This window comes from Achroia grisella, unplaced genomic scaffold, assembly GCF_030625045.1.
Source record: "Achroia grisella isolate CSIRO2021 unplaced genomic scaffold, CSIRO_AGI_Agris_v1 utg784, whole genome shotgun sequence".
NCBI lineage: Eukaryota > Metazoa > Arthropoda > Insecta > Lepidoptera > Pyralidae > Achroia > Achroia grisella.
Window position 1 is genome coordinate 227,695 of NW_026713024.1, and position 72,089 is coordinate 299,783.

Sequence of the window (72,089 nt, forward strand, 5' to 3'; positions counted from 1 at the left end):
CATGAGGTCAGGTCAGTTAGCCCATATTGACAAATTCACCAAGAATTTATCACGATGATTTCCAGGGGGAACCGCGTGGAGGTCGACCTAACATGGTACATTGCTAGCAATGGGAGTTCCTAGTTCCCAATACTAACAATGCCCTTACCCCCTAGTGCTTGGAGTATACAAGTCGATTCTTGATAGATCCAATTTAAAGTAAATTTTTGATAAAAAAAAAGATTTTGATAAATTCCACCCCTAAGGGGATAAATTAACGCGAGCGAAGCCGCGTGCAAATGCTAGTTCTACTCATATAACATTACGTTATTATGTAAAATAGTTTACAGTAATTTAACTCTCACACACACACGGTTGAGTATAAAGTTACTTTGTTTGATCGACGGATTATTAAGTAGAAAGCACTAAATATCAAATATTTACGTAGATTATAGTTAGTTAGATAGCCAATATAGTTATATATCTATAGTATGTATATATAGTATGTATATACATATAAATAAAATTGGAGTGTCTGTTTGTAATATTGAAATAACCGTTTTTTACTATATGCATATAAATATACATACGGTACAGACACCGAAATATATTTTTTTACAATTTGTCTGTCTGTTTGTTCCGGCTAATCTCTAAAATGGCTGGACCGATTTTGACGGGTCACATTTTGGCAGGTAGCTGATGTAATAAGGAATAACTTAGGCTACTTTTATTTTAGAGAAATAAAGTTAAATTCCACGCGGACGAAGTCGCGGTAACAGCTAGTTATGTCTTATATTTATACAATATAATATATCTTTTATTTAGAAATGTGAGTTCATATTGTTTGTGACAGAATTTTCGCTGTATTCAGAACGTAATGAATATCAACTAGCTGTGCCCGCGGTTTCATCCGCACAAAGGTAGTCTATATGCTTTTAGAAATTTATATTCTGATGTATGAGCTATATTACTGTAAAGTTTCATCAAAATCCCTTCAGTAATTTTTGCCCGAAAGATTAAAAAACATCCTTCCATAGCCACAAACACTTTCAAGTTTTAAATCTTAGTAAGATATCATATCATAACATAGTATAAAACAAAGTCGCTGTCGCTGTCTGTCCGTCCCTATGTATGCTTAAATCTTTAAAACTACGCAACGGATTTTGATGCGGTTTATTTAATAGATAGAGATTATATATATATATTATATTATGTATATTATGTATTATATATATACCTTCCTCGAATATGCGAAGCCGGGCGAGAAGCTAGTATATTTATATGTTTAGCTGGTTTAATAATTTTAGAAAACATATAATAAAACATCGATACAATGAATGATTTATTATTATTATACTTTTCTATACTTTTATTAGAATACAAATTACGAGATGCCTATATTGCCTATGTCCAGCAGTGGACGTCTTCCGGGCTGTGATGATGATGATGATGATGATGATGATGAAATTACGAGATATATTTTAATGTAAAAATTTGCTTTTCTCTGTAGCCAAGTAATGTTAGCATGGGACTAGATAGGACTGTATTAATAGTCCAGGGTTATATATATATATATATATATATATATATATTATCTTATATATAAAATTCTCGTGTTACAGTTTTCGTTCCCATACTCCTCGGAAACGGCTTGACCGATTCTCATGAAATTTGAGCGTATTGAGTAAGTCTGAGAATCGGCCAACATCTATCTTTCATCCCCCTAAATGTTAGGGTAGTCCACGCCTAATTTTTTTAAATTTTATTTTAAGGCAAAACAACGTTTGCTGGGACAGCTAGTATATATATATAATACATCGGGATTTTTATATATATATGTATAGCACATCAAGCGGCAAATGAAATCGGCGCCATTCTAAGAATTTCCCACGGGTGAAGTCAACACTGAGGAGCGTATTGATTCAGAGGCAGTTCGCTGGTCACTGGGTCACTGCTGCCAATTATACCAGCCACCAATGTGCTATTTGTAGTGAAATAGACGTTTAAAGAATACGAGTAAAATGGCCGATCCGCCCTTGCATTGATAGAAAATATGGTCGAGCGCAGTGATGGCTGGCTCATCCGTCATACTCGTGAACGAGTGCTACTTGTAGGGACTGGTCTGCTCTTATCACTACGACTGATTTAATCTTATTGTGTTTTTATATTTGAGCCTAAATAAATTAGTGCTGGTTGGTAGTTTGTATTCACACGTTTCGACTTGCAAATGTAAACTTATAAGGATTGTTTAAAAGAGCAACACACAAGTTTCTTGCTTATTCTTCTTGTGATGAGACAGCTTTCCGAATAAGCGGTAGATTTAAAAAAATGTTGACTATTCAAAAGTGCTTAAATTAAGATTATTTGAATAAATGATTTTGTATTCTATTCTATTCTATTTACCGGGTTTTGTATGTAGGGTTCCCAAGCCTCTCGGATTGCCCGGGAGACTTCTGTAATAATGGTTAACCTCTCGGAGAACAATAATTTCTCCGGTTTTTTTTCTAAATTAAATAGATCCGTCGATCAGTCGCTCTGCGGCCACAACACTGCGTGCCACTCCACTAGTGCATCATGGAAGCGCGTATTCAGCATGATGGAGCAAAGAAAGAAACACTGACTGACCCTGTACTTGTAACTTTATTTATTTATTTATTTGCTTTGAATAGGTTACATTGTTCTTACAAATGAATATACAGTTCCATATTTAGCTACATTTTGAGCATGCAAATTTAAATTCATGTTAATATAACTTGTTAAATGTTAACAACGAATGTCATAATTATTTATATTGTTAAATGTCCAAAATATAATTAAGTAATAATAAGTATGTCCAAAATTAAAATTAAATGTAATAATAACAATTTATATCATTTATAGGAAATAATCCATGTTTGAAGTTGAGCTTCATGTATTCAGCGCTGAGGATATGTTGTAGTAGTCGTTCATCGTTGAAAATACTCGTGCATATTGTAAAAGCATTTATCTATTAACCATTTCTTAAATGCTAACTTAAAGGGCTTCATAGGTAGTTCTTTAAATTTTGGTATATTATTGTATATTTTTGCCATCATTACGTAACAATTTTTTTCATATAGTGTACTTCTACATGCAACAATAATCGTGTTGGATTTCTAGGTTTATGCCTGTTATTGATATCCGCCGTAACATAGAATTCTTGATGACTCTATTTATTTTTAATAAAGATATACTTTATTAAAAGCAAAGTTACAAGTACTAAAAACGACTTTATCTTATACTATGTAATGATACACATACATACATAAATACCTACTAATAACAATTGTTAGATTAAAAAATGTTTTTGAACTCGTTTGTAAAAATTCATATCATATTTTTGATAAACAATTAAAAACCAATCTTTATAATCTATTTCCGAAATATTTAAATTCAGTCAGATAATCGTTGTTTTGCTATATGAATTAAAATCTATTTAAAAAAATGGGGGCTGATAGTAGAAGGACGATAATTTGGTGTTGTATTTCACTACAAACTAGTTTTGCCCGCGGCTTCGCTCGCGTTAATTTGTCCCCTCAGGGGTGGAATTTATCAAAATCCTTTATTAGGGGATGCCTACGTCATAGTAGCTTTATGCATGCAAAGTCTCAGCCCAATCGGTTTAAAATTGACAAAGTTTCATACAAATTTTCATCCCCTATTTTATCCCCTTGGCGGTAGAATTAATCAAAACCCTTTCTTAGCCTACGTCATAACATCTACCTGCATGCCAAATTTCCGCCCGATCCGTCCAGTGGTTTGGGCTGTGCGTTGATTGTGTCACTATGTCAGTCACCTTTGAGTTATATATATATTTAGACGTAAATTAAAATTTTGCCCAAAAAATAAAAAAAATTATGTTAGGGGTGGACAACCCTTATCACTTAGGGGTATGAAAAATAGATAGTAGCCGATTCTCAGACCTACTGAATATGGATATAAAATTTTAAAAAATCGATCAAGCCATTTCGGAGGAGTATGGTAAAGAACTAACTTTAACACGAGAATTTTATATATAAGATTATATTTGATCTACTTTAAAAAACAACTGGCTACAACTGAGACTTCATTTAAAGTTAGCAGTTTACGTTCACCGACGCGGTATATCTCAGCGAAGCATCCGCCGAGGCGGAGTTCATGCCACCTATATTTAAAACTTATTACAAACTTAAAGATTACGTGGAACTAGTAACATATTCATTCTCGTTGGAGCTGAAATGACATGTGTACTTTGTGAACAGTTAGATGCTACTTTTGCTTGTATTTTAAATAAAAATGCTATATGTCTTAAAATGATTTTGCTATTGACTTAATAAAAAATAAACAAAAATGACTGGGCGGTGTGACAATTTCGAACTATTATGCCCGAGCCCAGTACAAAGAAAATGCTGAGCCTGAATAATTCCCGATTTACATCGTTATATAAAAACAGTTTAGACAGTTAGTCAAATCAGTCCGCGTCGATAACTCATTTCACTTGCACCTACATAGTTTGGGATAAGTTTGTTAATATAATAACTTGTGAAACCACATTTTCGAAATAAACTATCTGAAATCAAGTGACTTTTGTGTTGTGTTTTAAAAAGGTTTTTTTTAAAAACCCAAACGGTTCAGCCGCCTAACAGAACGCACTGCCGTAGTGGGGTGCAGTAGGCACGCTGGATGTATTTGTGTGAACATCAATACGAAGCGTTCATGTCAGGTCGACCTCCACGCGGTTTCCCCTGGAAACCATCGTGTTAAATTCCTGGTGAATTTGTCACGATGGGCTAACTGACCTGACCTCATGCTCATCTTATCATCCTCCACTGGTGCCCCGCCAGCGTAAACCGTTAGCGCCGGCGGGTGCATCATTCCATTATCATCCACAAAAAAAAAAAAAAAAATACGAAGCGTTAACACTTTGATAAGTAGAAAGATAGCGGGTACATTTTTGTTTTTTTTCTAATGCTGTTTTTCGATGTAGTTGTAACGGATCGGTGGACTGTATGGGTGTCTAAATGATGAAAACACGTAGTTTGCAATAATATAATATATTAATATGTGCAATTGCGAACTATACGAAAGACAATAATAGAATGATACAATAAATTGAAGTATATCAAATAACATGACATATAAAAAAGAACTCTTCAAAAATATAAATTTAAAAATAATAAAATATCAAAAGAGTTCGGCGGTCGGTCGCCAACAGTAGAATTAAATATTGTATAAAGTTATTTAGTTACGAATATAATAAACCCGTGCAAATTTCAAAAGTTTGTTACAATTTTTTTAACAGACACCGTTTTGAATGAGCTTCGCGTCGGTGAAACAACAAGAGCAGTATTGCAATTTAAATGTACAACACTGCTGGCAATTTTACGTCTGTCCACGAGTGGTGCACTCAAAGGCGAATGAAAAATTCGTAACTGAATTAAAAATCCCGTATTACCGAGACCATCGAACTCGTGTTTGGAAACATAAATAGAGATGTGTCAACTCGAGTTGTGCTGAATTAGAGTTAACTCGAGTTGAAATCTCCCAACTCGAGTTGGATTTTTTTCGGACTACTCTAATGCTTTTAGCTGCAGTTGGCCTTGTTAGTTCTTCTCATCTCGAAAGCATTCCGGACTGACGGTAGATTTGACATATAAGAGTCTGTAATAGACCTACATGAATAAAGATTTGATTTTGCTTTGATCTGATTATTGTATGACATCCCATTACAATATGTGGTACCTGCTGTTTTTTTCTCGGACTACTCTAATGCTATCGGCCGCAATACAGCTTCACCGGACGATAGGGGGCGAGTTCAGATGGCACTCCAATCCAAGGAAGGACTTATAGAGCGCCTAAAGGCCAACTTTTTTCGGACTACTCTAATGCTGTTGGCCGTAGCTGGCCTTTACAGCTTCACCGGACGATAGGGGGCGAGTGCAGATGGCACTCCAAACCAAGGAAGGAGTTATGGAGCGGCTGAAGGCCAACTTTTTTCGGACTACTCTAATGCTGTTGGCTGTAGCTGGCCTTTACAGCTTCACCGGACGATAGGGGACGAGTGCAGATGGCACTCCAAACCAAAGGAAGGAGTTATGGAGCGGCTGAAGGGCAACGATTGATGGATAAGACTTTAGTCTGGACACCTCTAAGGGTTTGAACCTTGGCTGAGGCCGTCGTAATTACCATCCCAATTTGAATTGGACGGGGGATCGATTGGAGTCTTGAGTTGAGAGAAATGATAGGTTTTAAGAGGAAATCCCTTGATTGGGACATTTTCGAATCGCCAGTGAATCGATGTAAAATGTATGAAATGTTCGGATTCATTCATATATATTCTAAAAAATACTCAAATAGGAATAGAATAAGAATAGAATAGAAAATCATTTATTCAAATAAACTTACATTGAAGTACTTTTGAATAGTCATTACATTTTTTTTAATCTACCGCTCGTTCGGAAAGCTGTCTCATCACAAGAAGAACGAGCAAGAAACTTGCGTGTTGCTCTTTTAAATAATTGTGTTATTACTTTACATTTTTAAGTTTAAGTGTGTGAATACAAACCACCAATTAGCACTAATTCAATTAAATACTCAAATAGAAAAAATATTGAATATATAACTGGTTAAACAATTAACAAGAGGAAATCAGTCATAGTGATTAGAGTCTCTACAAGCAGCACCCGTTCACGAGTATGACGGATGAGCCAGCCATCACTGCGCTCGACCATATTTTAAGGAGTTTACCTGTAGCCAAGCATGTGCTCATAAGTCCTTCTGAGGGTTTGAAGTGTCATTTCTACTCGCCGTCTATAGTTCTGTGAAACCGTCAAGGCCAACTGTGGTCGACAATGTTACAATAGTTCAAATTAAGAAAAACTGTTTTAAGGTAACTCGAGTTAACCCTTTTTTTAACGTCAGGAAAATCTTCATAGAGGCCCACCCGCTTAGGGGCCAAATGGGGACTGCCAGATTCTTACTTGCCAAAAACCTGACGATATTCCTCCTCGAACATATCGCCGTAGCCATGGGATCGTATATGCATTCTCCAAGACCACAGGAATGGTTCCCAGCGAAGGGACCGGCGTCAGGATTCATCTAGGCGTGCAGGGATGCCCTCTTCACTTTGGACTTGACTCCCTCTTCCGGACCCTAATGCCTCCCTAGTGAGCTTCGGAACTCGAGTTAAACATTTTTTTTTGTCCAAGTGTCCATCGACTCCTCCCCCCCCCCCCACCCGTGGCTCGTGCCGCGGCTTGGACCTTTGGCGGACGACACTGGTTTATGACGCCCACTCTATGGTCGGACTTGCGACCCGCCGCGGCATAGTACTGACATTTCGGTGATGGCGATGATGTTTGGATTCTCCCAGACCACCGGCATGACCGGCATGGTTCCCATCGAAGGGACCGGCGTCAGGATTCATCTAGGCGTGCAGGGATGCCCTCTTCCAGACCCTAATGCCTCCCTAGTGAGCTTCGGATGACAACTCGAGTTAACCCGAGTCAACTCGAGTTAACTCGAATCATGTTCATCACGAGTTAGCACATCGCTAACAAAAAGCAAGAGGTCAGATGATTGCTGTTTTTTGTTGTTCAGTTTGCAAACGGCTGCCTTTTGGACTGTCGGTGGAAATGAACGTGAAAATATTTGTACTCTCTTCGTCACACATGCCACTGACAATTTAACAAAAAATCGACACATCAGCCCAAATTGATTTTGCATACAGCGTTGTTTTGGCATCAAAGAGTTAGTGTGGAATACAGGCCAGTTATTGTTTATGTTTTTGGAAGGATTACAAAATATAACTACACAGGGTAAAATAAAAAAGACAAATATTGAACCCCATAGAAAATAGACGAGGAAAAATGTTAGGGCACTTGATACGGCACGATGATTTCATGAAAATTATTATTGAGGAGAAAATAGAAGGAAAGAGGGGGAGGGGAAGACCAAGGAATAGCTACATCAAACAAATTGAGGACAAAATGGGAGTCGTGTCGTATCAAGAATTAAAGAGCATGATGGAATATCGCGGAAAGTGGCAAGAGCTCCACCGACAAGAGCGTAGCTCTTAAATTATGAATGAATGAATGAACAAAATATAAGTTTTGTAAGTGTACAGATATGTATACTAGCCGTGCCTGCAACTTTGTCTGCATGTGAATAAATAATAATAATAAATAATCTCTGTACAATTCACACAGCGCCATCTAGACCTAAATTAAGCTACCTAAAGCTTGTGTTATGGGTACTTGACAACTGATACAGATACATAGATATGTTTTTTTCTTCGTAAATACATACATATTATATATAGAAAATATCCAGACCGATACAAACAATCATACTCATGAATACAAATGTTTGTGCCGTGCGAGGAATCGAACCCGCGACCACCGGACGTAAAGCGGTGTACTAGACCGCTAGACCACCGAGGTCGTCAAATGTATGCAATTCGTTGCGAATGTACGCAAAGTGTATGCGAATAGACGACAAATGACGAATTTTCATACGTACTTTCAACCTCTATTTTATTTTACCCCCCTTAAGTGTGATATTTTTAGAATAACTTTGAATGTCATATTTATTTATTTTAGCTTAAAATATTAGTAGTTTCAAACTTCTAGTTTTAAAAATGACATACAACCTTTCTTTCCTATCTCTCCTTTCACCTATGTCCTAGACTATGTACTTTCTCAGGGTTTATACTACCTATGTACCAAACTTCATTTAAATTGTTTTAGCAGTTTTGGCGTGAAACAATGACTGAAAGAGTTACTTTCCCATGTAAAAGTAGTACGTTGTGTTCAAATTCAAAATATCTTTATTCGTGTATGTCTATTACAGACTCTTATGATATGTCAAATCTACCGTCAGTTCGGAATGATTTCGAGATGAGATGAACTGGCAAGAAACTCAGCTCGTATTCCTTTCAAATAAATGTTGTACATGTTTATATATACAGATTCATGTTTAAATTCAAATTTAGGAGAATAAAGTGATCATAATATAAGAAAAAAAAATTAAATTAAATAATTTTGCCAGATTGAGCCAGTGCTCAAGTTTGCACTCTGTATAATGAGACTATGTGCAGTGTTTTTTTCATTTATCCTAAATAATTTTACCAGATTGAGCTAGTGCTCAGGTTTCCACTCTGTATAATGCGAGTATGCAGTGTTGTAAGATGGTGCGGTTGTGGGCACGGCGGGTGTGGAGCGGTCCAATGCATTTGAAATGAGTTCAATTCTACCCGGATAAGGCTCCGGGCTCCGAGCGTCAGGTACCGTTCCTGTAATTTACCGCTGAGTGGTTAGCTAGAAATTTCTACTTGAGAAAATGCAGGCAAGGGTATTTCCGTAACCATTAATTTTTTTCTCAGAAGTTTTACACTGAATAAAACAAGCAAGCACGAAGAAATCGCTGCTACTCGCGACCTTCGCCCGGGTGTACGTGTATTATACATATAAACCTTCCTCTTGAATCACTCTATCTATTAAAAAAAAAACGCTTCAAAGTCCGTTGCGTAGTTTTAAAGATTTAAGCATACATAGGGACGGACAGACAGCGACAGCGACTTTGTTTTATACTATGTAATGATATGGAATACGCTACGCATTCGTTATTTTTAACTTTCGTGTTTAATATGCATTACTTATATTATTAACCGGATCTTAACACGAATAATTATATGACAAACTAGCTGTGACCGCGACTTCGTCCGCGTGGGAAGTAACTTTATTTTTCTAAAATAAAAGCAATCTAAGTTACTCCTTATTACATCAGGCACCTGCCAATAAAAGTCCCGTCAAAATCGGTCCAGCCATTTCGGAGATTAGCCGGAACAAACAGACAGACAGACATAAATTATAAATAACTAGCTTTTGCCCGCGGCTTCGCTCGCGTTAATTTATCCCATTAGGGGTGGAATTTATCAAAATCCTTTCTTAGGAGATGCCTACGTTATAGTAGCTTTATGCATGCCAAGTCTCAGCCCGATCGGTTTAAAATTGACAAAGTTTCATACAAAATTTCATCCCCTATTTTATCCCCTTGAGGATACAATTAATCAAAATCCTTTCTTAGCGGATGCCTACGTCATAACATCTACCTGCCAAATTTCAGCCCGATCCGTCCAGTGGTTTGGGCTGTGCGTTGATAGATCACTATGTCAGTCAGTCACCTTTGAGTTATATATATTTAGAAGATGTGATTTTGGTGTATGTACCGTATTTAAATTCATATGTATGTAGTAAAAAACGGTTATTTAACTATTTGGGATCTTTGCTTTGCTTATTTTGGATGACATGGGGGTGGGGGAGTCTAGATGATGATTACGTCATCGGTCGTCATTGACTTTTTTACACGAATGTCAACCCTCACATTGTCTGTGCTAAAAAAACAATACATTAATTAAAAAATGTTTACATAAGCATAGGGGGAGGGGGTAAGAGCTTTGCTTTTGCTTGCAAGGGGGTTGGGGGGGGGGGGGGGGGAATAATTGTAATAAATCTGGTTACGTAATACTAGAACGACCCCTAAAGATATTTCGAATTTTGAATATTATACATCCCAAACTCCCTTAGCGACGTTGATAATGGATACGTTCCACTTCCTCTAACAGTTAATTGCTCTGTCACACTATACACTAGATCGACACGTGATATGTCCCCGGTAGTCTAATATATACTGTTCAAAATCTACCCTGTACCATCGTAAGCACAGATTATTATATTAGAGTCCGTTAGTTTCTGTTCCCGCGCTTTTGCTTTCCCCTCCCTTACCCAGTACTGAACTGACCGTACGCCGGCCATGACGCGCGCGCGCCTTTATTGTGAGTTAAAATAAATTAGAACTGTGTTAAACCTACTGTGAAACTGGAAAGCTAGCGAAGATATCTTCGAGACCCTGAAGCCCAAGAAATCCGCAGAACCATACAGGTACGAAACAGACGTTTCCAAATATTTTTCCCTATATATATACATAGTACTTTCCCTAACATTTTGGTAGCAGAGAGTAAATTCCCTAACATATACGTATACCTAATTTATAACCTATAACAAATTACACAGCGCCATCTATTCCCAAGACAAGCAAAGCTTGTGTTCTACATGATAGGTAATAATGAAATGGTGCACCCGCCTGCGCTAACGACTTATGATGGCGAAGCATGATGACGATGATAGGATGAGCACGAGGGCAGGTCAGTTAGCACATCCTGGTAAATTTACCAGAAATGTAACATGATGGTTTCCAGGGGGTACTGCGAGGTCAACCTGACAAGGCTGTGAGACAAATGAACATGATTTTTAAAAATGAAGTATAGTTTAAGGAGGTGTATGTACATGCCCCTTTAGGGTTAGGTTTATGACCTACATTGTTGAGAACCTGGGAGAACGATACAGCCGAGAGACAGAATATAAGTGTGTTTATTATATTTTTTTCGGACTACTCTAATACTGTTTGCCGCAGCTGGCCTTTACAGCTTTACCGGACGATAGGGGGCGAGTGCAGATGGCACTCCAGGAAGGACTTATGGAGCAGCTGAAGGCCAACTCCCGCCTGACGGATACGACTTTAGTCTGAGGGCACCACTAGGGGTTCGAACCTCGGCTCAGGCCGTCGTAACATCGATCCCCATTGAATTGGACGAGGGATCAACCGGAGAAATAAAAAAAATTGATCAGCTGACATAAAAAAAAACAATTTTTTGCGTGGTCACATTTCTTAGAATAGAACAGAAAATCATTTATTCAAATAAAATTAATTTTAGCACTTTTGAATAGTCATGATATATTTTTCTTAATCTACCGCTCATTCGGAAAGCTGTCTCATCCTGAATTTGTGTTGTTGCTCTTTTAAATAATCCTTGTAAGTTTACATTTACAATTCAAAACGTGCGAATACAAACCACCAACTAGCATCAATTAGCTTCATATATTAAGTACATAATAAGATTAAATCAGTCTGTTTGGGATACTACTCTGCTACCAAAATGTTAGGGAATTCACTGTATATATAGTGAAAAATGAGTGGAAGCGTCAGTTTCGTACCTGTATGGTTGTGCGGATTTCTTGGGCTTCAGGGTCTCGAAGGTATCTTCGCTTTTCAGTTTCACAGTAGGTTTCACCGTTCTAATTTATTTTAATTCACAACACAATGCGCGCGCGTCATGGCCGCCGTACAGTCGGTTCTAGGTAAGGGAGGGGAAGGGAAACCGCGGGAACACAAACTAACGGACTCTAATATAATAATCTGTGCTTACGATGGTACAGGGTAGATTTTGAACAAGTCATAGTGATAAAATCAGACCAGTCCCTACAAGCAGCACTCGTTCACGAGTACTTCGTATGAGCCAGCCATCACTGCGCTCGACCATATTTTAGGGAGCCCAATGACTCGAGTTCTCTAAGCATTATCATTTCAATTTGTCAATTGTCAACATATCGGAGATGATACCATGACACTTGACATGCCCACATGCTGTGTGTAATTATGAATTTATTAATACAACGCGCGGGGGGCGAGCCTATTGCCGATTCTCCGGTTAATTTGGTTTTCCGATGCTTTCTATAATCGGAGACTTAATGAGAAATTAAAAATGACAAAGATTGTTAATTACTTCATGATTTGAACCTACGACCACTGGAAGTAGGCAGTCCTTGACTTCGTTTCGATTTACGTCGTCGAACTCACTTTTGATAATTAATTATTTATTTATTTATTTCAGGCCCGTATTATAAATACCTTATACCTACATAAATGAAACGCTGTTTTCAGCACAAGATCTGTGGTGGCGTATTGCTGTGTTGTACACGATTTAAGATATACTAAATATATAATAAATCTATATGAATTAATATATATAAATACACTGTTCCGAGGTGGATATGAATGATAATCTGACTCCAATTTTAAATAATTATATTTTAAAAAGGTTACAAATAAATTTTATGCGCACGTCATATGTAGTGGACGTCGAAAAGGGTACAGGCGAGCCAACCTCAACCGGATTGGACCTACAGCGAGCCGATCGCTAGTGTTGTGCGCCGACATACACATTTAGTTAAAATAGAGATAGTACACAAATTACAAGGCGAAAATAAATAGCATAATATAGATATAAAGATATTATAACTAGTTCTACGGCTACATTGGAAACGGGGTGGTTCCTCACCCCTTTCAACCCCCAACCGCGACCACACGTGCATCCGACATAAAATAACGTGTTATTGTTCACGCAATACAGTTTTTATATCCGGCAGAGTTGTGAAACCGCTTGCAATGTATTAGCTAGAGAATGTAGTTTCCGAGATGCAACAACGTACCATACACACACACGCCGCAGAGTAGCACACGTGACATAAATAACAAATTCGGGAACAAAATCTTGTAATGTTTAATAAAAACACAAGCAGAAATAGAAATAGAAATAATCTTTATACAAATAAACTCATTACAAGCACTTTTGAATAGTCATATTTTGATTCTATCACTCATTCGGAATGCAGATTCACCACAAGAAACTTGTGTGTTGCTCTTTTTAATAGATGTTATTTTTATAATATATATATATAATATATATATATATAATTATAAATAATTACAGTATAACAAGTAAGAGGCATGCGATAATCAACATAGAAATCGCTACGCACTCATTATTAGTGTAATCAGATAATATTGTCAGTGCTATAGATTTCAAGTTTTTCTATAAAAACATAATTATCCTTAACGAATTCTTAAATTTTATAGTAAGCTTTTTTGCAAAGGAACTGTTTTATTTGACATTTAAATCTTTTTTCTGGCAGATTTATAACAGACTCTGGTATTTTATTGTAAAACCTTACTCAATTGCTATAAAACGAATTACTAACTTTAGCCAAACGACATTTAGGTAAAATCAGTTTGTTATTGTCAGATATATTAGAACAGCCTCGATGGTCTAACGGTTTAGCACTTGCCTTACTTCCGATGGTCGCAGGTTCGATTCCTCGCAAAAACGCCTACTGAATCTCGATAGGCAAAATAAAGATAGGAACAATAACGGGCCCATATCCCTTAAATAACACTTGTACACAATAGGTACTACTGACAGTTCCCTTCTTCGTGGCTGCTTTGGAGCCGAAGAAACGGCCGCTCACGTAATCCTGGAGTGCTTGCAGTGGCCACACAACGAACACAAATCCTCGGAACGGTGAGGTCGTTCCGTGAAGCCTATGAAGACACTAGGAGTCTTCTGTGCTTTTGGGAGGACCTTGGCTGGCTACTCTAGTAGTCTCTACAACAGACTCTCTGCTGCTCTAGGCTCTACACGCACAACGGCCCAAATGAGAAGCTAATTGTGAGTAGCTATGACGTGGTCTGGTGTTTTGAGTAGTCATGTTCACTAAAATGTCCAGACTTGTGGCGGCGTGGTGGGCCGGGTCATTGGGCTCCCTAAAATATGGTCGAGCGCAGTGATGGCTGGCCCATCCGTCATACTCGTGAACGGGTGCTGCTTGTAGGGACTGGTCTGCTCTAATCACTATGACTGATTTCCTCTTATTAATTGTTTAACCAGTTGGTTATGTATTCAATATTTTTTTCTTTTTGAGTATTTAATTGAATTAGTGCTAATCGGTGGTTTGTATTCACACACTTAAACTTAAATTGTAAGTAAGAATAAATTATTTAAAAGAGCAACACACAAGTTTCTTGCTTGTTCTTCTTGTGATGAGACAGCATTCCGAATGAGCGGTAGATTAAAAAAAAAATGTTATGACTATTCAAAAGTGCTTCAATGTAAGTTTATTTGAATAAATGATTTTCTATTCTATTCTATTCTATTCTATTGCGGGAAATGAACATTATATTTACATTTACATTTTAATAATAATAAATAACCCTGGACAATTAACACAGATGCACCTGTCCCACGGTGAGCAGAGCTTGTGTTATGGGTACTAGACAACTAATATAAATACTTAGATATTTTTTTAAATACATACATATTATACATATAAAACACCGATACAAACAATCATACTCATGAATACAAATACTTGCACTGTGCGAAGAATCGAATCCGAGACCATCGGAAGTAACGTGGTGTGATAAAGCACTATATAACACCCCTCCGATCTGAGTCGAGGTTCGAATCCCTAGCGGTGCCCTCAGATTAAAGTCGTATCCGTCAGGTGGGAGTTGGCCGTCATCCGCTTTATAAGTCCTTCCTTGGTTTGGAGTGCCATCTGCACTCGCCCCCTATCATCCGGTGAAGCCGTAAAGGCCAGCTGCGGCCAACAGCATTAAAGTAGTCCGAAAAAAACAGCAAGTACCACATATTGCAGTGAGATGTCATACAACAACCTGATCAAATCAAAATATCTTTATTCATGTAGGTCTATTACAGACTCTTATGATATGTCAAATCTACCGTCAGTTCGGAATGATTTCGAGATGAGAAGAACTGACAAGAAACTCAGCTCGTATTCTTTTTAAATAAATGTTGTACATGTTTACAATAATACAGATTCATTTTTAAATTCAGATTTGGAAGAATAGAGTTCGTAAATCAGTGTTCGTAACCCGAACTTGCCAGTCCCAAGCAGCACCCGTTCACGAGTATGACGGATAGATATGAGCCATAGCACAGTTTGTGGGGTGGATAATTAACTAAGAACGGAACACGCGCCGCGCGTCTAATCAGTGCCTGTGATTACAAGAGACGATTCAATTTGCAGGTTAATTATACACAAGCCGCTTCGCCCCCTTCTCACCCCCTTCACCCCCACCACGAAACCAGTGGATGAGGTTTTCGCAAATAAATTCAGATATGACCATTTGGTAGATCTTTACTATCCTTTTACTTATTAATATTATAAATGCGAAAGTAACTCTGTCTGTCTGTCTCGCTTTCACGCCAAAACTACTGAACCGATTTAAATGAAATTTGGTACACATATAGGATATAACCTGAGGAAGGATATAGGCTACTATTTAATCCGAAAAGAGGGTTGTAAGGGGTTGAAAGGGGAGATGAAAGGTTGTATGGAAGTATCGACAATTAACGCGGACGAAGTCGCGGGCACATCCAATAGACTATACAGTCTTTGGGGGGAGAAGATTGTTGGTAATGTGGACCAATTTTTTTTATGGATCATAATGGAATGCTCGCCCGATGGTAGGTGGTAACTGTCGCCTATGTACATGAGCACCATCAACAATAATAGTAAAATTTCGTTTAAACAAAAATTGCGGGATCATTATTTAAATTTGTAACCTTTTTTCTTACTTTCAATTTGAGGCTGTACTTGTAATTTGATTATCAGATCATTATATATTTATTTATGTATGTACAATATTATTTTTATAAAGAAATTTATATATAAATATTTTGCTTTATATTTATGTACCTTTTTTTTGACATTTTTCATTTATATTATTTGCATGACCAACTTATCTCTGCACCACTCATGGTTGCCTGGTAGATAACGCCGCAAGGTATTAACTCCGCCATATGTACACATTGTTTGTATGCATTAAAGTTAAATAAATAAATAATACGTTATCATGTCTTGTCATTCTGAAGGTCTAAGATGTAAGTGACCTCTAACTTGATATCTCACCCACCGATCGAAATAGCTTAAAGAGCAAGTAGTTTGGTGGTAGAAATAGGTGAGTTAGAGGTAAGTTACGGCAGTAATAGTGTTGCAATAGTTATATTAATGTGAAGTAAAATTCAAGTAATTACTATAATCAGGTTTTTAATAATAAGTAATTAATACAATTATAGCGTTGAAAATCAGTAATTAAGAGGCGTGCTTTAAAAAACCCAGGACGCTGCCAAATAACTATTTAGCACTTTCCAGGACATGTCCTGGGAATACAGGACGGTTGGCAACTATACGCCAACACCACTGTTCTAGATTACAGACTCGTAAAAGACTGGCCTCTATAAATAGAAGTTTACGGTCCTCATCTTCAATTTATATCGAAAATCCAGTCTAAATATAACAGCACTCCAAGTAGAGCGCTTTCCGCTTGCATCGATTCAAGTCAAGTTGTAGCATATAGATATTCATTTATTTTTATCTGCTTCCTTCATATGAAAGACTCCATTATGAGAAAGTCTTGAAATATCAGAGCACTCCCAGTAGCGGAAAAATTTTGCAATTTATCAAATGAATTTTAAACATTACAATCTTGTAGACTGTTATTATGTATTCTGTTAGAACTAAACATTATTTTATTGTATACACTTGCTCGTAAAGTGAATTTAATTTCACCGGTTTAGAAATAGATATAAAGCAGCTCATAAAAAACAGAATATATCACGGGGAGTGTTCTGAGGAATTCACCATCGTACCGTTACTTTCTGGCGGGTGCCAGAAAGTAAAATACTATCCTGATCATCTGGATGAATGGTAGTCCAAGACACTTTCCTCAAGATACTTTCAAAACTCTCACCTTCATGTGAAGCCAAATCTCGAGGTCCTTGGCGTTGATATATCCAGTGACGTTCAGTTTGGCGGTCATTAGGAGGACAAGGCTAAAAAAGCCTCAAAAAGGCATGGTGTGCTCAGTAGAACGAATCGCTTGCAATTATACAAGGCGCAGATCCGGCCGCATATGGAATACTATTCTCATCTCTGGGCGGGAGCACCACATTACCAGCTACTTCCATTTGACCGCATTCAGAACCGAGCAGCCAGAATCATTGGTAATCAACGTCTATGTGACAGACTTGACCCATTGACTTTGCGGCGAGATTTGCATCTCTGTGCATTTTCTACCGCATATATCACGGGGAGTATTCTGAGGAATTGTTCGGATTAATACCAGCTGCTGAGTTTCACCACCGTACCACCCACCAGAAACTAATGTACCATTCTAATCACCTGGATGAATGACGGTCCTCCACAGTGCGGTTTTCCAGAAATTTTTAGCCACGCACAACCACATTGCGGAATCACCTTCCATCAATGGTATTTCCCAACCGATACGATATTGAAACCTTCAAGAAAAGAGCTTATTCCCCTGGTGTTTCCGGTGTTCATGGGCGGCAGTAATCACTTACCATCAGATGAGCTGCAAGCTCGTTTGTCCCCTGTGTTAAAAAAAAACCATTTGCTATTTTTTTTAACAAATTTCGATGTGACCTCCGCGCGTCCTCCAGTAGGCAGCGCACTGATTTAAAAAGTAAAAGAGTGCACAACAAGCAACAGTGTGCATCACAGTTTTATATTTAAGTTTATTTAAAATCAAGTGTGTTGAAAAAGGCGTTTGAATTCCGGCGAATTGTCCTGAGATTGTTATTATTGTCAAATTGATGATTACTTCACATCAGAGTTCTATATAGCTCTGCTGTAAAGTAATCATAATAATTTATATATGTTTATTTATATAACTTCAATGCATAGAATACCAAGGTAAAAGTACATGTGGCGGACTTAACGCCTTACGGCATTTTCTAACAACCACGGATTGTGCAGAGAAAAATCGTAGGCGGAGCAAATATTGTTTATCGCTGTAAATCCACTGAATATCGCCATTATTATTTTAGTTCGAGATATTGACAGATTCTTAATATTATCAATTTCCCAATGTTTATCTCCATATAGAAATTTCTGTAGCGCAAGCTCTGTACAACCTAATTATATACATTACTCGACGAAGATTCTCAATTTCCTAAAGTTTTTCTCCATATAGAAATATCTGTATAATATAACCAATAGGACTCTTTATCTTTCCAATAGGATCTAACCAATAGGATCAGTTAAGGACGATTTTTGGAGCAATATAAATTAGTAATTCCAGCAGCCTCCTGCAAACACTAGTATCAATGAAACTCAATTAACTGATAACACAAATATGTAAATCCAGATGGATGAGTTAATATTTCAACGTCTTCTACTTCCATTACTTGACTCTTCCACTTCTATTAAACGCTTTCAAACCGTCGCTGTGAAATCGCTACCAAAAGCTGTCTTTACACGGCACGTTCTTTCCCGCGCGATTAGGACTCGATTTAACGCGAAAGCGCCAGCGCAGTCTTGAGTAATTTCATTTTACTATAGTTCTGAGCTGAGGTTCGAACCCCTAGCGGTGTCTTCAGACTAAAGTCGTATCCGTCAGGCGGGAGTTGGCCTTCAGCCGCTCCATAAGTCCTTCCGCAGGTTTGGAGTGCCATCCGCACTCGCCCGCTATCGTGCGGTGAAGCTGTAAAGGCCAGCTCCGGCCAATAGCAATAGTGTAGTCCGAAAAAAAATGTTTATGTTCCCTCGTAATAAGTATAATATAAGTATAGGAGCCAACAAATAATCAGCGCTACAGATTTTTCTGTAGTTATTGCTAAGTTGGCCGCCTATTCACCTTTGGGGCACATAAAGTCACCTAGATTTCTTTTTAATTTTCCTAAGACACGTTTAAAATTTTTAAACATATATATCGGTAGCTCTATAAAATTGTCTTTGCTGCAGATGTCCGCCATTTTGCAATTATAATTATTTATTACTTATGGACTGCAGTGGGCTGATGATGATGATGATGATGATGATTACAAAAAAATCATTTCAAATCAATCAAAAAGTACACACGATGCGGGAATGCGCGAGCAGACGGTGCGCGCTGTCCTCTCGTTCTCTTTGCCTACATTTATACCATTCTTTCTTGCGTGAAAGCCCAAGTAAGCGGGATTACTGACTGGCGGGGCGCGCATTTTTTTTTTAACACAGAGGACATACGAGCCTTCAGCTCACCTAATAGTAAGTGATTACCGCCGCCCATGAGCACCCGCAACACCAGGGAAATTGCAATTACGTTGTCGGCCTTTTAAAAAGGAGGCTCTTTTCTTGAAGGTTTCAATATCGTATCGGTTCGGAAATACCATTGCTGGAAGATGATTCCACAAATGGTTGTGCAAAAAGGCAAAAAAGGCAAAAAGTTTCTAGAAAACCGCACTGTGGAGGCCATTCATCCAGATGATCAGGATGGTATTTTAGTTTCTGGCGGGTGGTACGGTGGTGAAACTCAGCAGCTGGTATTAATCCGAACAATTCCTCAGAGCACTCCCCGTGATATATGCGGTAGAAAATGCACGGAGATGCAATATCTCGCCGCAAATCCGGTAGAATCTGTCACATAGACGTTGATTACCAATCTTTTCGTTCTTTTCATCTCCATTTACATGCACACTCTTTCCTGAGTGGAAGCCTATCCGCGCGTGAACTACCGTACGTGTAAAGGCAACTAAAGAGACCAATATCGGAGTCTTTGTTTTCGCGTCCTTTGAAATTGAATGTCGCCTAATCCGTTATTATTAGCATAACAAAAACAAGGGACAGGCGAGTGTTGGGACAAAACAGTTGGACAATACGTGTGTCGGTCCGGTCGGTCCGGTCGGTCCGGTCGGTGCGGGTAGCGGGCGCGGTGTACGGTCAACCGACGCCGAGTTAGTTCTGTTTGTTTGTGCTCAGATTCTATGATTGCTGTATTCTATTCTAGGGTTACCACGCTACATGTAATGCTAAAAATTCCACGGAAATAGAAATAGAAATAATCTTTATTCAAATAAACTTAATGTAAGCACTTTTGAATAGTCAAGTTTTTTTATTGGAATGCAGATTCATCACAGAAAGAATAAGCAAGAAACTTGTGTGTTGCTCAAACTCAATATAAGCACTTTTGAATAGTTATATTTTTGATTCTACAACTCATTCGGATGCATTCGGAATGTTTATATATACATGTATTATATATATAAACCTTCCTCTTGAATCGCTCTATCTATTAAAACAAATGCTTCAAAATCCGTTGCGTAGTTTTAAAGATTTAAGCATACATAGGGATAGACAGCGACTTTGTTTATACTATGTAATAATAATAATAATAATAATAATAATATATTTATTTGTCAGAATATGGTATGTACAATGGTGGTAAGTATATATAATATATGTTTCATCATATTCTGCTGTTTCCAGCGTACAAATATTAAATCAATCAAGTCATTATAAATTCTAAATATAACTCATTCACCATAACTTCTTACTTTAAAAACATTATGGAATATAATAGAATGTCAATATTTCATTAATTGTCAACATTTTATTTTAATTCCAAATAATTCAATTGATTGATACTATTTCGAAATACATCACAATCACATTACTAGCCGTTACTTGTCATTAAGAAATTCATCAATTGAATAATAACATTTTTCCAGTATCCATGAATATACACGTTTTTTAAAGAATGTGGTATTGAGACTTTTAAAATTGTCTGGTAATTTATTATAAATACGGATCGCCATGCAATATACATTATTTGAATAAACGGTCAATTTCTGTCTAGGATTTTGAATTTTATAAATATTAGTGCTCCTTTTGCTCAATGTCGTGCTTTTCTGAAATGAATTTGTATTAGTATGAACAAATACACATATGTGATAAATATATAGACTGGGTAATGGTAATATCTTATTTGCTATGCATAATGGCTTGCAACTATCCCGCGTCTTGGCACAACAAAGAGATCTGATGCATTTCTTTTGTGTCTTAAATGCCCTATGCATTTCTACTGAGTTGCCCCATAAAATTATTCCATATCGCAGGTTAGATTCAACGTAGCCTCGATATGCTGAAAGTGCTGCTGAAAGTGTTACTGTCTTTCTAATACGATTTAGAACGTATACAAATTTGTCTAACTTTTTGCATATGGTATTAATATGTTCATTCCAACTACAGTATTTATCCATTACTATTCCTAAAAATCCTGTGGAGCCTACTGATTCAATTTTGTTTTTTTTATAGGATATATTCAAATCTATATCAGTTTTTTTTTTAGTTTGGAATTGAATTATCTTTGTTTTATTCATATTGATGTTCAAATTGTTTGTTACTAACCAGTCTATTACCGATATTAGTTGATTGTTTATTTTTGTTTCATAAGATATTTCGTTTTTATTCTGAATAAGTAAAGTAATGTCATCTGCATACAATACACACTCACAGTTAACAATGTCAGGCAAATCATTAATATATGCAATAAACAAAAAAGGGCCCAGTATGCTACCTTGAGGTACTCCAAGCCCATTCACTGCGTATTTGGATCTATATGTTTGTTTACGCGAATTCAATGTTTTTGTCACTTCTGTACACTGTCTTCTTTCACATAAGTAGCTTTCCAACCATTTATTAGCTTTTCCTCGTATACCATATCTATCAAGTTTATCCAATAAAATGTCATGACGAACATAGTCAAAAGCCCTTGAAAGGTCTAAAAAAATAGCTGTTATTGGTGTGTGGTCATTAAGGCTTTCTGTTATCTTTTTTACCAAAGTAAAACCAGCTAGTGAGGTCGATTTGTTCTTTCTAAAACCAAATTGCTTTTCAGTCAATACGTTGAATTTATTAAAAAAAGCGTCAACTTTATTGTACATTGCCCTTTCTATTATTTTGGCTAATATAGTTACAAGTGCAACTGGTCTATAATTATCGATGTCCGTTTTATTTCCTTTACCCTTGTACAAAGGCTTAATAACTGAGTCTTTCAATCGTGTTGGAAAGTGTCCTTCAGTAAAAGATAAATTTATTATATGGGCTAATACAACCGATATAGATTTCTTGCACTGCTTTAAAATTTTTGTGGTAATATCATCGTATCCTGCTGAATTTGTGTTTTTTAATGAGGTAATTATTTTTTCTACATCTGTTTCATTAATGGGTGTCAAATATATGCTATTATTATTAGATTTTATTTCATAGTTACGATAATTCTTATCATTAATTGTTATATTTTCATGAGTCCGGTATATAAAATGATTGTTAAATTGTTCACATATTATTTTAGGGTCATTATAAGTCTTTTCATTCATTTCATAATGATAAATGTACGAAATTTCATATGGAGGAGTATGAAATTTCGTAAAAACAGATAGAAAATATTTGCTTTCCGTATTAATGTGATAATATTCAAACATAATAGTATGTGAAACAATTAAAATTATCAAAACAATTCGATTTCATTAAGACATCTCAAATTTTAGCCTTACAAGATGGATGGACAAATTCTCAGCATAGTTGTTACGCATCGGAGAAGAAACTCTTTCTTTCTTTCTTTTAAAAACGGAAAAATAAATATTTAAAACCCATCAGATAAATTACACGAAACTTTACCAGCTCGTTGATGCCATTTTGTGCACCGAGTCCCGAATATACTAAATGAGTGCCAATTACTCCGTTCCACAGTTCTTGCTACTTTGTAAGCTTAAACTAACTTCTCTTTGCAGTTCCCAACTTCGTCGAGCTGCGACTTACAGCATCTGTTGAGAGTACGTCTAGAGAGATGTTTAACAGCGTTGCCATCTCATAATCAATTATGACTACCGGCCTCAGTATCGGAAACATAGACGCAATCATTAAAAAGAGAGCAATTAATAAGTAACTACTTTTTAATTACTGTATTTTTATAGAGCTATCGAGAATTTATTGACGACCTCGGTGGTCTAGCGGTCTAGCACACCGCTTTACGTCCGATGGTCGCGGTTTCGATTCCTCGCACGGCACAAACATTTGTATTCATGAAGATGATTGTTTGTATCGATCTGGGTATTTTCTATGTATAATATGTATGTATTTACGAAGTAGCCAGTATTATATGTAATAGATTATTTATATCTAATATTGTTCTAGAACTTTCTACGAGTATATAGCACAGTGTCTTAAGCATCCATTTTTTGTTTCACCTGCCAGAAAATCCCTGCGGATACCCACAAGCTTTTGAGGATTAAGTGACACAGATTCCGGCAGAAACAATCGCAATGTAGTCAGTTCGGTGCCTCGATAAGAAATAAATTTGCTATTTTTTCCAATAGTACTGGATGTGGAACATATTTGGGTGGGTATTACAGTGGGGAAGAGGGCCCCTCTTCCCCTCTGGGCACACTGGGTACGTACCCAGGGCCCCGCGATGAGTTGGGGCCCCTTAGTCTAGTCTAATCCCAACTCCATTACCAAACGATAACCGATAGCTAAATGATTACATGAATAAATGATTTTTGAATTTGAATATAGTGTAAAAATTAATAAATAATAATACTAATCTCAAGACAATTCACACAGCGCCATCTAGACCCAAGTTAAGCTAGCTAAAGCTTGTGTTATGGGTACTAGATAACTGATACAAATATATATATATTTTTAAAACATACATATATTATACACAGAAAACACCCAGACCGATACAAACAATCATATTCATGAATACAAATATTTGTGCCGTGCGAGGAATCGAACCCGCGACCATCGGTCGTAAAGCGGTGTACTAGACCGCTAGACCACCGAGGTCGTCAGAAATATATTATTATTATTATTCTCTTTTTCACAGCTTCGGCTGGTGACTAGTACCGAGGATGGGACATGCCAAGTCTGTCGTTACTTTATTCTGTTTGATAGTTCATTCTGTGGCATTTAAGAAGCGACGGACTATAGCACATGTATCTAAGATAACAGCCTTTTGTAGTGGAATTATTATTAAAAGAGCAACACGCAAGTTTCTATCTGATTCTTCTTGTGATGAAACAACTTTCCGAATGAGCGGTAGATTAAAAAAAATGTGATGACTATTCAAAAGTGCTTCAATAAATTTATTATTTAAATAAATGATTTCCTATTTTATTCTATAGTAGCTGTTCCCGCGACTTCGTCCGCGTGGATTTAACTTTATTTTTCTGAAATAAAAGTAGCCTATGTTACTAAGGAGTAACATAGGCTACTTTTATTTACGTTTTTTGGCAGGTGCCTGATGTAATAAGGATTACATCAGGCACCTGCCAAAAAACGTCCCGTTAAAATCGGTCTAGTCATTTCAGAGATTAGCTGGAACAAACAGACAGACAGACAAAAATTGTAAAAAATAGTGCATGTAGTAAAAATCGGTTATTTCAATATTACAAACAGACACACCAATTTTTATATGTTGTGTCTGTTTGTAATATTGTTTTTATATGTATAGATAATGATTTATTTGTACTGAACAAATGTAGTCTTTATAAGTGTAAAATAATGTAGCTGACCTTACAATAGCATGTTTCATAATTACCGACTCAACTAATGAGAGCACTCAAGATATTACGATATTCCAAAAATCCCAAAGCGCTATATTTAATTACGTAGATTCTCATCCATTAGATATAAAGTTTACGACAGTTAACTTCGTTTTACGGTGTCAAAGGCGACCGCCTTTGTTAGCGGGGGTGGGCGGGGGCGAGTGAGGGGCAGTCGGCGGCTAGTCAAACACACATCACGTTAATGCGCCTCGCGGAGTTAATCCTGTCTCGTTAAACATTACGGCTTGATGTCACACCCCTTTGACCCCCCATGACCCCCCACCCCGTGACCCCCCGCGACCCCCCGCTCTGAGTGACGGGTTGGCGGCGCGGAATTAACTAAATTTTAGCGTAGTGGCTCATTTAGCGGGTTATATGTACTTACATATGCGGGTAACGGCAGCGGTCACCAGCGCTCCCACCGTTTGACGTCCAACTTTGTTTTATTTGGGTCATTTATTTATTATAGAATAGAATAGAAAATCATTTATTCAAATAAACTTAATTTAGCACTTTTGGATAGTCATAACAATTTTTTTTATCTACCGCTCCTTCGGAAAGCTGTCTCATCACAAGAAGAACGAGAGAGAGAAACTTGCGTGTTGCTCTTTTAAATAATTTTATTACTTTACATTTTTAAGTTTAAGTGTGTGATTACAAACCACCAATTAGCAGTAATTCAATTAAATACTCAAATAGAAAAAATATTTAATATAGAACCACCAGTTGGTTGTATAAACAATAGTTTTTTTCTATAATATAATAATATTTCAGGACAATTCACACAGCGCCATCTAGTCCCAAGCTAATCAGAGCTTGTGTTATGGGCACTAGACAACTGATATAAATACATGGATACATTTTTTTTGTAAATAAATACATATTATACAAAGAAAACACCCAGACCGATACAAACAATCATACTCATGAATACAAATGTTTGTACCGTGCGAGGAATCGTACCCACGACCACCGGATAGTAAAGCGGAGTGCTAAACCACTAGACCACCGAGGCTGTCAATATATGATGTTCCAATAATATCAGATGTTCCACAAAGGGGAGAACTCCCTGAAGAATTGGTACATGACTTAGACCTATTTTCCTTGTATTAGAGCTGTCGTCAGATTACGTGAATTATTTTGATGGCAGACACGTGAGTTATTGGAATGATTGAAACATGCATTGTAGTCACATCAACGTGAATGGAGTACAAATCTTAATCTATACATCTATACATATAAATAAAATTGGAGTGTCTGTTTGTAATATTGAAATAACAGTTTTTTACTACATGCATATGAATAAATACTTGAAAAAAATGTGATAACTATTCAAAAGTGCTTGTAAGTGTATTTGAATAAATGATTTTCTATTCTATTCTATTCTACTAGTGCTAGCAATGGGTTCAATAATTACACATTATTAAGAAACCCAAACTCGTCCCCACTATTAACTGTTACATATTTGGAAACCATATTCAATTATGAATTCCTTACATCCACTCGTAGAAATATATAATTGAAGGAAAGAAATAAAGCAACCAATTCACAGATCGTCTGTGACACAACAAACGAGCCCGTGAATGGCCGTCCCGCCGTGATCTCACACTCGGCACTCAGCACATATTTTATTCGAACCTCAAACCCGACGAGAGACAGACGGGACAAACATTACTGTCACTATATACGTGTTAAGGCTGCATGTCCCCGACCAGACTCCATACACAACGTGAACATTTTCAACAATAACTAAATAATAAACGTATCGGACAATTCACACAACGCCATCTAGTCCCAAGCTAAACACAAGAAGTTTCTTGTGCTGAGTCTGCGTTTCGAATGTGCGGTAGAATAAAAAAATGTGATTATTCAAAAGTGCTTATATTAAGTTTATTTGAATAAAGATTATTTCTATTTCTAATCAGAGGTTGTGCTGTAGGTGCTGGATAAGTATGTTTTTGACGCCGTAGCAATCGCACGCGCATCTTTAGTTTATTTTCATAGCGTTCCGTACTTAAGAGTACTTAATATCGGGCTAAACTATTTGTCTTATATTGTAATATAAATTCTAGTAATAAACGCATTGGAGAATCTATAACAGTCCACACTTTTCACTCCCTGACGCCAACAGGTTAGGTGGTTTTGTTGTGCTGCGATTTTCTCTCGTCGTGCTTCCTTCGTTCTTGGTTCTCCTGGGTACTTTGGTTTCACCAGTTATGACCCTTTTCAGCAGATCAAGATCATCGTCATTCAAGAGCTCCTGAGCGATGAATTTCGTTTGAAAGTATTGCTATCATGAGGACGCAAAGTCTCTAAATAAAGAGAGATTAGTTCTCTCTTTATTTAGAGACCTTTATTTAAAAGAGCAACACAAGTTTCTTGCTCATTCTTCTTGTGATGAGTCTGCATTCCGAATGAGCGGTAGAATAAAAAAATGTGACTATTCAAAACTGCTTTATTAAGTTTATTTGAATAAAAGATTATTTCTATTTCTATTTTTTATTTCTATCAACCTACTTATAAAGGAAAATATTTTCAATCGGATAGCATTGCAACCGACTGCCAAAAAGAAGGAGGTTTTCAATTCGGCTGTTTTTTTTAATGTTTGTTACATCATCTCACCCATTCATAAACCGATTTGAAAGAGTAAACTTTCCGATTTGTCCAAATTTTTGGAGTCGGTTTCAGAATACCTACAGCAGTTTGTTTGCGTGGACACCGTCCTCTTAACCCGTAACTCCTAAGGCTACAGAACACAACCGTAACAAATTGGTCCTACAGCAATCCTACAGAGGATAATAAAAATTTACTCACCACTAAACCCCTTATCACGGTGCAGTTTAATACCGATTTTTATCGGCTCTCATTCGGTTTATTCGAGTTGTGCGTGAACACCTCACTCGATGTCGTAAACATGCTCGTCTATTGTGTGACGCTGGCGGTGCTGAAAGCAACTGATGGGTTTAACATTCAGTTGAATACATTAAAAAACAAATACCTGCGATAAATATAAAGTAAGTCCTCATTGATTGAAAATTTTTCCCTAAAATTTTTACAAGAGTGAGTTTCCTAAAAATTTCAAAATAGAATAGAATGGAAAACAATTTATTCAGATAAACTTAATTTAAGCAATTTTGGATAGTCATAGTTATCATTCTTTTAATCTACCGCTCATTCGGATCGCTGTCTCATTATAAGAAGAACGAGCAAGAAACTTGTGTGTTGCTCTTGAAAAATTTTCCTAAATATTTTACAAAAAGTGCGAATTTAAGAATAGAATAGAAAATCATTTATTCAAAAAACCTTAATTGAAGCACTATTGTTCTTCACTTCAATCTACTGCTCATTCGGAAAGCTGTCTCATCACAAGATTGAGTAAGAAACTTGCGTGTTGCTCTTTTAAATAATCCTTGTAAATTTACATTTTTATGAGTCGAAACGTGTGAATGCAAACCACCAACTAGCACTAATTTATTAAGGTCAAATATAAATACACAATAAGATTAAATCAGTCGTAGTGATACGAGCAGATCAGTCACTCGTTCACGAGTATGACGGATGAGCCAGCCATCACTGCGCTCGACCATATTTTAGGGAGCGCAATAACCCGGCCCACCACGCCGCCACATGTCTGAACATTTATTTATTATATATGTCCAGACATATGGCGGACATATATAATAAATAAAAATATTTATAAATACACAATAAGATTAAATCAGTCGTAGTGATCAGAGCAGACCAGTTCTTTGGCAGATAATTTCGGAAATCACTATTTTTTTAAAGAGAGGAATATGGTATGTTAATGGCATTATGAACCAGATGGGATATTAAATATTCTTTATTACACTTAAATACATTTTTAGATATATTAATTAGACTTAATGTTAACAAAGGATGACTTATCTCTACAAGAGATCTCTTCCAGTCAACCCAATACAGCGTGGCATAGGAAGTGTTGAGTGGGTCAAATTGTGCCAATAATAATTTAATAAAAATTATATTAATAATTAATATTATTTATATTCTAAGATACTTACAACAGTAGTAATAGTATAATATAATAATTTCCTGAACAATTAACACAGAGCCATCTGCACAATAGATCTATATAGGTCTCGCTACCACAGGTTCCAACACCTAACAATAACACAAACAACCCAATGAAAAAATGCATCCACAGATGAATGGTGAGGTTACATTCGATTTGAGACTCTCCGATGTGGGTTACGAACGTGTCAGGTACGACGGGAATCAAACGGGTGACCCTCCAGCCGTGAGAGCCAGGGTCACCGCCGCAGAGGCTGTGGGATGCGTGTACCAGATACCTGAGAAGCGACAAGCTGACGCCATACTTAGCAATTTAATGAACGAACTCGTAAAGGTATATAGAAAAAAAATATAAGGAGTTTTGATTATATATATTGTAGGATTTATTTTATTTATTTAATAGCTGACCCCACAAACATCGTTTTGCCATATAAATTAAAATCGCTATTAAAAAATAGGGGTTGGTGATAGACGAGTGAATATTTACGGTTGTATGTATTTTAAACGCCACATTATAAAAAAAAAAAAAAATTTAGGGGTCGGTCCAGCTATTTCAGAGATAAGCCGGAACAAACAAACAGAGAGACAAAAATTGTCAAAAATGTTATTTTGATGTATGTACCGTATTTATATTCTTATGCATGTAGTAATAAATGGTTATTTCAATGTTACAAACAGACACTCCAATTTTATTTATATGTATAGAAAGTCATTAAGACAATCTGTCTGGCGATGCAATTAATCCATTATATTTATACTATATAATTACATTATGTTATCTGTGATGTATATATATATATATATATATATATAAATCTTTTTGTAGAAAATATCTAACTTAAAATTCATAGCGCTGACAATATTATCTGATTACACTAATAATGAGTGCGTAGCGATTTCTATGTTGATTATCGCATGCCTCTTACTTGTTATACTGTATATATAATATACTGCTATATAAATAATTATTATATAAAAAAAAACATCTATTCAAAAGAGCAACACACAAGTTTCTCACTCATTCTTCATGTGATGAATCTGCATACCGAATGAGCGGTAGAATCAAAATATGACTATTCAAAAGTGCTTGTAATGAGTTTATTTGAATAACGATTTATTTCTATTTCTATATTATTCTAAAATTTAGAAACTAAGTAAGTACTTGAGTAACTTAATTATATTTATATATGCAGGTGTATGTCCGAGCACGTGAATATATACAAGGCATCATAAATGGACGTCGCAAGCACAACAAAAGATACTTTATTGTATCAATCAAAAACTCCACATTCTTTGAAGATATCTACTTCGAAATGATGCAAGAATTTAAGTAAGTACTGTCTGTTTACTTTTTTTATTGATGATAATGTAACAGTGCTCCCGTCTGAGCTGTTTACGCTGGCACCAGTGGAGGATGAGAAGATGAACATGTGGTCAGGTCAGTTAGCGAATTTTGACAAATGACCAGGAATTTATCACGATGGTTTCCAGAGGGAACCGCGCGGAAGTCTACCTAACGTTTATTTATATTTATTTATTTATTATCAGAAAAATCTGCATTATACAATATTCTTACATTTGTACAATAATAAATACACTTATATATAAAACTATGTACATATGTGTAGCTGGTAATGAATAGAATAGAAAATCATTTATTCAAATAAACTTAATTTAAACACTTTTGAATAGTCAACAATTTTTTTTTAAATCTACCGCTCTTTCGGAGAGCTGTCTCATCACAAGAAGAACGAGCAAGAAACTTGTGTGTTGCTCTTTTAAACAATCCTTGTAAGTTCACATTTTACAAGTCGAAACGTGTGAATACAAACTACCAACCAGCACTAATTTATTTAGGCTCAAATATAAAAACACAATAAGATTAAATCAGTCGTAGTGATAAGAGCAGACCAGTCCCTACAAGTAGCACTCGTTCACGAGTATGAGACATCTCTCATATCATTGGCTCATCAGCCAGCCATCACTGCGCTCGACCATATTTCAGGGAGCCCAATGACCCGGCCCACCACGCCGCCACATGTCTAGATATTTTAGTGAGCATGACTACTCATTCCACTCGACCTCGTCATAGCTACTTAAATTTATTATTATTTTTTTTTTTTAATGGTATTAAGGTTTTGTGTCGAATAGATGAAGAGGCGACCAACTCAGCATAAAGCTACAGATAAATCTGCGCTGATATTCTGTTAGTCCTATAATTAACAAAATTATAATTATTTTGATTGGTAGGCAATTGTATGGCGAGACAGAGTCTCGAGTGGTGCGCTCGAAAACGCCCTGCGACCAACAGCTGCAACTCCAAAACCTGTGGCGTCAGCTGCTGGATCGATCGCTGGCAGCGCTGCAGCGGGCGACGACGCGCTGTGTGGACGAACTGCTGGTCGAGACCTCGCTGAAGGAGAAGATCCACGCACGCCGAAAACTGATGCAGTTTCTCGTGGGAGAAATGGAAAGGATTCGGTCCTCACAACTGGACCTGCTGTGTGACCATTTCCAGCTGTGCTATAACGAGTTGCTCTAACGTTTATAGAAAGAAAGAAAATATATTGCCTTTTTGCGTATGGGCTATGCACACTACGTTACTCATAACTTTTTTTAACCTGTATTGCATTTTATTTTGTCTGTATATTTGTTGTGTATTGTATTTTGTTGGATTTGACTAATGTAATTGTATATCTGTTTTTATTTTTGTTTATTAATATTACAGGACCGGAAGACGCAGCGTGAAGGCCTCCAGCAAGGTGGACGAACGATCTGGTCAAGATCGCTGGAAAGCATTGGACGCGAGCAGCGCAGGACCGATCGTCGTGGAGATCTTTGGGGGAGGCCTATGTCCAGCAGTGGACGTCTTCCGGGCTGCGATGATGATGATGATGATGATGATTAATATTACAGGGCCTTATGTGTATACGCCTTTAACATGAATAAATTTTTATCTATCTTATACATAAAATTCTCGTGTCACAGTTTTCGTTCCCATACTCCTCCGAAACGGCTTGACCGATTCTCATGAAATTTTGTGAGCGTATTGAGTAGGTCTGAGAATCGGTCAACATCTATTTTTCATCTCCCTAAATGTTAGGGGTCCACTCCGCTCCAAAATTTTTATTTTATTTTAAGGCCAAACAACGTTTGCCGGGACAGCTAGTCTATTTATTCGACAGATGTTAAAAAAAACACTCACTAACCAAAAAGAACTCAAAACTTTGCAACAATTACAAGAAAAGATCCTTTTACCATTTATAGAATAGAATAGAAAATTATTTATTCAAATAAACTTACATAGAAGCACTTTTGAATAATCAACAATTTTTTTTTAAATCTACCGCTTATTCGGAAAGCTGTCTCATCACAAGAAGAATAAGCAAGAAACTTGTGTGTTGCTCTTTTAAAGAATCCTTGTAAGTTCACATTTTACAAGTCGAAACGTGTGAATACAAACTACCAATCAGCATATATTTGAGCCTAAATAAATTAGTTTATTTAGGCTCAAATATATTTATTATTACAATATTACACAATTATTTTTCTATTCTCGTAGTTGACATCGCGCATACAGCTATGACGCGCTGTGAACCAAACATGTTATGGATATGAAATTTCGGATACGGATAGGTTTCGGATATAGGAATGATTATTAAACCGGATACGGATACGGATATGAAATTATTTCGGAATATTCGCTAGTTTCGGATAATTTCGGTTACGGATATTAATTTTTTAAGGAATATAATACGAATAGCTAATCAAATGGTTACATAACGTGTCTCAATTAGGCTCCGCCTCTATCCGATGTTATCCGAAACTTTTATTTCGGATTCGGTTACGGTTATGGATATTTTTATAACGGATATCCAACAGTTTTGCTTACGGTTACGGGGCTCCTTAACATCCCTGCTGTGAACATTCTGCATCTGTGACGCATTACGTTTGCGCGGGAAAAAACAGATAACAAAATGGCTTCTTCTGCAGACACATTGAATAATTGTTGTACTCCTGATTCCTAATTATTTTATACTGTTTTACATAACTTCGCGCCATTTATTTCACATCACCGACAATTCATACTGCCTATGTGATGGAAACAGTGAGCAAACGTTTGAACATCTCTTCAATAATTGTCCTATTTTTGGAAGAGCCCATTACGACCATGAACAAGTGTGTCTAATGCATAAAATTGACTCCCCCTACAAGTTGACCAGCATCATTACGAAGCCAGACACTCTGGCTTCGTAATGATGCACTTGCTAAAACAATAGTGAATAATTTAAAAAAGATAAATAACACATAAGACTATAAATGCGTAAATACATAAAATATAATATTATATATAAAATAGCATATATATATGTATATATAAACATAAACTATTTATTATATAAATAATGTAAATATGTATGTGTGTCATCTATATAAATATATATGATAAACACCTAGTGAAACACAACTAGCCCTACAAAAATTTTTGCTGTATCAAATCGCAGCTGAAGTCAATACATGTTAATTAAAAAAAAAAATAATAATAATGTCAGTGAAACAAATAAAATAAATAAATAAAAAAAAACTATATGATATGGTTTTATTCCCCATATCCTAATTCCTGTCCCGCTCACAGTATGTCAACTGAGGTCGCCCGACTACCTTGTCTGACGTGAATGATGACATCTCGTCCCAACCGCTCCGCTTTAAATTAATTAATATAATATTGACATTAACAATAAGTGACTTGTGTTAAACTTAGTATTCATCGAGTGCAGCAACTGTTTTTTTTTCGGTTACTCTACTACTCTGCTATTGGCCGCAGCTGGCCTTTACAGCTTCACCGGACGTTAGGGGGCGAGTGCAGATGGCACTCCAAACTAAGGAAGGACATATGGAGCGGCTGAAGGCCAACTCCTGCCTGACGGATACGACTTTAGTCTGACCACCACTAGGGGTTCGAACCTCGGAACCGTCGTAATTTCGATCCCCGTTTGAATTGGACGGGGGATCGATCAGAGGGGAGCAGTAGCTGTGCAAGAATACACCCGCTCTGCAGTCGCAGGTACGTACTATGCATCCCCCCCTTATTTCACTCCATACAGTCCACTTACCATATCCGCTATCCCTCATTTCTCTAATAACTTTATTTGGCTGCAACTTACTTTTATTTCAATATATTACTTTTATATACAAGAAACGACTATAAATACAGTCCTTAACATACCTATCGGTAGTCTTTTATTAAGTTAAGTTGGAAAAATAAAACATTTTTTTGTATATAATTTTGTTTTATTAAATCTAATTGTATAAATGGATATAAAATGAATTTTTAAATTGTATCTACTAAATATCAGATAGTGTTACTAGATAAAACTATTATACATTATACTAGCCGTACACGCGACTTCGTCCGCGTGGAATTTAACTTTATTTTTCTGAAATAAAAGTAGCCTAAGTTACTCCTTATTACATCAGCTACCTGCCAAAAAAATTCCCGTCTAAATAGGTCCAGCCATTTCAGAGATTAGCCAGAACAAACAGACAGACAGACAGACATAAATTGTAAAAAATGTTATTTTGGTGTATGTACCGTATTTACATTCATATGCATGTAGTAAAAAACGGTTATTTCAATATTACAATTTTATTCTTCAGAGCTGGTAACCTTGGACAAAGAATTAGTCTAGCCATTCAAAGAGGGAACGCTGCCAGTATCTTCGGAACCTTGCCTAAAGGGACCCCTTTTAATAATATATTTTAGTTATTATAATATATTTTTTAAGCTTTTTATATTTAGGTTGCAGTTGTACAATTAAGTTTTATATATTAACTTATAGATTTACATTTATTTATAATAATAGTATATCATTTCTCTTATCAGTAGTCTGATTATTTTATATAGTTTTTTTTTGTGATATTTATATGTCTTAATAATAAACTAAAAATAATTTTACAAGTTTTATGTATATGTATACAAAACAAGTGCTTTTAATTATTGTTCAGCATTCAGGTTAAACTCTAATTGCTATATTACAATATTTACAAATAGATCTCATCACTATTCATTCATCACAACTTTTTTTATTATTGGATTGTTTGGGCTATTGTCAGATGTTTGTAGCACCTGTAGCACTGCGACCTACATAGATCTATTGTGCTCGCCCTTTTCAAAGTTGCTACCTAGACCCGTCAGGGACAAGAATTGAAGGATATTCTTAGGAGCGATGGTTTTTATCTCCTCGGGAAAGAGTGTAAACTTTCCAAAGGAGATATTTCATCACAACTTCGTCTCGTCCCACTGCTGGGCACGACTCTCTTTTAAATTTATTATCACATGTGTCTATATACATACCTAGCTGTTCCCGCGACTTCGTCCGCGTGGAATTTAACTTTATTTTTCTAAAATAAAAGTAGCCTAAAGTATTAAAAATTATTTTGTTCGTCTTAATTTATTCGTTCCATTAGGTGCTGATAGGTTCAAACTAATACATTTACATCCTGCATCATCCCTTATTTTATCCCCATGGGGTTTGAATTTATCAATATCCTATTTAAGCGAACGTCTTCATCATAGTAGCTCCAATCTTTAATTTCAGTTCAATCAGTCGAAAATCTATCTTTATACAAACTTTCATCCCCTATTTTATTCCCTTTGGGGTAGAATTAATCAAAATCCTTTCTTAGCGGATGCCTACGTCATAACATCTACTTGCATGCCAAATTTCAGCCCGATCCGTCCAGTGGTTTGGGCTGTGCGCTGATAGATCACTATGTCAGTCACCTTTGAGTTATATATATTTAGAAAGAAGTATTTCATCCCTCTAGTGGTTTATAACCTAAATGCCTCCTAAACCTAACGAAGAAAGATTCATCCGTGAACGTACTAGGAGAAAAGATCTGCAATCCCAAATGATTCCTAAATTCACAATAGTTACATACAGTACGAAATATGAATCTGTGATATTGTTTAATAATTTACCAATACATCTAAAAACTATTTATAGTTTCACATTGTTTAAGTCCAGATTGAGGTCATATTTATTGAATATGTTACTATTCCGTAGATGACTATTATAATGATGGACATAAAGACTTATGAGGACCTGCACTATACGGGCTGACATACCTAGATTTAATATTTAAGTTGCTATTATGTTGTTGACAAAAATTTTCTGTAATGTTGCAATTATGTTATCCTACACAATTTGTATTGTTTTGGATGAATAAATAATACTAATAATATACAGACGACATTCGGTACAAATTATTTTATAAATATAGATAAAAATAATAAAGTTTCCAATCGTAGACTTTCATGAGTACTGTTCAAGGAACTGCTGATGGAACTTCGCGATGGAGTGCAGCATGTGTTGGAACTCGTCGGCCGGGTGCAGGATCGTGGTCCGGAAGTGGAAGGTTCCCGGCAGCTGGCCGAACCCCGTACCGGGGACTACGCAAACTCCTGAGAAATATAGATAGATGAATAATGAAGCATTTAATTCTTTTCAACAATTACAAACGCATATCGTACATAAGATACATTTTATAAATAGAAATAAAGTTTGCAAATTAAAAATATAGGAATATAGAAGATATATATAATAGAATAAGAAATAGTTTAATAATACTGTATACAATTATAGCAGTGATTTATCGAAATATATTCAAGACAATATATTACTAGCTGTACTCGTGACTTCGTCCGCGTGGAAGTAACTTTATTTTTCTAAAATAAAAGTAGCCTAAGCTACTCCTTATTACATCAGCTACCTGACAAAAAAATCCGTCCTGTCATTTCAGAGATTAGCCGGAACAAATAGACAGACAGACAAAAATGGTAAAAAAAATTATTTTGGTGTATATACCGTATTTATATTCATATGCATGTAGAAAAAACGGTTATTTTAATATTGAAAACAGATACTCCAATTTTATTTATATGTATAGATGTATAGATTAAGATTTGTACTCCTTCACGTTGATGTGACTACAATGCATGTTTCAATCATTCCAAAAACTCACGTGTCTGCCATCAAAATAATTCACGTAATCTGACGACAGCTCTAGTACAAGGAAAATAGGTCTAAGTCATGTACCAATCCTTCAGGGAGTTCTCTCCTATGTGGAACATCTGATATTATTAGAACATCATATATTGACAGCCTCGGTGGTCTAGTGGTTTAGCACACCGCTTTACTATCCGGTGGTCGTGGGTTCGATTCCTCGCACGGCACTAACATTTGTATTCATGAGTATGATTGTTTGTATCGGTCTGGGTGTTTTCTATGTATAATATGTATGTATTTACAAAAAAAATATCTATGTATTATTAAATATTATTAGAACATCATATATTGACAATGTATGACGAACAACATCTATAATGTTACATCCACATCGACAGGTCGTAATTAAATAGAAAAGTCTAGAAACCGGAAACAAAACTCCCGCAGCGCCACGTACCTACATAAACATTTTTAATATTCGTCGAGTTTACGTTGCGAGCCGCGGAGGGCCCGCGCCAACTTGAGAATTTATCCCACTTCCCAATTGTTGGGCCTCGATAAATAAATGGGGTAGCTACCCCCTCTCCACTACCCTCTCACGCAGCTCACTCGATCTCGGCTCTATATCTATACATATAAATAAAATTGGAGTGTCTGTTTGTAATATTGAAATAACCGTTTTTTACTGCATATGAATATAAATACGGTACATACACCAAAATAACATCTTTTACAATTTTTGTCTGTCTGTCTGTTAGTTCCGGCTAATCTCTGAAATGACAGGACGGATTTTGACGAGATTTTTTTGTCAGGTAGCTGATGTAATAAGGAGTAGCTTAGGCTACTTTTATTTTAGAAAAATAAAGTTACTTCCACGCGGACGAAGTCACGAGTACAGCTAGTTTATAATATAACTGGATATTGCTCCTTGGCCCAGTTGCTCATTTTGTCTGTTGTTTTTTTCTTATGTCATTTTAATTGCGAACAAACTGACGAGTCACTCTATGTTAAGTTGTAACCGTCGAGGATAGAGGAAAGGTAAGTAATGCCGAATTGATGATCCCATTGCTACCAATGTAGCATGTCAGGTCGACCTCCACGCGGTTCCCCCTGGAAACCATCGTGATAAATTCCCGCTGAATTTGTGTCTGAGTTCATGATCATCTTATCATTCTCCACTGGTGCCCCGCCAGCGTAAACCGTTAGCGCAGGCGGGTGCACCATTCCATTATCAACCACTAAAAAACAACAGAAGTGATCTGTGATCCAAGAATATGAATATAATACATGTAAGGGAATGTGTATAAAACTGCCATCAGACCGGTTTTGATGTATGGGACAGAGTATTGGCCAAAAAAGAAACAATCAGATAAACTACGTGTAACCAAAATGCGGATGCTCAGATGGTCTGTTGGGTTACGCTTCTAGACAAGGCGCCAAACCATTACTTGCGAAGAACATTCAAAGTAAGACCTATCCAGGATAAATTGACTAAGACCAGATTACGTTGGCACGGTCACGTCATGAGAAGACCAGAAGACCATATGACCCAAAAGATGGTAAACGTCAATTCGAAACAAAAGAAGCGTGGAGGACCTCGACTTACAGCCGCCATCAAAAAGGACCTAACGCGTGAAAATTTAGACCCAATGACGATCCAGACACGAGGTCTCTGGAGAAGGATGATTACGAAAGCCGACCTCAATTAAGAATAGAATAGAATAGAATAGAAAATCATTTATTCAAATAAACTTACATTGAAGCACTTTTGAATAGTCGTAACATTTTTTATTCTACCGCTCATTCGGAATGCTGTCTCATCACAAGAAGAACAAGCAAGAAACTTGTGTTACTCTTTTAAATAATTTATTCTTACTTACAATTTAAGTTTAAGTGTGTGAATACAAACCACCGATTAGCACTAATTCAATGAAATAATAAAATAGAAAAAAAACATTCAATACACAACAACTGGTTAAACTATTAATAAGAGAAAATAAGTCATAGTGATTAGAGCAGACCAGTCCACACAAGCAGCACCCGTTCACGAGTATGACGGATGAGCCAGCCACCACTGCGCTCGACCATATTTTAGAGCCCAATGACCCGGCCCACCACGCCGCCACAAGTCTGTACATTTTAGTGAGCATGACTACTCAAAACACCAGACCACGTCATAGCTACTCACAATTAAGATGGGATAAGACCGGGATAGATAGGCCGGATCTTTTTATCTTGTAATTTTTTTTTTCCTTTTGATACTGTTATTGTAACTGATTTTGGTTTTTGTGAGCATTGAATATTGTAATTGTATTGTCATTTTTTATTTGTGTATCCTAGATCTTATTTAATATTAATTTTTTGTGTTTAAATTATATGTATCTGTATGTAGTAAAAAACCCGCATCTTAGTTTTTTTTTATGAGTAATGGGGGCTGCCTGAAAACCAGCGCTGTATAGCTGTACCTCATTGAGGTTGTGCTTATATCAGCTACAGCTGAGGCAGCTCCTATTGACAACTTCTATGTTATTATTTACTTCTTGTTTTGTGTCTTATTGTAAATTGTTTTATTTGTGTTATGTTAGCAATAAATCAATTATTTATCTATCTATCTATCTATCATAGAAAGAGTATTTTATTGTCACTAAAACACAAAATTCTATAACATTATGTGTTAATAATATTTGTAGATAAGATTTAATTTTAGATATGCGAGGGAATTTTTGTACAGTCTTTTCCGTTGTTCACGAGCGAAATTGAATTCTATTGCTAACTAGATAGCTTTGCAAATTATTTTATTTATTTATTAAAACTTTAATGCATAAATACATAGACAACCTCGGTGGTCTAGTGGTCTAGCACACCGCTTTACGTCCGATGGTCGCGGGTTCGATTCCTCGCACGGCACAAACATTTGTATTCATGAGTATGATTGTTTGTATCGGTCTGGGTGTTTTCTATGTATAATATGTATGTATTTACAAAAAAAATATCTATGTAAATACATAGATATTTTTTTTTTGTAAATACATACAAATGTATCAGTTATCTAGTACCCATAACACAAACTTTAGCTAGCTTAACTTGGGTCTAGATGGCGCTGTGTGAATTGTCCTGAGATTATTATTATTATTATTATAAATAAAGGTGCACATGACGGACTTAACACCTTGAGGCATTTTCTCCCAGTCATCCATTGGGCAAACAGAGATTCATGTAAGCGTTAAAAAAATGAATTTAAATCTAAAAAAAAAGAATCACTTTCAAAGAAGATCATCATCATCATCAGTGAGCTGATGATGATGATGATGATGATGGAAGCAAGGAAAATAACCCTAGACAATAAACACCGCGCTATTTAGACCCAAGTTAAGAGTTCTTGTATCATGAGTACTAGACAACTGATATAAATACTAAGTTTTAAGTTTTTTGTAAATGTGTAACATACATAGAAAACACCCAGACCGATACAAACTATCACACTCATGAATACAAATGCACCGTACGAGGAATCGAACCCGCAACCTACAGAAGTAAAGCGGCGTGATAAACCGCTACACCACCGAAGACATCTAGACACGCGGTAGCGTGTCAAGCCGAGATTCAAGTAACTGGCGAGCAGCACCGTGTGTATATTTACACGAACCTTTTGGAGCCACTTTTGACCCCCTCATAACTCAAAAACTCTTTCACATAAACCTGTCAAATTTGGTTCATATATTGAGACTTGCGAGATAAATATGTGTTCCAAATTTCATAAACATATCTCAAATGGTTATTTAGATATTAACGTCCAAATATCGTCATTTTTATCACTGATCAACTATAGATCAAAATTATAACCCACTTCCAGATGACCAAGGAAGTTCAAGTTTGGCATGCAGATAGGTAATTAATAAAGGAAAAAAATCTGAAACTGGTAAATTGTTATGAGAACTGGCCAAGTTAGACCTTAGGCTACAGTATATTATCGTAAGTTATAAGAAGAAATGATGTTTTATATTGTTATAAATACATTTCAGGACATACCATTGAACTTGGCACCCATTTAGATCTCACCTCTTTTGTCGTAGAAGTCAACAATCAAGGCATATATCATAATATTAAACTCTATCTATCATTTCACACTTATGTTTTTGATGGGATTGTACTTACGTGACTTGTACACAGATACCATATCGGTTTGGTATTACCAAGATTATCTATTACCTGTTCATTGACGGTGTCGCTGGTCGAGTGGTTTAGCCTACCGCCTTACTTCCGATGGTCACGGGTTCGATTCCTCACACAGTATTTCCTTGCCGTATAGCAAATACGAAAGAAAGAAACGTCCAGTTCGGATGGCGCTTCTGTTTGAGTATATCCACATCACCCTTCTTCTTCGTTTGCACTCCTATAGACTTTATATTATTTCGGAAGTTTACCTAAATCTTATTGGCAAATTCTGCCAAACACTAAAGAGTAAAACTCACCAGTTTGTTCGAGGAGTTGCATGCAGTAGAACTCATCTGGTGAGACACCCGAGTCAAGGGCAGCTCGCTGAGCACGCGCCGGGACATCGAAGCGGGGATACGCGAACATCGAACCCTATCCACCAACAAACAGACTCATGTACCCAAGTATATTAGAATAGAGTGTTAATCTAAATCTAAATCTAAATATAGTCTGTCTATCTATCGCTGATTTAATTAAATTTCTTAGGTCCTCACAACCCTATACCTATCCCTTTTCCTCTTTGGCGTTTACTGTATTGCTGTTGCGTTCGCACCGCCCTTGAGTGTCAAGGACGGATTTCAATTGTTGTTCGACCAATATCAATCAAAGTTCTCAATATTTATACTAGATGGCGCTAGGTGAAATGTACAACCCGCTATAGTTTCGTTTTCTTTGAATATGACCACTGTACGGAATTTTGTCATTTTTGCCCCCTCCGATCGATCCCCCGTACAATTCAAATGGGGATCGAAATTACGACGGCCTGAGCAGAGGTTCGAACCCCTAGTGGTGCCCTCAGACTAAAGTTGTATCCGTCAGGCAGGAGTTGGCCTTCAGCCGCTCCATAAGTCCTTCCTTGGTTTGGAGTGCCATCTGCACTCGCTCCCTATCGTCCGATGAAGCTGTAAAGGCCAGCTGCGGCCAACAGCATTAGAGTAGTCCGAATAAAAAAAAAAGCCACGGCATTCGGTCTTTGAGCACAGGATGTGCTGGTTGTATTTTAAATGCTAAAGTGAATTATGTTAGAGTATATACATAGTTAAATTAATGCTATATAGTTGTTATTTTATTATAATATATACATATATATATATATATATATATATATATATACTTTTACTAGTACATAGAGTTGCAATATCTTACACTAGCACTGTACCAACTTTTGTATTCATGAATATGGTTTATTAGAATAGTCCGAAAAAAAAATGTAATTTTTTAGTTCGATTTATACCCGAATGTAACTTTGTTTACTATCCAATTAGGTGTTGTTTGATTTCTTGGCCTCGAGTAAAACAATTGTGCAAAGAATTGAACTAAGTTTATTGATTAGTCGTCATTTGACTGCGCCGGATTCTAACAGCATATCATAATTATTAATTTCTCTCCGCTAACCGCTGTAATTGAAAACCACCGCGTGGGAACGCCATCTTATATATAGTGCATACTGTTTTTATAATAAACTTTACGGACAAAATATCTTTTCGTCCAAATTTCCGCAGTGTCTCAAGACGAAGGTTTACGAACAATGTGTGTTGCCAGTGATGACTTACGGAACAGAGACGTGGTCGCTAACTATGGGCTCCATCAACAAGCTCAGAGTCACTCAGAGGGCAATGGAGAGGGCTATGCTCAGAGTTACTCTGCGTGATCGAATCAGAAATGAGGAGATCCGCAGAAGAACCAGAGTGACCGACATAGCCCGAAGAATTGCGACTCTGAAGTGGCAATGGGCAGGGCACATAGCTCGTAGGACAGATGGCCGTTGGAGCAGTAAAGTCCTCGAGTGGCGACCACGGACCGGACGACGCAGCGTGGGAAGGCCTCCAGCAATGTGGACCTACGATCTGGTCAAGATCGCTGGAAGGCATTGGATGCGAGCAGCGCGGGACCGATCGTCGTGGAGATCTTTGGGGGAGGCCTATGTCCAGCAGTGGACGTCTTCCGGGCTGCTATGATGATGATGATGATGATGATTACGGACAAATAAGTGTATAGAGTGTTTTGGTGATTATTGGCCAGCCGTCTACCTAGCTGAATGGCAAGAAAACCACGGAAGACCAGCAGCAAATTCAAGGTCAGTGGACGCCGCCCCGCTTTTGGTCCTTAGTCCTCATAATTACGCAACCTGGTCCTTCGAATTAAATAGAATCAGCACCTAATAGACAGGTACAGTTCCAGTAAAAAAAATGAAGAGTATTTTACTCCGCACCCCGTTGCCCCAGTATATTGTCTATTTTAATTGTTTCTTTTGTTCTGTAATTGGTGCAATGAAGAGTATAAATAAAAATAAAATAAATAAATAATTATTGGTCAACTCACATCGATGGGATTGCAGGAATATCCAGGAATGGTGTTGAAAACTTGGTAAGCAGCGGAGGTCCTCTCGCACAAAGTACGATGTATGGCTGAGCGTTCTATATTGAACTGCTCGTAGGACGCTGACCCTGGGGCTGGGGGACTCATCTGTAAGGGCATAAGTATTTTTAATTGTTATATAGCTAAATTTAGCGTAACTTAAATATATCATTTCATTACAGAGTGTAAAACAAAGGGCTGGGATACTCATCTGTAAGGGAATTAGTATTTTTAATTGTTATATAGCTAAATTTAGCGTAACTTAAATATATCATTTCATTACATAGTGTAAAACAAAGGGCTGGGATACTCATCTGTAAGGGAATTAGTATTTTTAATTGTTATATAGCTAAATTTAGCGTAACTTAAATATATCATTTCATTACATAGTATAAAACAAAGTCGCTGTCGCTGTCTGTCCGTCCCTATGTATGCTTAAATCTTTAAAACTACGCAATGGATTTTGAAACGGTTTGTTTTTAATAGATAGAGTGATTCAAGAGGAAGGTCTATATATATAATATATATACACCCGTGCGAAGCCGGGGCAACTAGCTAGTAATATTATAAACGCGAATGTTTGTGAGTATGTATGTTTGTTACTCTTTCACGCAAAAACTACTGAACGGATTTTGATGCAACTTTCTCTTCTCTCTCTTTCAGCATATATTTCCACTTCAGTCTGTCTGTGGCATGTCTTGACCAGGTCCTGCCGTCTTCCTGATGTCATCAGACCATCTGGCAGTTGGTCTGTCTACGCTTCTGCTTCCCAGTCGCCACATTAGGGATCTGTATGTCCATCTATCGTCTTTGCTTCGGCATACATGACTATGATGCAACTTTATAGTTAGAGTTTATCTATGCGTCAGAATAACACATGTTAGGGAAAATACTCTCTGCTACCAAAATGTTAGGGAAACTATGTATATATATAGGGAAAAATATGTGTGGAAACGTCTGTCACGTACCTGTATGGTTCTGCGGATTTCTTGGGCTTCAGGGTCTCGAAAGTATCTTCGCTAGCTTTCCAGTTTCACAGTAGGTTTAACACAGTTCTAATTTATTTTAATTCACAACACAATGCGCGCGCGCGTCAAGGCCGCTGTACGGTCAGTTCAGTACTGTAGGTAAGGGAGGGGAACAGAAACCGCGGGAACACAAACTAACGGACTCTAATATAATAATCTGTGCTTACAATATAATAATGCTTCTAATATAATAATGTGTGATGGTACAGGGTAGATTTTGAACAACACATAAACTATATTTATTATTGAAATTTAACGTGGGTGAAACCGCGGGCACGTATATTCACTTAAGTATATTATGCATAAAACGGCGGATCCAGGGGGGGTCATGGGAGTCATGACCCCCCCCCCCTGAGCTGGTTCCAGGACTTACTGGACTACTAATTAAACATAATGATTTTATTTATAAATTTTTAGTCAACATACAGATTTATTGTAACAATTATACATACCTTCAATACTTAATTAATTTAATCTTATATATAAAATTCTGGTGTCACAGTTTTCGTTCCCATACTCCTCCGAAACGGCTTGACCGATTGATTAATTTATATGGCAAAACAACGTTTGCCGGGACAGCTATTATAATTTAATAACTTTGTACATTAATAAAATACCTACTTTTTACTTGTATCTATTCTTATTAAAATTAAATTATAAGTTCTTGCTTTGACCACGACTATGTGACCCCCTCCTGGCGCCATAGCTGGGTCCGCCCTTGTATGCATATATAGTCCGATTTATATTGAAGAACCCTTCACGTATGTGAAACCCTCTCGTCCACCTCTCGTCAATCAAGCAACCCTTTCACTGATTTAGGTAATCCATAAACCACGATAAAAATTCATAGCCCTCAGCCATCTTTTAAATTGAATCTTTAATGTGGTAACTATTAAAGTTCTGAAAAAGTCAATAGGTCTTTTATGGGAATAGGTATAAATTAACTATAAGATACCAAAGGATATATTGGAATTATCTATAAATAAATTCAAAACATCTGTTAAATCATATTTACTGAGCAAAGCCTATTACTCACTAAACGATTACTTAAATGACGAGCGTGCATGGCAATAGGTGTTCATGGACGGGATTTTCATTTAATGTTAGACATAGATACCTATATAAATACCTATGCATTGTAAATAAACTGGCTTTAAAAAAAAAGTAATTTGATTGAGTTTCTTGCCAGTTCTTCTCAGTTCCGACTAATCTCTGAAACGGCTGGACCAATTTTGGCGGGAGGTAGCTTTATTGGTAGCTGATGTAATAAGGAGTAACTTAGGTTACCTTTATTTTAGAAAAATAAAGTTGAATTCCACGTGGACGAAATCGCGTGAACAGCTAGTACAGTAAAAAAATTTTAAAGTTATGAAGGAGATATAACGGTCTATAACTCAGAGGGGGCAGTGAGTACACCCTCTCTATTAGAGGGAAGGGGATTGTTAGTAATGGGGACTCATAACCTGATTACTAGCAATGTATGTCAGATTGACCTCCACGCGGTTCCCCTGGCAACCATCCTGATAAATACCTAGTGAATTCACGATGGTCTAACTGACCTGGCCTCATGCTCATCTTATCATCCTCCACTGGTGCCCCGCCAGCGTATACCGATAGCGCAGGCGGGTGACCCATTCCATTATCATCCATAAAAAGTACACCCAATTCCATATTGTAATTGATAATAAACACAAAAAAATATGTGAAATAGCTCGAAATCGAAAGGAGTTTTTAAAATAACATATTTAAAAATTCAAAATAATTAATAAGTTGAAAAAAAGAAAATTTTATGGAACAATATTCATGGCCAGACTATAAACTTATAAACTTACAACGCAGTCAAGAACACACTGCCCCAGCACGGTGGGGCACTGCATGACCGCGCGAGAGGCTCTCAACGCCGCCAGCGCTTCGGGCCGCAGCCCTACCAGCTCTACGAAGGCGGCCCGCAGCCCGCACTCCGCCGCCCAGCCCTTCGAGCAGGTCGCGAAGCTCGCCAACTCCATTTGGGAGTACGGGGCACCCATCTCAAACATCACCTGCAACGATTATAATCTTGTTAGAAAAATTTCCTAAGAATCGTTTAGAAAAAAATGGATAAGTGACTTAAATGTCTTTCAGCTGGAATTTCCTTTAATACAAAAAGAATAGAACAGAATAGAAAATCCTTTATTCAAATAAACTTAATTTAAGCACTCTTGAATACTCATTACATTTTTTTTAATCTACCGCTCATTCGGAAAGCTGTCTCATCACAAGAAGAATAAGCAAGAAACTTGTGTGTTGCTCTTTTAAACAATCCTTGTAAGTTTACATTTGCAAGTCGAAACGTGTGAATACAAACTACCAACCAGCACTAATTTATTAGAGTCAAATGTAGACACAATAAGATTAAATCTGTCGTAGGATAAGAGTAGACCAGTCCCTACAAGCAGCACTCGTTCACGAGTATGACGGATGAGCCAGTCATCACTGCGCTCGACTATACTGAAAGGTACACTGGAATTACTTTTATATAAATTTGAATTTAAATGTATGACTCTGTATTATTGTAAACATGTACAACATTTATTTGAAAAGAATACGAGCTGAGTTTCTTGTCAGTTGTTCTCATCTCGAAATCATTCCGAACTGACGGTAGATTTGACATATCATAAGAGTCTGTAATAGACCTACATGAATAATCATATTTTGAATTTGAATTGAATAAATTAAAAACATCTGTTAAATCATATTTACTGAGCAAAGCCTATTTATTATTCACTAAACGATTACTTGAATATAAAACGTAAATAAACTGGCTTTAAAAAAGAAATTCTATTAAGTTTCTTGCCAGTTCATCTCAATTGAATCTGTACACTGAACTGGACGGTAGGAAAAAAATATTAATACAAAAACTTAACATTCATAAGCGGCTAAAATGTCCTACATGAATAAATATTTTTTTATATGAATTGAATATTTTTACTCTGAATTTTTAACTAATAATATACTCCATAGACAACTATTTATGCTCTCTTTACTTATATTATCTACTACCTGCACCTGCGACTTCGTCCGCGTGGAATTTAACTTTATTTTTCTAAAATAAAAGTAGCCTAAGTTACTCCTTATTACATTAGCTACCTGCCAAAAAAAATCCCATCAAAATCGGCCCAGACATTACAGAGATTACCCGGAACAACAACAAATAGACAGAGAGACAGACAGACAAAAATTTTAAAAAGTGGTCTTTTGGTGTATTACCTTATTTATATTCATATGCGTGTAGTAAAAAACGGTTATTTCAATATTACAAACAGACACTCCAATTTTATTTATATGTATAGATGTATAGATTAAGAAAGAAAGAAAGCCAAAAAACAGCAATATTCATAATATTAATACTAGATTTAAAGACAAACTTGCTGTCCCCAAGTATCGTTTAAAAAAAGTTAATAGGTCTTTTATGGGAATAGGTATAAAAATTTACATAAGATATTACATCACAATAAGATACCAAAGGATATACTGGAATTACCCTTAAATAAATTCAAAACATCTGTTAAATCATATTTACTGAGCAAAGCCTATTACTCACTAAACGATTACTTGAATGACGAGCGTGCATGGCAATAGTTGTTCATGCACTGAATTTTCATTTACCTATATAAATATACATTGTAAATAAACTGGCTTTAAAAAAAAAAAGTAATTCAATTGAGTTTCCTGCCAGTTCTTCTCAATTGGATCTATATACCGAACTGGACGGTAGGGAAAAAAAATAAAATTAGAATGTAAAAATTTGACGTTCATAAGCGGCTAAAATGTCCTACATGAATAAATGATTTTTTAATTTGAATTTAAAGAAAGAAAGAAAGAAAGAAAGAAAGGAATAAAGAAAGAAAGAAAGAAAGAAAGAAAGAAAGAAAGAAAGAAAGAAAGAAAGAAAGAAAGAAAGAAAGAAAAATATTTTATTCAGTGCAATGTAAATAATACAATATAAAGATATCTAATATAACATGCGGCATCCCTACTGGTGACGGGGTGCCGCGGGCGGCCGGTCCACATGGCACAGAGTGATAACAATATTAACCCCTCAGCCTCGGGCTACAAAACAATCAAACCGAAACTAATATTTACTGATTACACAAACATTCATAGCATACAGGAAATTATACAATAATCCATGCAAATATCGTGTTTATAAAATTCAGAAGTATTTGAAGGAAGACGAATGCTAGTAATGGGGTCTAGTGTCCCATAGCTAGCAATGTACCATGTCAGGGCGACCTCCATGCGGTTCCCCCTGGAAACCATCGCGATAAATTCCTAGTAAATTTGCCACCATAGGCTAACTGACCTGACCTCATGCTCACCTTATCATCCTCCACTGCTGCCCCGTCAGCGTAAACCTTTAGCGCAGGCGGGTGCACCATTCCATTATCATCCATAAAAAAACATTTAGAAATATTTGGGGGAAAGGGATTGCCAGTAATGGGATCTAGTGTCCCATAGCTAGCAATGTACCATGTCAGGTCGACCTCCACGCGGTTCCCGCTGGAAACCAACGTGGTTAATTCCTGGTTAATTAATCACAATGGCCAAACTGACCTGACCTCATGCTCACCTTATCATCCTCCACTGGTGCCCCGCCAGCGTAAACCTTTAGCGCAGGCGGGTGCACCATTCCATTATGATCCATAAAAAAAAATCAGAAAATTTTGGGGAAAGGCGAATACTAGTTGGGTCTAGTGTCCCCATTGCTAGCTATACTTTCACCCCCGTATTACCCACTTAGAGAACTAAAAATTCATTACTCCACTGAGTATATCGTAAAATAAACTAATTTACTAAAATTTATGCATAATTATAACTTCAGAGCCTGACGGTGATGAAGTTTATGAAATGTAAATTATATTTCATATATGTACATATACATATATGAACATATGAACCCTCGTCCTGTCTATACTGACCTCAATACAATCGGGATGCTGTTTGGTATTAAACACGATATAAAAGCGTCTACACATGACTCTAAAATCAGGACAAGTTATGGAGACGCCTTTAGAAAGTATACACTCTATCCTGAAGAAATAATAATAATAATAATAACTGTAAAATAAAAATATGACTATTCAAAAGTGCTTGTAAAGAGTTTATTTGAATAAAGATTATTTCTATTTCTATTTCTTGGTCTTGTCTACGATGACCTCAATACAATCTGGATGCTCATTAATATTAAACGCGGTATAAAAGCGTCTACACATGACTCTAAAATCAGGACAAGTTATGGAAAATATACATCTTATCTTGAGGAGATAATAATAATAATTATTATTATTGTTGTTATTATCTCATTCACTCAGCTTTGATGGTTACTATTATTATTATTTTATTATTATTGCGCACAGCTAAACAAAGTATAATAAAAGTATTTTACAAAAGGTCTTATCGCTATTAGCAATAACTTACAGACAACCTGGTTTGACAGCGAGTATTTACATAGAGAGAGAAAGTAGCAGGCGAACACTAGTTTCTATATTTATTACACTTCTAAATAAACATACAGAGAAGCAAAAACCATTGCTTTTAAGAATATCCTTCAATTCTTGTCCCTAACGGATCTAGGTAGCGAACTCTGTAAAAGTGCGAGCACAATAGATCTATGTAGGTTGCAGTTCTACAAGATCTAAAGTACCTAGGAGTAACCCAAACTTGTTAATTAAAATAACTAGACACTTCCATGATTATACACTTATAGATAAACATACAGAGAGATAAAAACCATCGCTTCTAAGAATATCCTTCAATTCTTGTCCCTAACGGGTCTAGGTAGCGAACTCTGAAAAAGGGCGAGAACAATAAATCTATGTAGGTCGCAGTATTATAGGTCTTAGCACCAGACAATAGTCCAAACAACCCAATAAAAAAACAAAATTTTACGCTCAGCACAACTGCTCCGAAATTGTCCCGATTTTAGTGTCATGTGTAGATCGTCTTACATGGATCAAGTGTGGTGTTGGTTCTATTAATTCACTGAACCGTAAAATTGTGACATACAAACACACTTATCCATTCAAAACAGAAACTAGGCTGTAAAATATAAATATTTTGACGGATCCGTGGAATAAAAACTAGGTGTGGCCCATGGTTTCACCCGCCGTATAGTGTCATATCCCCCGGCCGCTTTATTACGTTCCCGCTTACGCTTAGTGTTAGCTTGTAGAAAAATTTATATATTAAACTAGTTACTCGCTGCGGCTTCGCCCGGGTGTACATGTATATATATAAGCCTTCCTCTAGAATCACTTCATATATTTAAAAAAACTGCTTCAAAATCCGTTGCGTAGTTTTAAAGATTTAGGCATATATAGGGACAGACAGCGACAGCGACTTTGTTTTATACTATGTAATGATAATGATAGTGATGCTTATAATAATGATGATAATGATAATGATGTTAATGATAATGATGTTAATGATAATTGTGTTAATGATAATGATGCTAATGATAATGATGTTAATGATAAAGTAAAGTCGTACGTGGTACTAGTATGCGTTGTTTCAGTGAGCCGGTGAAATCACGTAAATTCATATTATATTCGTAATTGCAATGATAACCATCGGCCTGCGCGTGACAGTCTCATTACAATGTTCATGCATATATAATTTGCTGAAGGGAATTAGTTGTAATTTTGTCTTTCTATAACATACATTATATATCTTATTTTTATTATAAATACTACAATATACGAGTAACCAGTTCTTTATATTTTTAGGGTTCCAAACTGAAATAATAATAGATTATTATTATTATTACATATATATATATATATTTATTATATCTCCCTTTTTGCGGGGGTAATATATTCAAACACGCGGGCCTTAGCCAAGCATGGATGAGTTATGTGATGAAGATAGAAATTTTCTGACTATTCGGCATGTGTTTAGTATGACGGCTTTTTGTAATATGTATTTAATGCCCAATTTACACTCAGCCCGAGTGGGCAGGGAAGTGAGTAGCGCGAGAGTGTAAACACGAGTGGAAACACTTCCCATGCCATTGGCGCTGCCACTCGCGCTGCCCGGCGCTCCCTCGATTGTCGGTTTTTCGTGCGCGAGTCAAAGGACTGGCAGCGCGAGTGGCAGCGTGTTTTTACATTCAGCCTTCTCTCTCAGTTGTCGCCCGGCAATATTTCCGGCAGCGCGAGTGGCAGGGGAAGCCGCTGAATGTAAACTTAGCATCATGTTAAGATGGTAGAGAGTGAAGAGACATAATATATAATTTTGTTTTTGTAGTTTTGATTATAGAATACAAGAAAACTTTAAATATATTAATATCAAAAGAGTTTCTCAACATATACTAGCTCACCCGCGCGACTTCGTCTACATCACATTTATCATTATATATCGCCCAATAGACATGTTTTTTTAAATTATAGCCTACTACACGCCCCGGCATCGCACGGGTGATACTAAACCTAAATGCCAATAGCGCCGCACCACTACGTCCCTGCATTTTAAATCTGTAATATCTTCGGAAATATTCATTTAAATTACTTGCTGTAAATGGCCATCACAGCCCAGACACAAAGCTGAGTGGAAACCAATTTGGTCGCAGCTATATTTTTAAAATAATTTGTTATAATTTTTGTAAAATGTTGTCTCATTGTTTTGTATGCGCCAAATAAATATATTTTTCTTTCTTTCTATTGATCTATATTAAATGTACATTTATTTTTTAATTGGATAAAAATTAATGCTGTATTGCTTCGTAAATAAGCCATTTTTTCCTGTAAAATGTATTTAAAAATTTTTTACTGTGGTTTATCCTTAAGAGATAGACATATACCATCGCGGACATTTTTGTTGACCTTCTCAAGCTGTACAATACTGTAGTACATTATTTTGATTTATCTCGTGGGGTTTAACCAGCATTTGCAATTTAAGCGCAAAAAAGTGTGTATCTTAAAGACATCACATTAGAAATCTCACCTCAGTTATCAGTGTTTCTCTACAGTAGTATGCATGTATTATACATATAAACCTTCCTCTTGAATCACTCTATCTATTAAAAAAACCGCTTCAAATTAAAAAATCATTTATTCAAGTAGGACATTTTAGCCGCTTATGAACGTCAAGTTTTTACATTATATTTTTTTTCCCTACCGTCCAGTTCGGTATATAGATCCAATTGAGAAGAAACTCAATTGAATTACTTTTTTTAAAAGCCAGTTTATTTACAATGCATAGGTATTTATATAGGTGTCTATATCTAACATTAAATGAAAATCCCGAACATGAAAACTATTGCCATGCACGCTCGTCATTCAAGTAATCGTTTAGTGAGTAATAGGCTTTGCTCAGTAAATATGATTTAACAGATGTTTTGAATTTATTTAAGGGTAATTCCAATATATCTTCAAAATCCGTTGCGCGATTTTAAAGATTTAACCATACATAGGGACAGACCGCGTCACCGACTTTGTTTTATACTATATAGTGGTAGTGATAATGATTATAGTGATAGTGATTATGTGTTATTCTGATGTCACTACGTTACTATAAAGTTTCATCAAAATGCGTACAGTAGTTTTTGCATGAACAAACATCCATCCAAACTTTCGCGTTTATAATATTAGTAACTTTTACTTGATTACGACTTTAATTAACAACGCCCATTCCGCACGGATATATGTAAACTCCATCATACACGTAATCTCGTTAGAGTTTGGTAGGCTTTCAAGTTTGTAGCGGAAGCATATACACAGACAGATGGGGGACTCGATTTGTCAATACAAAGATTCAAGTTCAAATTCAAAATATCTTTATTCATGTAGGTCTATTGCAGACTCTTAAATATCTATTAAGTGCGTAGCGGTTTCTATGTTGATTGTCGCATGCCTAATCCTTGTTGTTAATTAAATATAAGTAAATCAATATTTATTTAAAAGTTCAACACACAAGTTTCTTGCTTATTCTCCTTGTAATGAATCTGCATTCCGAATAAGCGGTAGAATAAAAAAGTCTGTCTCTGTCTCTGTCTCTGTCTCTGTCTCTGTCTCTGTCTCTGTCTCTGTCTCTGTCTCTGTCTCTGTCTCTGTCTCTGTCTCTGTCTCTGTCTCTGTCTCTGTCTCTGTCTCTGTCTCTGTCTCTGTCTCTGTCTCTGTCTCTGTCTCTGTCTCTGTCTCTGTCTCTGTCTCTGTCTCTGTCTCTGTCTCTGTCTCTGTCTCTGTCTCTGTCTCTGTCTCTGTCTCTGTCTCTGTCTCTGTCTCTGTCTCTGTCTCTGTCTCTGTCTCTGTCTCTGTCTCTGTCTCTGTCTCTGTCTCTGTCTCTGTCTCTGTCTCTGTCTCTGTCTCTGTCTCTGTCTCTGTCTCTGTCTCTGTCTCTGTCTCTGTCTCTGTCTCTGTCTCTGTCTCTGTCTCTGTCTCTGTCTCTGTCTCTGTCTCTGTCTCTGTCTCTGTCTCTGTCTCTGTCTCTGTCTCTGTCTCTGTCTCTGTCTCTGTCTCTGTCTCTGTCTCTGTCTCTGTCTCTGTCTCTGTCTCTGTCTCTGTCTCTGTCTCTGTCTCTGTCTCTGTCTCTGTCTCTGTCTCTGTCTCTGTCTCTGTCTCTGTCTCTGTCTCTGTCTCTGTCTCTGTCTCTGTCTCTGTCTCTGTTTCTGTCTCTGTCTCTGTCTCTGTCTCTGTCTCTATTACTATTTCTTATCAAATCAAATCTACCGTCAGCTCTATCTCTCCGACTCTGATGATGTTGATCATGATGATAGGATAACATATCGTCCCATAGTCTAATAGGGCAGAACATGCGAGAGTTTGTATTATTTACGTACCTTTTTGAAGGAGTAGAACGGCTTGCTGACTATGTTCTCCTGGTAGACCTCGTCTGCGATTAGGAACAAGCTGTGCTCGTAAGCGAATCTGATCACTTCTTCTATGTTCTGTCGGTCTAGTACCTGCAGCAAGAATTATGAATCAATTTAGCAATTTTTTTACATCTATAAGAACATGAATTGAGGCCTATAGTTCTATTTATACATATAAATAAAATTGGAGTATCTGTTTGTAATATTGAAATAACCGTTTTTTATTACAGGCGTTTAAATACAGTACAAACACCAAAACAACATTTTTTGCCTGTCAGTTAGTTTGTTCCGGCTAATCTCTGAAACGGTTGGACCGATTTTGACGGGACTTTTTTTGGCAGGTAGCTGATGTAATAAGGAGTAACTTAGGCTACATTTTAGAAAAATAAAGTTAAATCCACGCGAACGAAGTCACTGGTACAGCTAGTTGAAAATATAATTTACAAACAGCACTTTGGAAGCCCTACTAAATGCATGCGTTGCTATTCCTGAAGACAAAGATGGTTCATGAATGGCTCATGATGAAGAGGGACGTAATGTTGAACGGTTACTTCAATATTACAAACAGACACTCCAATTTTACTTATATGTATAGATAAAAATAATATATGCTCAGGTATCGTAAATTACACATTGAATAAATAATATGTTTTAATTTGATTTGAATAAAATATTCGCACAGATTCGAGTGTAATCGTTACCAGCCAGGATATACTGTTTTATACTATGTAATGATTGTATTATTTGTGTTATGTTGGCAATAAATTAATTATCTACCTATATATCTATTTTAACAATTGAAATGTGACCAAAATTAGAACAGAACAGGATAGGACAGGACAGGACAGGTCAGGCCAGGATATGACAGGACAGGACAGGACAGGACAGGACAGGACAGGACAGGACAGGACAGGACAGGACAGGACAGGACAGGACAGGACAGGACAGAACAGAATAGAATAATATTTATTACTATCACACATCACAACACAACAATAACGATGCTCAAAACAGCATATAAATTATTATCTTATATATAAAATTCTCGTGTCACAGTTTTCGTTCCCATACTCCTCCGAGACGGCTTAACCGATTCTCATGTAATTTTGTGAGCCCATTGAGTAGATCTGAGAATCGGCCAACATCTATTTTTCATCCCCCTAAATGTTAGGGGTAGTCCACCCCTAATTTTTTTTTTAAGGCAAAACAACGTTGCCGAGACAGCTAGTAACATATAAATAGAAATAATAAATTCAATACAAATCATTAAGAGAAAAAAAAGCAAGAAACTTACATAAAAATTACTGAAAGTAGTGAAGTGAAAAAAAAAAAATTATAATTAGATACAAGTTAGTAGTTATGTAAAAACAATTACCTGTCCTGTTGGATTCCCTGGGTTGATGACAACCAGGGCGCGGACATGCGCAGTCTCACTGGCTACCGTCCAGCTCCTCTGCAGCTCGCGAGGCTGTAGCGCCCACTGGTTCTCCTCGTCGAGGTAGTAGTCCGCCTGCTGAAGGCCCAGCTCGGACAGGGTACCAGAGAACAGAGGGTACTGGGGAATTGGGATCATCACCGCTGCAAGAAATGCACCCCATAAGTTTTTTATGCTTGCATGCGTGCGTGTAGGGACTGGTCTGCTCTTATCACTACGACTGATTTAATCTTATTGTGTTTTTATATTTGAACCTAAATAAATTAGTGCTGGTTGGTAGTTTGTATTCACACGTTTCGACTTGTAAATGTGAACTTACAAGGATTGTTTAAAAGAGCAACACACAAGTTTCTTGCTTATTCTTCTTGTGATGAGACAGCTTTCCGAATAAGCGGTAGATTTAAAAAAAATGTTGACTATTCAAAAGTGCTTAAATTAAGTTTATTTGAATAAATGATTTTCTATTCTATTCTATTAATTTCATAACGCACGACGGCCTCGGTGGTCTAGCGGTTTACCATATCGCTTGACTTCCGATGGTCGCGGGTTCGATTCCTCGCACGATGCATATTTGTATTCATGAGTTTAATTGTTTATATCGCTCTGGTTGTTTTCTATGTATATTATGAATGTATTTAAAAAAGTAAGTATTTATGTAAATTGCTTAGTAGCCAAGCTCTGCTAACAGTGGGACTAAATTGTCCAGGATTATTTATTTTACATTTTAGCCGCTTATGAACGTAAAGTTTTCGTACCGTTCAGTATATAGATCCAATTGAGAAGAACTGTCAAGAAACTCAATTGAATTTTTTTTTAAAGCCAGTTTATTTACAATGTATATTTATATAGGGGTCTATATCTAAAGTTAAATGAAAATCCCGTGCATGAACATGCCATGTGCCCGTGCAACTATTGCCATGCACAGTCGTCATTTAAGTAATCGTTTAGTGAATAATATTCCAAATTCAAATTCAAATTCAAAAATCATTTATTCATGTAGGACATTTTAGCCGCTTATGAACCTCAAGTTTTTACTTTATAATTTTGTTTCCCTACCGTATATTCGATATATAGATCCAATTGAGAAGAACTGTCAAGAAACTCAATTGAATTACTTTTTTTTTAAAATCCAGTTTATATACAATGCATAGGTATTTATATAGGTGTCTATGTCTAACATTAAATGAAAATCCCGAACATGAAAACTATTGCCATGCACGCTCGTCATTCAAGTAATCGTTTAGTGAGTAATATGCTTTGTTCAGAATTTTAACTACACTAACTTTTAATTCTGGGGCAGAATGGAGTTCACGAGGTCAGCTAATATATATAGGACCAATATATATATCTTTCTTTATTTCTTTCAATAGAGAAGGCCGTAACGCATCCAGCTGTGGTCAGATTTCCGCAATAATTTGCGATCTCACACATACTAATGGTAACTGTATTAAACACTCGCTGTTCTCGCGACTTCATCCACGAGAAATTTAACTTTATTTTCTAAAATAAAAGTAGCCTAAGTTACTCCTTATTAAATCAGCTATCTGCCAAAAAAAGTCCCATCAAAATCGGTCCAGCCATTTCAGTGATTAGCCGGAACAAACAGACAGACAGACAAAAATTGTAAACATTGTGATTTTGGTGTATACACCGTATTTATATTCATATGCATGTAGTAAAAAACTGTTATTTCAATATTACAAACAGACACTCTAATTTTATTTATGTATATAGATATACTCGGAAAGTTGTATATATTTTCATAATAATATCAGATGAATGAAACATGTGAATTACTAAATTAAATATATGGAATTTAAGTTTTTTTTGTAACAGTTTTTTACTACATGCATGTGAATATAAATAATATTCATATGCATGTAGTAAAAAACTGTTATTTCAATATTACAAACAGACACTACAATTTTATTTAGAGTTATAGATAATACAAATCCATAGAGTAATTTTAATTTTTTTTTCTCCTATCTCTAAATAAAATTACCTAAACTTTAATTGAATATCTATATGTATTGTTTTTAGCTATTTATAACAACTGGTGTTGTACCAGAGTTTGTCCTTAAGCTACCAGCTTCATAAGGTAAGGTAATCCAACGATTTGTGTGTGTGTACTCTCCACTTGGTTGTTTCCTAAATTAATATTTGCCCCGGGACCCGCCCGGGACGGTAACAAGTTCATGTGGCGGTGGACTTAACTGTCAATTTGGTATTGCCACTGAAAATAACCCTTGTTACATTAGAACTTGCTAATAACATTAAACAACGGCGTGTAACAGAATATCGAGCAACTTTTCGGAAGTACGGCTTACTAGCTATGTCCTCCTGGTACTTTTTACTTAAATCTACCTAAGTTGGTTAAGTTGTATGAGTATTATGGTTAAGTTGTATGATAGTGTATTATTTGGATACTTATAAATAAATTAGTTTTCATTAAATGCGAATATTATTCCTTTGCAAAAAAGCTTACTATAAAATTGAAGAATTCGTTAACGATAATAATGTTTTTATAGAAAAACTTTAAATCTATAGCACTGACAATATTATCTGATTACAAGCGACTTCTATGTTGATTATCGCATGCCTCTTACTTGTTATACTGTAATAATTTATATAAAAAAAACCATCTATTAAAAAGAGCAACACACAAGTTTCTTGCTCATTCTTCTTGTGATGAATCTGCATTCCGAATGAGTGGTAAAATCAAAATATGACTATTCAAAAGTGCTTGTAATGAGTTTATTTGAATAAAGATTATTTCTTATTTGTATTGTTTTATTTTTATAACTGTTCCCGCGATTTTTGCCGCGTGGAAGTTAACTTTATTTCTCTAAAATAAAAGTAGCCTAAGTTACTCCTTATTACATCAGCTACCTGCTAAAAAAATTGTAAAGGGTAAAATTTTTACAAACATTGAATGTCATATTTAATCAACAGCCTAAAAAATAGGTTTCAACCATAGAATCTTTCATCTCCCGTTTCAACCTCTTACAACCCTTCTTTAGCATTAAAAAGTAGACTACGTCGTTCCTCCGTATCTAGGCAATCTGTGTACCAAATTTCATTTAAAACGGTTCAGTAACTTTTGCGTGAAGGCGCGACAGACAAACAGACAGAGTTACTTTCGCATTTATAATTATAAAGATTGGTTGTTACATAAATGTAATCAATTTACAAAATAGTCTTAACAAAAAAATTTTGAAAAAATTTCATCTGCGTTTCGCTGCCCCTTGAAAAGGGTTCCCGTTAACTCTCAGTTGTTTTTTTTTTCAGACTACTCTAATGCTGTTGGCCGCAGCTGGCCTTTACAGCTTCACCGAACGATAGCGGCGAGTGCAGATGGCACTCCAAACTAAGGAAGGACTTATGGAGCGGCTGGAGGCCAACTCCCGCCTGACGGATACGACTTTAGTCTGAAGTCACCGCTAGGGGTTTGAACCTCAGCTCCGGCGTCGTAATTTCGATCCCCAATTGAATTGGACGGGCGATCGATTGTAAGTATACACTATTAATAGTTCCCAACTGGATATCCATTTAGGTATAACCTATACAGCGTAGGCAGGTTACCTACTTGTGACCTTTCTGTATACAGACCTTTCTGCCTACACAAAGTACGCAATCAATACTCGATTAAAAATAAATCAGATACGGGGGCGAGTATACATGCAAACTTGTTACAACTTTGAAATTATTATCTGCTTCTTCCTTATCCCATTTATTTGTGGTCGTAATATGTTTTTCTCTTCCATTCATCCCTGTTCGCAGTCATCTCGTTATTTACTCCCTTTCTTATCGTATCTTTCACACAGTCCATCCATCTCTTTTTCGGCCTTCCTCTGCCCTTATAACCATAAAAAATAAATCAGATACGGGGGCGAGTATACATGCAAACTTGTTACAACTTTGAAATGATTATCTGCTTCTTCCTTATCCCATTTATTTGTGGTCGTAATATGTTTTTCTCTTCCATTCATCCCTGTTCGCAGTCATCTCGTTATTTACTTCCTTTCTTACCACATCTTTCACACAGTCCATCCATCTCTTTTTCGGCCTTCCTCTACCCTTATAACAATCATATGTGACACCTTCCTTAAAATATTATCTTCATTTCTAATAAGCACTGCCAAAGAGTGGATCACACTTCCAGGTTTTGTGTTCCCGGAGAAATACAACCCCTAATTCTTCAAGTCTATGGTAAATAGATATCTTCTGGGTAAGCGCGCTATATCCTAGGTCTTGCCATCATTTACCATCAGATGAGGTAAGAACAAGCATAATCACATTATTAATAAAAAATAAAGATTTCATGAGGACGGATATGTATGTACATAGTATAAAACAAAGTCGCCGCTGTCTGTTAACTTATATTTTAAATTACGCAATGGATTTTAATACAGTAATAGATAGAGTAATTCAAGAGGAGAGTTTATATATATAATATATGCATGTTGTAGTACAGAACAAGCGGATAAAATATAAGATTTGCTGTACAACATTTATGTACGTTATATATTTAAATATTATTAATAAATTTTATTATAATAAATATCTCATTACATAGCAATATACCTACTTAAATAATATACAGAATATACTAAATACATACATTAATTAAAATTGCATTTATCTTTACATACATTTTCATACCTATTTATAAAATGGTCTTAATTTTAACGTTTTATTTTCTTTAGTAATCTTTACGTACGCTCTCTCGTGTGTGGTGGCCCCACTGAAAATCAGCGCTGTGGTATATATATACTGCAGTATAAATGCTGAGTGGGAGTCACATTCAGCGTTACTAGTATGTTTTAGCTTTTAGCTTTTAAGTTGTACATATAGTATATAAGATAGATAGCATCTAAGAATACTGTAATGCTGAATAAATGTCTTTATTATTATTATTATTATTATAAATCCGTGTAAAGTCGGAACGAGTAATATATAGTAACTATATACTAACAAATGATGCATATGACTGCGTGTACATTTGACCACGCAATATATATCTATTATTGCTGAATTATATTGATGTGAAACCAAAAGACAATGAAATAACACGTGCATGTGGCGCCATCTATTATTTTACTAGTAGTAACTTGTAATAAGGAGTAACTTAGGCTACTTTTATTAAAAGAAAAATAAAGTGAAAATCCACGCGGACGAAGTCGCGGGTACAGCTAGTAAAAATAATATGGACCCATATTAATTATTAAAAAAATAAATGTGAAACTAATGTATATTTCATTACCGGGGAGTACAACGGAAACTTTTACATTTAATTTAACTTGCAACTCTACCAAACCCACGGGAGTTTCGGATTCTGCTCGCATTTAACTGCTTTTACTGTAAGATTGTATTACATGAGGTCTGAACTGTCCAGATTGTTACGTTTATTTTTTTAATAAAAAAGATTTTTCTTGTACTGACTTTATCAAATTTATATAGGACTAGCTACTCGCCCCGGCTTCGCTCGGGTATACACATATTATACATATAAACCTTCCTCTTGAATCACTCTATCTATTAAAAAAACCGCTTCAAAATCCGTTGCGTAGTTTTAAAGATTTAAGCATACATAGGGACGGACAGACGGCAACAGCGACTTTGTTTTATACTTTGCAATGTTGATGATGACACCAGAAACACTACCTATCAAATGAAGATAGAATCATGAAAATCGATCACGCAGAATTTTTTTTTTAATTTATTGGTACAGAAAAAAAAGAATTCAGAAGCTTCTCCATTTTTCCTCAAGTCGGTTGAAACCAATAGATCCCTTATGAGAATTACCAATGACTATTATCATCATTAAGTTTAGACATTGATGGTAGACATAAATCTACAAATAAATAAAAAAAATGTAAACTTACAAGGATTGTTTAAAAGAGCAACACACAAGTTTCTTGCTCATTCTTCTTGTGATGAGACAGCTTTCCGAATGAGCGGTAGATTTAAAACAAAAATTGTAGACTATTCAAAAGTTCTTAAATTAAGTTTATTTGAATAGATGATTTTCTATTCTATTCTATTCTATTCTAATATTAAATTAACAGCTTTTTACTGAATGCATATAAAAGAATATACCGTGCATACTTCCAAAAATAAATTTAAAAAATTTTTGTCTGTATGCTCGTTCTTGCTCTGAAATAGCTGGACCTAATTAAAATCTATACATATAAATAAAATTGGAGTGTCTGTTTGTAATATTGAAATAACCGTTATTTACTACATGCATATACGGAACATATACCAAAATAACAATTTTTATAATTTTTGTCTGTCTGTCGGTCTGTTTGTTCCGGCTAATCTCTGAAATGGCTGAACCGATTTTGACGGAACTTTTTTTGGCAGGTAGCAGATGTAAAAAGGAGTAACTTAGGCTACTTTTATTTTAGAAAAATAAAGTTAAATTCCACGTGGACGAAGACACGGGAACAACTAGTCAATAAATAAAAAGTCTGTCGATTCCTCAATGCTGAGGGTCATGACCACCAGGAATATTCTCCATATCCCGTGCCAAGTGGACCGGCGACTGCAGATTTCGCTATTCTTTAAACAAGTTTGTTTTAGAATTACATGTAACCGAAAAACGGCGGGACCGATTGTAATGGAACTTTCATCCACAGACAGCTGATGTTGTTGTTGAGGCTACTTTAAATTAAAAAAAAAAACATGTAGACAATGCCGTTTGTAATATTTAGTTAGCTAACAATAAAATAAACGGTCATAAATAACAAACAATATCTTATACGAATAAATTATTAACTATTTAAAAATTGCCTGAATAATAAAACTCTATCCCAAAGTCGATTGTCACATCCCTACATGATCTATCCTCAATATAAAACTGCAGCATATCGTGGAAGTTTTAAATATACTGCCACGAAATGCTGGAACAATTTACCACCCCCGCTTCAAAATACTATTCAGTCAGTTTCGTCTTTTAAACATAATTTTAAAAAATATTTACTCAAAGTACAAAAATTTTAGACGTGGCAGTTAAATACAGTATTTTTATATACATATATATTGATTAAATAAATAAATATATTCAAGCTATACTATATTACACAAGTCTTTCTATCAACACTTTTTTATCCTAATATATTTTTCTTCTATTTATCACACATATAATTCATCCATTTAACTGATTCTTCATTTTAGATATTTGATTTGAATTTATCACGAATGCTATTTTTTTTTTTTTTCAAGTGGCTCCACTGAAAATCAGCGCTGTAGTGATACGCTGCGGCACCAGCTGAGTGGAAGCCTTTTCAGCAGCGAATTATTAGTTTTTAAGTTTTCTTTTTTATCTGTACGCTTTTTTATGCTGAATAAATGATTATTATTATTATTATTATTATTAAGTATATATATATACTTTGGGGTAGGTTTTATATATTTTATATAAAATATATAAAACTCTACAACATATATTTTATATATCTACGACAAAGATACATGATACAGTGAAGTATCTTGGAATGCACCTGGACAACGGCTGACCTGGAGAAAGCACATTCAAGCAAAAAGAGACCAAATAAACATAAAATACATAGGGATGTATTGGCTGCTGGACAGAAATTCAAAATTATCTCTTGACAACAAACTTCTCCTTACACATCTGTATTGAAACCCATTTGGACCTATGTCATCCAATTGTGGGGTCCTGCTTCAAATTCCATACATAGGGTTCAAAATAACGTCCTGAAATAGCGCGACATAAAGCGCCATTTGCAAAAATATCTGAGGTTCACGACTATCTCAACACTAACAGTAGCAAAATCAAATTCAAATTCAAAATATCTTTATTCATGTAGGTCTATTACAGGCTCTTATGATATGTCAAATCTACCGTCAGTTCGGAATGATTTCGAGATGAGAAGAACTGATAAGAAACTCAGCTCGTATTTTTTTTTAATGTTGTACATATTTACAATAATACTATTTCATTTAAATTCAAATTTGGGAGAACAGAGTGACCACCAGCATATGCTATATAAAAAAAAATCAAAAAATCTAATCAATGTTCGCAACCTGAACAGACCAGTCCCCACAAGAAGATCCCGTTCACGAGTATGACGGATGAGTCAGCCATCATTGCACTCAACCATATTAGAGGGAGCACATCGACCCGGCCCACCACGCCGCCACAAGTTTGAACTTTATAGCGAGCATGACTGTTTCAAGTTACTCCACTATGTCAATTATATTATTTACAGCATAAACTGTACCAATCACAGTTTTCGTCCATTACAATATTTAAATTACAATATGTCATTACTAAATTTACAATAAGTTTCTTTAGTGTTTATTACATTATCTATGTCAATGAGAAAGTTATATACCTCATAACCGAAGCCGATAGCCGAAGAGAACACTACTACTCCAAGTACAAGACACGGCTAGTAAACCATGCTAATGTGCTGGCCAACCAACAGATAGTCCCTGACAATATACGTCGGATGAAAAGGCGTAGGCTACTGGAACCTGATGATTAATCAGGACCACCAAAAGAGACGATAATTCTGCTGGGAATCACACTCGACCTGCGACGAAACACCTATACCACATCTGTTCATAGTCTACGACTGATTGCAGGATACACGCAGTAAAAAAAAAAAGAAACTATTTCAAATAAACATAAAAAATAAACGCAAATATATGTTTTAGGCTTTGAGTTGAAGAAAATCATCTCACCTGAAGGCTTCCCATCTTTCTCGTGCACAAACATTGAGAGCACGCTCTTGATGAGATCCGACGCGCCCGACCCGAGGAGCACATCGTCGGGGGAGGCTGGCACTCCGTCCCGAGCTGTGAGGTACTCCGCCACCCGACCTCGCACTAAGGACAGACCTGCTGATGGTGAATATGCTCCCACAGATCCTCGCCTGTAACAAATAAGACAGAATAGAATTATTAATAATTTAAGTCACTCACGCTGTCTGTCCGTCCCTATGTATGATTAAATCTTTAAAACTACGCAAACAGATTTTGAATCGGTTCTTTTTAATAGAGTGATTCAAGAGGAAGGTTTATATATATATAATACATGTACACCCGGGCGAAGCCGGGGCGAGTAGTTAGTAATATTATAAATGTGTAAGTAGAGATGTTTCTTAAGCTTTCACGCAAAAACTACTGAACCGATCATCATGGAGTTTTGTACACATGTTCTTGGAAGTATTAGAATGAACATAGGATACTTTTTATTAAAAAAAATATTCCTGATTCAATGCGAGCGAAGCTAGTATAAAATATAGTACAAATTGTATAGTATGTTTGGATGAGTCTGTACCAGGGTAGGCGAACCAATGGCACGTGTGCCATTGACGGCTCGCGACACAATATTTTGGGCACGTCGTCGATCATAAAACTGTTTGAAGAAGCTGGCTCATGCAATTTTAACAATATTTCCACCTACCTATGCCTGCGAGCCATTATTTTCAGAAATGAATAACATTAAAAACTCGGTTAGAAACCGTTTGACAGATGAATCCAGTTCAGCATGAATTTTGTTAAAAGTAACATCGTACAAGCCTGACATAAATTATTTGTCATCTAACCTGCAGCAACAGAAGTCACACTAATTTTACAGTAATTTAATTTATGCGTGTAATGAAAACAATCCAATATGTACCTCTTTTGTTTACTTTATTTCATAGAGGGTTTTGATCAGGCATGACGGTAGCAGGCCCCCATCCGTTTCTGCCAATACCATTCTCACAATTTCGATCCTGGATTCGCCAAAGATCCACTGAGATACAAAACAAAAGATGGAAACAAACCACCGATTGCAAACAATCAAAAGTGGCAATTCCTAGAACAAATCAAATAATGACAAAACGCCTAATAAATCTGGACAGGCATAACATAAAAACAATGATAGGGACAATGACGGGCCACTGTCCCTTAAACAGACATTTGTACAAAATAGGTGCTACAGACAGTCCCCTATGCCGGGGCTGCTTTGTAGCCGAGGAAACGGCCGCTCACGTAATCCTGGAGTGCGAAGCAGTGACCACACAACGAAATCAAATCCTCGGAACGGTGAGGTCGCTCCGAGAAGCCTGCGAAGACACCAGGAGACTTCTGCGCTTTTGGGAGGAGCTTGGCTGGCTACGTTAGTAGCCTGGCTCTACACGCACAACGGCCCGAATGAGAGGCCAATTGCGGAAAATGGAGTCCAACCTACATCTACATCTACATCTACATCTACATCTACATCTACATCTACGAGGGTTTTGATAGTATTTATTATTATTATTTCCAAATAATCAGAAAGTCAAAATTATTTGATGGCAAGTCAATGACCCCATTAAACATTTTTTGGAGAAAATGGCACGTTGATGCATAAAGGCTCGCCTACTCTGGCTTATAGCATCGAATAATCTGTTGCACATTTACCACTAAATGCCACACGGGTCACAATACAAATGACTAGAATGTAATTTACACCCAATTTTTTTTTTATAATACAGGGGACAAACGAGCATGCGGCTCACCTGATGGTAAGTGATTACCGCCGCCCATGAGCACCCGCAACACCAGGGGAATTGCAAGTACGTTGTCGGCCTTTTAAAAAGGAATAACCTCTTTTCTTGAAGGTTTCAATATCGTATCGGTTCGGAAATACCATTGCTGGAAGGTGATTCCACAATGTGGTTGTGCGAGGCAAAAAGTTTCTAGAAAACCGTACTGTGGAAGACAGCCATTCATCCAGATGATCAGGATGGTATTTCAGTTTCCGTCAGGTGGTACGGTGGTGAAACTCAGCTGGTATTAATCCGAAGAAAAAAACCCAACTGTAAATTCCATTAAACATTTTACTTCCGACTCAGTGATTCGTGTGTAATCAAAATCTATACTATAAACGTCGATGGGGCGACATAAATCAGCCATGATGCAATATCAGCCATAAATTAATCACGTCAAATCACGCTCATGAATCATTCATCATCGATATTGGTTAATGAGCCGATGGTCCGCGGGCTGCAGGGGTAGGTAGGGAGGGAGGGGGTGTGAAGGAAAAGTGCGAGGTGTGTAAACAAGAAGCTGTAATTAGGATCGCATTAGTTGACGCGTGTTCGCTGTCTGGTACGTCACGGTACGTCATAATTGACGGCCTCGGTGGTCTAGAGGTTTTGCACACCGCTTTACTTCCGATGGTCACGGGTTCGATTCCTCACACGACACAAACATGAGTATAGTTGTTTTCTATATATAATATGTATATATTTACGAAAAATCAATATCTATATATTTGTATCAGTTATCTAGTATCTTCTTATAGAATCACTCTATCTATTAAAAAAAATCGCTTTAAAATCCATTGCATAGTTTTAAAGATTTAAGTATACACAGGGACGAACAGACAGCGACAGCGACATTATTTTATACTATGGAATCAACTATGACATAGTGATTATTTGCTTACTGTTAGCTTCAATATATAAAGAACACTTAGTTGACTAATTTGTTACTTACATTTCAAATTTCAAACCATAGCGAGTCACGTGATGTTGGTGACGTCACGATTATGCCGCCACCAATAGCAATAGAGATAAAGAAGCCGGGAATAAGGAGGGAGCGGGCTGCTCTCTCACACTGTTCGAGGCGACCGAGACGACCACACGTGAATGTACAGCGACGGAATTTATGTGGAGTGTAATTTGAAAAAGGAATAAAATAAAAGTACTGCTGCATCGACGTATCATCTCTGGAACTTCCCAATAATACATACTCACAACCTAGTTACATTTCAAATTTGGAACCATAGGGAGTCACGTGACGTTGGTGACGTCACGATTATGCCGCCACCAATAGCAATAGAGATAAAGAAGCCGGGAATAAGGAGGGAGCGGGCTGCTCTCTCACTCTGTTCGAGGCGACCGAGACGACCACACGTGAATGTACAGCGACGCAATTTATGTGGAGTGTAATTTGAAAAAGGAATAAAATAAAAGTACTGCTGCATCGACGTATCATCCCTGGAACTTCCCAATAATACATACTCACAACCTAGTTACATTTCAAATTTGGAACCATAGGGAGTCACGTGATGTTGGTGACGTCACGATTATGCCGCCAATAGTAGTAGATATAAAGAGGCCGGGAACAAGGAGGGAGCGGGCTGCTCTCACTCTGTTCGAGGCGACCGAGACGACCACACGTGAATATACAGCGACGCAGTTTATGTGGAGTGTAATTTGAAAAAGGAATAAAATAAAAGTACTGCTGCTTCGACATATCATTTCTGGAACTTACCAATATTACTGACAACACTGTATTTGTACTTTTGCTGCCTTTTACTGTATTATAATGCTCTTTTTTGACCGAGTCACTGTTCATAGGCCGCCATCTTGTGCCCCACTATACCCAAAAATCCGGAAGTGATAAGTGATAGTTCTTCTAGCTCGAAAACACTCTGAACTGACTGTAGATTTGACATATCATAACAGTATGTAATAGACCTACATGAATGTAGATATTTTTATTCTTGATTTTGAAAGAGAAATTTGTTACAATCGTGATACAACAATGGACACGCGCCCAAACATTAAGTTTCCTATTCCAGCGTCACTATAGTTCGCTCTCACACGTGTATGTATGTATGTTGCGAGCGCTCTCGATTCCCAAGTTCAAATCCCTCGTATCCTTTACGACACGCATTCTTCCAATTACGCCGCCCCTCCATTGTTCACTATCAGAAAGGCCTATTTTTTCTAAGTATCATACCGTATCATACCTTATATTGAATACTAGCTGTGCCCGTGGTTTCACTTGCTTTAAATTTCAATATAAAATACAGCCTATTAGTTTATTCTGATGCATAAGTTATGTGTAAAGTTTCATCAAAATCCGTTCAGTAGATTTTGCGTAAAAGAGTAACAAACATTTTAACACTTACAAACTTTGGCGTTTATAATATTACTAGCTACTTCGCCCGGGTGTACATGTATTATATATATAAACCTTCCTCTAGAATCACTCTATCTACTCATACTGCTTGTAGGGACTGGTCTGCTCTAATCACTATGATTGATTTCCTCTTATTAATTGTTTAACCAGTGGGTTATATATTCAATATTTTTTCTATTTGAGTATTTAATTGAATTAGTGCTAATTGGTGGTTTGTATTCACACACTTAAACTTAAAAATGTAAGTAACAATAAAATTATTTAAAAGAGCAACACGCAAGTTACTTGCTCGTTCTTCTTGTGATGAGACAGCTTTCCGAACGAGCGGTAGATTAAAAAAATGTAACAACTATTCAAAAGTGCTTCAATGTAAGTTTATTTGAATAAATGATTTTCTATTCTATTAAAAAACCACTTCAAAATCCGTTGCGTAGTTTTAAAGATTTAAGCATACACAGGGACGGACAGACAGTGACAGCGACTTTATTTTATACTATGTAATGATGAAGAATTACCACCATATTGCTGAATTTGTACGTAATTTTTTTTAAAAGAATGCCGCAAGCTGATTGTTTAATAAATCAGTAGTAATGAAATCAGTATAATATACTGATTTCAACCTACAAGGGTGCTTTATACTTCGTCACAAATTGAGGAGGGGGTGATGAAGGAGGATGTGAAGGTGTAACAAGGGGTTTTTTATGTATATATTTATGTATTCTATGTTCGTATTTCCAAAAAAAAATTTTTTACATTTTATTTACTTTTGTTGGGGGGTTTGAGCTATTGTCAGGCGCTTGGACCTGTAATACTGGGACCTACAGGTCTAAATATTTACTACACAACTACCAGGGTAGTCTAATAAATCTAAGTATTTACGCGACGAAGTCACGGGTACAGTTATACATACGTGCAGTCTGCCAGGATCTCTGCGGCCCGCTCCTTCGCGTCTGCCGGGATGTCTGGACATGTCATCAGTTGAGGACAGGCCGCCAGCGCCACCACCTACCACGATAAGGACATCTTAATTATTATCATATTACCATGAAACCCCGGTGGTTTAGCGGTTGAGCACATTGCTTTACTTTCGTTGGTCGCAGGTACGATTCCTCCAGTACAAACATTTGTATTCGGGACTATGAGTGTTTGTCTTGATCTGGGTGTTTTCTATGTATATTATGTATATATTTAGTACCTGTAACACAAGCTTTAGCTAGCTTAACTTGAGACTAGATGGCGATGCATGAATTGTCAAAAAAAATATTTACAAAAAAAATCTAAGTATTTATATCAGTTGTCTAGTACCCAATACAAACTCTACTTAGCGTGGGACTAGATGGCGCTGTGTGAATTATACAGGATATTTATATTTATATTGGTTTACATTATATTAGATTAAATCGGTATAGATACGTACGAATATTATATTATTTACTTTTGATAAGTCGTTTTTTTATTCTACTATTCTGTCACTTTGGCCCTCCGATCGATCCCCGTCCAATTCTAACGGGGATCAAAATTACGACAACCGAGGTTCGAACCCCTACCGGTGCTCTCAAACTAAAGTCGTATCCGTCAGGCGGGAGTTGGCCTTCAGCCGCTCCATAAGTCTTTCCTTGGTTTGGAGTGCCATCTGCACTCGCCCCCTATCGTCCGGTGAAGCTGTAAAGACCAGCTGCGGCCAACAGCATTAGAGTAATCCGAAAAAAAAGGAAAAAGTACTCGGCTCTGGCCGTCGTAATATTGATCCCCGTTTGAATTGGAAGGGGCATCGATCGGAGGGGGGAGGGGGATCAAAAGTTGAACATATTCAAAATTTTGTATGAATACAAATTGACCAATAACAAGTTCAACAGATAGTTTGTTATTCTTCAGTTACATGAAAACATACTCAGCAGTTTCAATATATTTTTTCCCGCATTTTTAGTCTATATACATGCAATGGGCGCAGTTCTTTACACGAGAACCTTCCTGATCGAGTTAGAGAGGGTCCCCTGATTGATTGGCGCCGAAGTCTCGGGCGCCCTCTGGGGACACCTTTTACAATTGTTCAGAAACAAAGACATTTCGCGGCCCTTTTAGCTCGGCTCCGTTTCCGACTTATAAATGATATTAAACTGAAACTGTTTCACCTAAGTGGTACTGACAAGCTGAAGAAATAGAGGAAATAGAAATATAGAAATAATCTTTATTTAAATAAACTCAGTACAAGCACTTTTGAGTAGTCATATTTTTGATTCTGCCACTCATTCGCAATGCATATTCATCACAAGAAGAATGAGCAAGAAACTTGTGTGTTGCTCTTTTGAATATTTTTTTTTAATTGCTACCCATCCTGACTTCGCACTGGTGTATATATATTATACGAATAAACCTTCCTCTAGAATCACTCTATCAATTAAAAAAACCGTGTACACTTATATTGTGGAATGAACTTCCTGCCGAGGTTTTCTCACGAGACTACAGCATGGGGTTTTTCAAGAAGGGTATATTAAGGTTTCTTAAGGGCCGGCAAAGGGCGAGTGATACCCCTGGTGTTTCAGGCGTTCATAGGCTACAGTAACCATTTGCCATCAGATGGGCCGTATGCTTGATTGTCACCATCGTAGTATAAAAAAAAAACGCTTCAAAATCCGTTGCGTAGTTTTAAAGATTTAAGCATACATAGGTTTCGTGATTTCTTTCACGTGAAATTAAAACTTATTTTCTATTAAAACAAATAATATTTATAAAATAAAAGTAATCTATGTTATTCGTTACTGTTTGGGAAACTACATACACGCTCTGCTACCAAAATATTAGGGAATTTACTCTCTGTACACATATAGGGAAAAACAAGGAAGCGTCAGTCATTTACCTTTATGGTTCTGCGGATTTCTTGGTCTTCAGGGTCTCGAACGTATCTTCGCTAGCTTTCCAGTTTCACAGCAGGCCTTACAGTAGGTTTAACACAGTTCTAATTTATTTTAATTCACAACACAATGCGCGCGCGCGTCAAGGGCGCTGTACGGTCCGTTTGTTACTAGTTAGGGAGGGGAAGGGAACGCGCGGGAACAGAAAATTAACGTACTCTAATATAATATAATATCTGAGCTTACGATGATACAGGGTAGATTTTGAACAGTTACTGCGATTGATAGAACAG

General features: G+C 36.5%; 2 protein-coding genes across 2 annotated transcripts in view; one reads left to right on the plus strand and one right to left on the minus strand.

Moving 5' to 3' along the window:
- The first annotated feature begins 7,321 nt into the window (after positions 1-7,321).
- On the plus strand, positions 7,322-31,658 carry LOC131851511 (uncharacterized). Its single transcript, XM_059202019.1, has 4 exons — positions 7,322-7,447; positions 29,250-29,450; positions 30,310-30,446; positions 31,367-31,658. Exons 1-4 carry the CDS (start codon positions 7,322-7,324, stop codon positions 31,656-31,658), a joined length of 756 nt encoding a protein of 251 aa, XP_059058002.1.
- Positions 31,659-36,432: 4,774 nt separating this feature from the next.
- Positions 36,433-72,089, minus strand: part of LOC131851496 (alanine aminotransferase 2-like) — a 43,772-nt gene continuing 8,115 nt past the window's right edge. The window contains exons 3-10 of the mRNA XM_059202002.1: positions 69,855-69,949; positions 64,724-64,914; positions 55,949-56,151; positions 54,541-54,663; positions 46,559-46,765; positions 43,663-43,806; positions 41,598-41,712; positions 36,433-36,581 (exon numbers count right to left, since the gene is read on the minus strand). Of these exons, the coding sequence (XP_059057985.1) occupies positions 36,433-36,581; positions 41,598-41,712; positions 43,663-43,806; positions 46,559-46,765; positions 54,541-54,663; positions 55,949-56,151; positions 64,724-64,914; positions 69,855-69,949 (1,227 nt within the window). The remainder of the gene's footprint in view (positions 36,582-41,597; positions 41,713-43,662; positions 43,807-46,558; positions 46,766-54,540; positions 54,664-55,948; positions 56,152-64,723; positions 64,915-69,854; positions 69,950-72,089) is intronic.

Bases quoted from the DNA above. Each gene is read 5' to 3' on its own strand.
- LOC131851511 (XM_059202019.1), top strand. From the start codon at position 7,322: ATGGCGATGATGTTTGGATTCTCCCAGACCACCGGCATGACCGGCATG. The intron at 7,448-29,249 runs GTGAGCTTCGGA...ATGCATCCACAG, and splicing joins CAGACCCTAATGCCTCCCTA to ATGAATGGTGAGGTTACATT. The intron at 29,451-30,309 runs GTATATAGAAAA...TTATATATGCAG, and splicing joins TAATGAACGAACTCGTAAAG to GTGTATGTCCGAGCACGTGA.